Here is a 72,089-nt window from a genome sequence, read left to right as displayed (position 1 = left end):
CCCTAGAATTTCTAAGCAAACAGCTGGAGGCAGGGCTTTCTCCTATAGAGCTCAATGGTTATGGAAGGGTCTGCCTATCCATGTGAGAGACACAGACTCTGTCTCGACCTTTAAGTCTTTACTAAAGACGCATCTCTTCAGTAGGTCCTATGATTGAGTGTAGTCTGGCCCAGTGGTGCGAAGGTGAACGGCAAGGCACAGGAGCAATGAACAGCCCTTGCTGTCTCTGCAAGGCCGGCTCCCCTCTCTCCACTGGGATTCTTGCCTCTGACCCTATTACGGGGGCTGAGTCAATGGCTTACTAGAGCTCTTCCATGCCGTCCCTAGGAGGGGTGCGTCACTTGAGTGGATTGAGTAACAGATGTGATCTTCCTGTCCGGTTTTGCGCTCCCTCGGGCTCGTGCGGTGGAGGAGATCTTCGTGAGCTATACTCAGCCTTGTCTCAGGGTAGTAAATTGATGGTCTGTTGATATCCCTCTAGTGGTGTGGGGGCTGTGCTTTGGCAAAGTGGGTGGGGTTATATCCTGCCTGGTTGGCCCTGTCCGGGGGTATCGTCGGACGGGGCCATAGTGTCTCCCGACCCCCCGTCTCAGCCTCCAGTATCTATGCTGCAATAGTCTATGTGCCGGGGGGCTAGGGTCAGTCTGTTATATCTGGTGTTATTCTCCTGTTTTATCTGGTGTCCTGTGTGAATTTAAGTATGCTCCCTCTATCTCCCTCTCTCCCTCTCCCTTCCCGGAGGACCTGGGCCTTAGGACCATGCCTCAGGACTACCTGGCCTGATGACTCCTTGCTGTCCCCAGTCCACCTGGTCCACCTCGTCATAATGCTGCTCCAGTTTCAACTGTTCTGCCTGCGGCTATGGAACCCTGACCTGTTTCACCGGACGTGTTACCTTGTCCCGGACCTGCTGTTTTCGACTCTCTCTCTCTACCGCACCTGCTGTCTCGACCTCTGAATGCTGACCTGTTGCACCCTCTACAACCACTGGGATTATTATTTGACCCTGCTGGTCATCTATGAATGTTTGAACATCTTGATGAACAATCTGGCCTTAATGGCCATGTACTCTTATAACCTCCACCCGGCACAGCCAGCAGAGGACTGGCCACCCCTCATAGCCTGGTTCCTCTCTAGGTTTCTTCCTAGGTTTCTGCCTTTCTAGGGAGTTTTTCCTACCCACCGTGCTTCTACATCTGCATTGCTTGCTGTTTGGGGGTTTTAGGCTGGTTTTTTGTATAGCACTTTGTGACATCTGCTGATGCAAAAAGGGCTTTATAAATACATTTGATTGATTTGATTGATTGATTTTGCGGGACATTCGTGGAACAGTGGACAAAATACATTTTTGGGGGGCAGGTTAATGGATCACTTTCAAATGGCAACATAGTTCTGCTGTATTAAGGTCTGTCTCTTAAATCCTTAGTTACTACATACATTTTTGGACTTATAAATTAATGATATGCACCCATTGATTCTTGAAGAATATAACTTATAAATGCCTCATGAGCTTAGTTCAACTGTTGTACTCCATCAGAACCCCAAATAGAACCTTGTATTACGCCAATGTTTGTAAAAAAGTATACAGTCAAACGTTTTGAAAATGACAAAAATACTAATTTTCACAGTCTGCTGCCTCAGTTTTGATGATGGCAATTTGCATTTCCTCCAGAATGTCATGAAGAGTGATCAGATGAATTGCAATTAATTGCAAAGTCCCTCTTTGCCATGAAAATGAACTTAATCCCAAAAAAACATTTCCACTGCATTTCAGCCCTGCCACAAAAGGACCAGCTGCCATCATGTCAATGATTCTCTCATTAACACAGGTGAGAGTGTTGATGAGGACAAGGCTGGAGATCACTCTGTCATGCTGACTGAGTTAGAATAACAGACTGGAAGCTTGAAAATGAGGGTGGTGCTTGAAATCATTGTTTGTCCTCTGTTAACCATGGTTACCTGCAAGGAAACACGTGCAGTTATCATTGCTTTGCACAAAAAGGGCTTCACAGGCAAGGATATTGCTGCTAGTAAGATTGCACCTAAATCAACCATTTATCGGATCGTCAAGAACTTCAAGGAGAGAGGTTAAATTGTTGTGAAGAAGGCGTCAGGGCGCCCAAGAAAGTCCAGCAAGCGCCAGGACCGTCTCCTAAAGTTGATTCAGCTGCGGGATCGGGGCACCACCAGTGCAGCGCTTGCTCAGGAATGGCACCAGGCAGATGTGAGTGCATCTGCACGCACAGTGAGGCAAAGACTTTTGGAGGATGGCTGGTGTCAAGAAGGGCAGCAAAGAAACCACTTCTCTCCAGGAAAAACATCAGGGACAGACTGATATTCTGCAAAAGGTACAGGGATTGGACTGCTGAGGACTGGGATAAAGTCATTTTCTCTGATGAATCCTCTTTCCGATTGTTTGGGGCATCCGGAAAACACCTTCTCAGGAGAAGACAAGGTGAGCGCTACCATCAGTCCTGTGTCATGCCAACAGTAAAGCATCCTGAGACCATTAATGTGTGGGGTTGCTTCTCAGCCAAGGGAGTGGGCTCACTCACAATTTTGCCTAAGAACACAGCCATGAATAAAGAATGGCACCAACACGTCCTCCGAGAGCAACTTCTCCCAACATTCCAAGAACAGTTTGGTGACGACCAATGCCTTTTCCAGCATGATGGAGCACCTTGCCATAAGGCAAAAGAGATAACTAAGTGGCTCGGGGAACAAAACATCGACATTTTGGCCAGGAAACTCCCCAGACCTTAATCCCATTGAGAACTTGTGGTCGATCCTCAAGAGGATTCAAACCAAAAAAACACCTCCCTCAATTTTCCCTGTCTTTAGCTGTTACCCTGGTCGTTGCTTTCACTGCCTTTTTTCCAGTTGCAATATTTGGCACATTCATTCCAGCAACATGGCACCCTGCATCCCACTGCTGGTTTGCCTCTGAAGCTAAATAACTGACTCCACCCACGTGCACGCACCCACGTATATCAACGAAGTGGAGCTTGTAGCGGCCTTTATCAGGGTCTTGGATGGGAGAACAGATGTACAGTACCAGTCAAAGGTTTGGACACACCTACTCATTCCAGGGTTTTTCTTTATTTTTAATGTTTTTTAGATTGTAGAATAATAGTGAAGACATCAAAACTATGAAATAACACATGTGGAATCATGTAGTAACCAAAAAACTGTTAAACAAATCAAAATATATTTTATATTTCAGATTCTTCAAATAGCCACCCTTTGCCTTGATGACAGCTTTGCACACTTTTGGCATTCTCTCAACCAGCTTCATGAGGTAGTCACCTGGAATGCATTTCAATTAACAGGTGTGCCCTCTTAAAAGTTAAGAGAAATGACAGTCCATCATTACTTTAAGACATGAAGGTCAGTCAATACGGAACATTTCAAGAACTTTGAAAGTTTCTTCAAGTGCAGTCGCAAAAACCATCAAGCGCTATGATGAAACTGGCTCTCATGAAGACCACCACAGGAATGGAAGACCCAGAGTTACCTCTGCTGCAGAGGATAAGTTCATTAGAGTTACCAGCCTCAGAAATTGCAGCCCAAATAAATGCTTCACAGAGTTCAAGTAACAGACACATCTCAACATCAACTGTTCAGAGGGGCCTATGTGAATCAGGCCTTCATGGTCGAATTGCTGCAAAGAAACCACTACTAAAGGACACCAATAAGAAGAAGAAACCTCCTTGGGCCAAGAAACACGAGCAATGGACATTAGACCGGTCTGGAGTCCAAATTGGAGATTTTTGGTTCCAACCGCCGTGTCTTTTTGAGACGCGGTGTGGGTGAACGGATGATCTCTGCATGTGTATTTCCCACCATAAAGCATGGAGGAGGAAGTGTTATGGTGTGGGGGTGCTTTGCTGGTGACACTGTCTGTGATTTATTTAGAATTCAAGGCACACTTAACCAGCATGGCTACCACAGCATCCCATCTGGTTTGGGCTTAGTGGGACTATCATTTGTTTTTCAACAGGACAATGACCCAACACACCTCCAGACTGTGTAAGGGCTATTTTACCAGGAAGGAGAGTGATGGAGTGCTGCATCAGATGACCTGGCCTCCACAATCCCCTGACCTCAACCCAATTGAAATGATTTGGGATGAGTCGGACCGCAGAGTGAAGGAAAAGCAGCCAACAAGTGCTCAGCATATGTTGGAACTCCTTCAAGACTGTTGGAAAAGCATTCCAGGTGAAGCTGGTTGAGAGAATGCCAAGAGTGTGCAAAGCTGTCATCAAGGCAAAGGGTGGCTATTTGAAGAATCTGATATATAAAATATATTTTGATTTGTTTAACAGTTTTTTGTTTACTACATGATTCCATATGTGTTGTTTAATGGTTTTGATGTCTTTACTATTATTCTACAATCAAAAAAAAATAAAAAAAATAAAGAAAAACCCTTGAATGAGTAGGTGTGTCCAAACTTTTGACTGGTAGTGTAGCTGGAAGTGGTGAAAAATAAACATGTGGAGAAAACATTTTGGGAAACAATTTGGAAAAATAGGTCAGTTGGGCAATTTTTGTTCTTCAGATGAGGCAAGAGCACGTGAAAAATTGACATGTGAAACTTAACACGTGTCCAAAAACCACGTGTTTGACTCGTGAAGATGACTTCTTTTTTTTAATGAAATTTTACCACGTGATTTTTTTATGTTTATCTTTTTAAGGGTTTGAAAAGTTTTCCCAAGCAACCACAGCAAACCGGGTCGAGGATGTTTGGAGCATCATCTCTTACTGAGTAGCCTCACGCCCCCTCACAGATTTCAAAGGACTGGATAAGAGGAAGCTTTACATGCGGAAACTACCCTTAATCGGCAACAGGGCTTGGGGGGCAAGCGTTTGATTGAGCCCTGCTTTACATCAAATTATTTGCCAGATGACTTGTCAATCATTGGCCAATTAAAATGAATGTGCTCATATAACCAAACACAAGAGCACAGTGCCTTGCCCTTTTGTTTACAAATGTGCAGCAGTGTACCGTGCCCTCCTGAATTATTGGCACCCTAGGTAAATATAAACAAAAAAGGCTGTGAAAAAATGTAATTGTTGTTTATCAGCTTGATCTTACATTCAAATATCATATGAATCTAACCTTTAATTGAGTTAAAATTGTTCAAAGAAAGTAACAATTATTTTATTCAAAAACATGCGTGTCACAATTATTGTCACTCCTAGAAATTATTTTTAACAAAATCTAATTGATGTATTTTACAATTAAGGTTTTACTTTTTAAAGTTAATCTGAGTCTTTGGGAACTCTTAAGTGGTCATCCATGACTTCCTGTTTCACTGGGGTATAATTACGAGGTGACACACAGGCTAAAAACCCTTAGTCATTCATCAACATGGGAAAGTCCAGAAAACACACAAATTAAATGAGACAAAAGGTTGACTTACACAAATCAGGCAATGGCTAAAAAAAGATGCCTGAAAATACCCATCTCCACTATTAGGGCAATTATTATGAAATGTAAAACAACTGGAGCTGTGATGAACCTGCCTGGAAAAGGACGCAAATTTATTTTGCACCCACACACAGTGAGAATGATCGTTCAAGTGGCAAAAAAATCTCCAAGGATCACAGTTGGAGAATTGCCGAAGTTGGTTGCATCTTGGGGTCACCAAGTCTCCAAAACTATAATTAGATGCCACCTCTATGCCAACAAGTTATTTGGAAGGGTTGCCAGAAGAAAGCATCTGCTGTCACCAAACCACAAATGTAAGTCCCTGGAGTTTGCTAAATGTCATTGGAACTTTGATTGAAACCAGGTTCTATGGTCTGATGAGAATGAAATAGTGCTTTTTGGAAACAAACACCAGAAAAATAGCCATTGTCAGGCAGAAAATAACTTAAGTATGATGGTGGATCTGTGATGTTGTGGGGCTGTTTTACTTCCAAAGGCCCTGGGAACCTTGTTAGGATAAATGGCATCATGGACTCCATCAAGTACCAGGAGATTTTAGGCCAAAACCTGTCTGCCTCTGCCAGGACGATAAAACTGGGGCGTCGTTGGCTCTTCTAACAGGACAACGATCCAAAGCACAACCTCCAAATCCACACGGAAATGGTTCACTGACCATAGAATCAAGTTCCTGCAATGGCCATCCCAGTCCCCTGACCTAAATCACATTGAAAACTTGTGGGGTGAGCTGCAAAGGGAGGGTGTGTTCTCCCACCTCATCAAACTTTATAGGAGATTGCTCAGAGCTGTTATCTTGGCAAAGGGAGGGTGTGTTCTCCCATCTCATCAAACATTCTAGGAGACGACTCAGAGCTGTTATCTTGGCAAAGGGAGGGTGTGTTCTCCCACCTCATCAAACTTTATAGGAGATGTCTCAGAGCTGTTATCTTGGCAAAGGGAGGGTGTGTTCTCCCATCTCATCAAACATTCTAGGAGACGACTCAGAGCTGTTATCTTGGCAAAGGGAGAATGCACAAAGTACTAAATGCAGGGGTACCAATAACTGTGACGCAATGTTGACCATTTTAACTCAATTACATTTTAGTCATTTAGCAGACGTTCTTATCCAGAGCGGCTTACAGTTAGTGAGTGCACACATTTTTCATACTGGCCCCCGTGGGAATTGAACCCACAACCCTGGCGTTGCAAGCACCATGCTCTACCAACTGAGCTACAGGAGGCCTAAAGGTTAGATTAATATGATATGTTGAGTTTAAGATCAAGCTGATAAACAACAATTACATTTTCTCACAGCCTTTTCTATTCATATTTTCCTAGGTTGCCAATAATTCAGGAGGGCACTGTATACAGTGGGGGAAAAAAGTATTTAGTCAGCCACCAATTGTGCAAGTTCTCCCACTTAAAACGTTGAGAGAGGCCTGTAATTTTCATCATAGGTACACGTCAACTATGACAGACAAATTGAGGAAAAAAAATCCAGAAAATCACATTGTAGGATTTTTTATGAATTTATTTGCAAATTATGGTGGAAAATAAGTATTTGGTCACCTACAAACAAGCAAGATTTCTGGCTCTCACAGACCTGTAACTTCTTATTTAAGAGGCTCCTCTGTCCTCCACTCGTTTTCTGTATTAATGGCACCTGTTTGAACTTGTTATCAGTATAAAAGACACCTGTCCACAACCTCAAACAGTCACACTCCAAACTCCACTATGGCCAAGACCAAAGAGCTGTCAAAGGACACCAGAAACAAAATTGTAGACCTGCACCAGGCTGGGAAGACTGAATCTGCAATAGGTAAGCAGCTTGGTTTGAAGAAATCAACTGTGGGAGCAATTATTAGGAAATGGAAGACATACAAGACCAATGATAATCTCCCTCGATCTGGGGCTCCACGCAAGATCTCACCCCGTGGGGTCAAAATGATCACAAGAACGGTGAGCAAAAATCCCAGAACCACACAGGGGGACCTAGTGAATGACCTGCAGAGAGTTGGGACCAAAGTAACAAAGCCTTCCATCAGTAACACACTACGCCGCCAGGGACTCAAATCCTGCAGTGCCAGACGTGTCCCCCTGCTTAAGCCAGTACATGTCCAGGCCCATCTGAAGTTTGCTAGAGTGCATTTGGATGATCCAGAAGAGGATTGGGAGAATGTCATATGGTCAGATGAAACCAAAATAGAACTTTTTGGTAAAAACTCAACTCGTCGTGTTTGGAGGACAAAGAATGCTGAGTTGAATCCAAAGAACACCATACCTACTGTGAAGCATGGGGGTGGAAACATCATGCTTTGGGGCTGTTTTTCTGCAAAGGGACCAGGACGACTGATCCGTGTAAAGGAAAGAATGAATGGGGCCATGTATCGTGAGATTTTGAGTGAAAACCTCCTTCCATCAGCAAGGGCATTGAAGATGAAACGTGGCTGGGTCTTGCAGCATGACAATGATCCCACACACACCGCCCGGGCAACGAAGGAGTGGCTTCGTAAGAAGCATTTCTAGGTCCTGGAGTGGCCTAGCCAGTCTCCAGATCTCAACCCCATAGAAAATCTTTGGAGGGAGTTGAAAGTCCGTGTTGCCCAGCGACAGCCCCAAAACATCACTGCTCTAGAGGAGATCTGCATGGAGGAATGGGCCAAAATACCAGCAACAGTGTGTGAAAACATTGTGAAGACTTACAGAAAACGTTTGACCTGTGTCACCTCTTTAAGGAATACCTGGGATAGGCTAAAGTATTCCTTCTAACCCCCCCCCCCCCCCCCCCCCAAATTGTAAAGTGGTTATCCCACTGGCTATTGGGTGAACGCACCAATTTGTGAGTCGCTCTGGCTAAGAGCGTCTGCTAAATGACGTTAATGTGCCCTTGAGCAAGGCACTTAACCCTAATTGCTCCTGTAAGTCGCTCTGGTTAAGAGCGTCTGCTAAATGACTAAAATGTAAAATGTAAATGTCATTGCCAACAAAGGGTATATAACAAAGTATTGAGAAACTTTTGTTATTGACCAAATACTTATTTTCCACCATAATTTGCAAATAAATTCATAAAAAATCCTACAATGTGATTTTCTGGATTTTCTTTTCTCATTTTGTCTGTCATAGTTGACGTGTACCTATGATGAAAATGACATGCCTCTCTCATCTTTTTAAGTGGGAGAACTTGCACAATTGGTGGCTGACTAAATACTTTTTTCCCCACTGTATGCCATTGAAACAGATCTGAAACAGCAGCAATAGATACCCAGACTGGGTAACAGATACCCCCCCCCCAGAGCTCACGTTACAACCACTTGGCAAGGCAGTGGCATGGGAAAAATGTGCCCCGTATTGGGGACACTAGGGAATACAGGAACAATACCCATACACACCATTCCTGTTATTTTGCATCCCGTCTTTGTTAGACGTGTCTGGTATGCTCAGATGAAGGCATTCCACACCGAGAGGTCATACCGCTCTCATAGTAGGTATGGCTATCCTCCTGTTCTAAAAACAACTGCGTTAGTGTTGCACCATCGGTAAGATTTGGTATTAGGTTAGAATGGCAGGTAACAGTTACCTATTTCTCTGATATTGTTAGAAACATTTTTCAGGATACGAATTACTACCCAACATTACTGCCAAATATTTTTTGTTGTTTGTTTTTGTTTTTCATAGGAATTCATAGGATGAAGCAGTATTGAGTCGCCTGCCACAGGATAAAGAATCAAGTGTTGTTGAAATGACAGACTCACATTTGTTATTATATACCACCTTAAATCCATCCATTCCCCATTCATTCCCCCATGCCACAAAGTGAGTGCTGATTCTTAACATTCAGATTCCACACACCCAAACTCTCTGTCTTAGCAGGGCACGAGAGAGAACAGCGAGCTGTCAGTCAATAATCCAACTCCAGCTGTGATGACATCATCAGACGGGGCCCACAGCATCCCGCAGCGCGCCGTGGTGAGGGAGTCAGAGGATAAACATGTCCCTGAGGAAGGACAGTCCATCCAGACAGACAGCTAGAGAATGATGTGAGTAAAAGCCCTCTTCACATGACAAGTAGAGATATTTTAAAAGGATTTCTCATCTTAAGATTTAAAAAAAAAAGACAAACCATCACATTGTTTACATATAGGTATAGTGAGTATGAAATTGTTCAAATAATGGAACACTAGTCACTTTAATAATGTTTACATACTGCCTTACTCATCTCATATGTAATTACTGTATTCTATTCTACTGTATTGTAGTCTATGCCACTCCGACATTGCTCATCCTAATCTTTATATATTTCTTAATTCCATTCTTTCACTTTTAGATTTGTGTGTATTGTTGTGAATTGTTAGATACTACTGCACTGTTGGAGCTAGGAACACAAGCATTTCACTACACCCGCAATAACGTCTGCTAAATATGCGTATGTGACCAATAACATTTGATTTGATTTGAAGCAGTTCAAAAGTTCAAATAGCCTCTCTAATAATGAGCTAATACAGGGTTTAGTTAATTGTGGGTAGTAATCAAACACAATTTACACAAATAAATGAATTATGTCACAGTAAAGAAGTCCTAAGAAGCACCCATCTCCTTTCATACAGTTTTGTCAACCTCCTTTCCACCACATCTACCATCTAAAAATAGAGGCAACTGTGGCATCATTGAACAATTTTAGGAAATACAACTGTCTGCAACCCATGTTGAAGGGAGCTGTGTCTTGCCAGTGCCGTCTAAATTATGCAAGCATTGTGTTGTCTGAATCCAACAAAGGCCCTGGAGGGCTTAGTATGCTGTCAAAGAATGTGAGGAGGGGAGAATTTCTAGCCTGCTCCCAGATCTGTTTCTACTTTCTTGCCAACTCATTTGGCATGACAATGACCATAGTATGTTGCACAAACAGATCTGGGACCAGGCTAGAGAATTTCACAAAATGTGTCCAGGAGTGAGTGAAAGGTCTAATGAATTTCACAAAATGTGTCCAGGAGTGAGTGAAAGGTCTAATGAATTTCACAAAATGTGTCCAGGAGTGAGTGAAAGGTCTAATGAATTTCACAAAATGTGTCCAGGAGTGAGTGAAAGGTCTAATGATACCTCATGCTACTCCATTACAGAAGGACATTTTAAAATATTAATGCAAGGGGTATAGTTTAGCAGTCTGGAGGCCAGCATGGGGAAAATAATGTTTTCTAATTCAAATTCAAAGGAATGCTTAACTTTATCTGAGGGTTTACCTTAGCTTAGCTGCTATGTTTGATCTGTAGGGCCCTATGATGCAACACATCCCATATTAATAGTAAAATAAGCTCTCAATCATCATCGTATGATTAATCAGTTCAATAATAGTGTAGCAATTCTCGCAATATGAGCCACGTTACAATTCCCTTCAAGTTGGTTTACCCTGTTGGCTCAACACAGGGTTACTTCCATGCCCCGCCGTTCGCTAGCATATCGCTCTACTAAGCCATATTGAAACCAACTTTTTTCCCCGATTGCTCCCTCCCAATATGTGTTGTTAGGTTCTGTTGCTATGTGCTCTCACTGTTTACTTCTTTCAGAGAACATTCCAGACAAACCAATCAAGCAAGGCTAATGTGTGCCTTTGTGAGCGTCCCTTGGTGAGCAGCAGGACAACGGCAGACAGGATGACAACAGGATAAGTTGAGGTGATTGCTAAGACTGGCAGGGTCGGACGGATGCCATGATGTAAAAGAAAATTCTCTGAGAGGTCATATCATAACCCTTCGTTGCTTCCTCCAATAAGATGGACAACAAGATGGAAGAGTTTCTAAAACAGGCTTTATTGTATGTATTTGTGTTATGGTACATCATAGACATACAGTGAGGGAAAAAGTATTTGATCCCCTGCTGATTTTGTACGTTTGCCCACTGACAAAGACATGACCAGTCTATAATTGTAATGGTAGGTTTATTTGAACAGTGAGAGACAGAATAACAACAAAAGAATCCAGAAAAACGCATGTCAAAAATGTTATAAATTGATTTGCATTTTAATGAGGGAAATAAGTATTTGACCCCTCTGCAAAACATGACTTAGTACTTGGTGGCAAAACCCTTGTTGGCAATCACAGAGGTCAGATGTTTTGTGTAGTTGGCCACCAGGTTTGCACACATCTCAGGAGGGATTTTGTCCCACTCCTCTTTGCAGATCTTCTCCAAGTCATTAAGGTTTCGAGGCTGACGTTTGGCAACTCGAACCTTCAGCTCCCTCCACAGATTTTCTATGGGATTAAGGTCTGGAGACTGGCTAGGCCACTCCAGGACCTTAATGTGCTTCTTCTGAGCCACTCCTTTGTTGCCTTGGCCGTGTGTTTTGGGTCATTGTCATGCTGGAATACCCATCCACGACCCATTTTCAATGCCCTGGCTGAGGGCAGGAGGTTCTCACCCAAGATTTGACGGTACATGGCCCTGTCCATCGTCCCTTTGATGCGGTGAAGTTGTCCTGTCCCATTATCAGAAAAACACCCCCAAAGCATAATGTTTCCACCTCCATGTTTGACGGTGGGGATGGTGTTCTTCGGGTCATAGGCAGCATTCCTCCTCCTCCAAACACGCCGAATTTAGTTGATGCCAAAGAGCTCAATTTTGGTCTCATCTGACCACAACACTTTCACCCAGTTCTCCTCTGAATCATTCAGATGTTCATTGGCAAACTTCAGATGGGCATGTATATGTGTTTTCTTGAGCAGAGGGACCTTGCGGGCGCTGCAGAATTTCAGTCCTTCACGGCGTAGTGTGTTACCAATTCTTTTCTTGGTGACTATGTTCCCAGCTGCCTTGAGATCATTGACAAGATCCTCCCGTGTAGTTCTGGGCTGATTACTCACCATTCTCATGATCATTGCTACTCCACGAGGTGAGATCTTGCATGGAGCCCCAGGCCGAGGGAGATTGACAGTTATTTTCTGTTTCTTCCATTTGCGAATAATCGCACCAACTGTTGTCACCTTCTCACCAAGCTGCTTGGCGATGGTCTTGTAGCCCATTCCAGCCTTGTGTAGGTCTACAATCTTGTCCCTGACATCCTTGGAGAGCTCTTTGGTCTTGGCCATGGTGGAGAGTTTGGAATCTGATTGATTGATTGCGTCTGTGGACAGGTGTCTTTTATACAGGTAACAAGCTGAGATTAGGAGCACTCCCTTTAAGAGTGTGCTCATAATCTCAGCTCGTTACCTGTATAAAAGACACCTGGGAGCCAGAAATCTTTCTGATTGAGAGGGGGTCAAATACTTATTTCCCTCATTAAAATGCAAATCAATTTATAACTTTTTTGACACACGTTTTTCTGTTTTTTGTTGTTGTTGTTCTGTCTCTCACTGTTCAAATAAACCTACCATAAAAATTATAGACTGATCATTTCTTTGTCAGTGGGCAAACGTACAAAATCAGCAGGGTATCAAATACTTTTTTCCCTCACTGTAAGCATTTGAATGTGTTTGCGTGTGTGTATGTTTTTGTGCACGCCTGCATTAATGTATGGTTTTGTTTCAGCAAATACTTTGTCCTTTGACCCCAGAGGACAAAGAAGTTACAGACTGCATCGTTATGCTGTCATTGAGTTCGTTCTATTGGCATGCTAACTTCACTAACTCCACGAACAAACTCGGATATCTCCTGCGCCTCGACCTGTTGATTCGGCCTGTTGTTTCCGAAGTTTTATTTTGTTTTTGTTCATGAGTGTTTGTGTCAACACCTGCTACCAACTAGCCAGCTAGGTTGCAACAGAGCCCACTTCGCCTGGAATAGCTAACAAATGTTTCCAGCACTGTAGAAGTTACATTTTACATTTTAGTCATTTAGCAGACGCTCTTCTCCAGACCGACTTACAGTTAGTGAGTGCATACATTTTTCATACTGGCCCCCCGTGGGAATCGAACCCACAATCCTGCCGTTGCAAGCACCATGCTCTACCAACTAAGCTACAGGAGGCCTAAGTTGTGTTTATTACGCTCCTGTCCGGGACAAAAATGACAATCCAGAGTTCCAATGCAGCAATTGGTTGCTTTTGGAGGATTACAGGAATGAGGTGGCTATCCTTAGCCTGCAAATTCCAATTCTGCGTGAACTTATGGGGAAAACGCAAATTGGAACTTTCTAATTCTCAACTCCCGTGGCTGGACGCCGCTGATGGATGTACCCCCATCTTGTCATCTGTCCCTATCTGAATGACCTTTGCTACCTGGATCTTGCCTGCCAAGGAAATCGTCTCCATCTCCTTCTCCTCCTCCATCTTGTAGAGGAGTAGACAGCAAACAGCAAGAGGATTGTTCCAATCAGTGCTGGTCACATGTCACAAACTGTGGAAACCGAAGACAGTGGCATGCTGCTAAGCGGACTGGAGTGTCTGCGAGAGGTTCGGAGCAGATTGACATAAGGAATAGCTTCGCTGCACTGATGCCTGATCTACCTGCACCTTCATCGCTGGGACTGCCTGTGTCTGCGACGGCGGTGCTGACTCAAACTACGCTGACTCCAGCAGCGGCTTCGTCGTCGAATTCGGCTCCTTTCCCTCTCTCTGGATCTGACGGGGCACTGCCTACTGTGGGAGGTCTGGACCTATTGCCGGGGTCAGCGGGCATATGCTATCCTGCTTCTCGTGGGCCAATGAAAGGTTCAACAAATTGTGTTAGATTAAATTTCTCCATCCCCATCTCTGGGCGTTGTATTGGGCAGTTCAATGGTGAGAAATGTCTCAATCACTGGAGCAAAAACGTTGTGCTATCCAGGAGCACGAGTACAGGACATCAATAAGTTGCTCCCAAACATTTTACACCTACATCAGAAGATTTTGTCTATCATAGTTGATGTGGGATACAATGACATTATGAAGGGCAGCTCAGAACAGCTGAAGATGGATTTTAAAGAAATGATTGGGTCTCTGCTTGACACCAACAAACACCCCATAATATCTGGCCCTGTGCCCTCCCTAAATCGTGGCTTTGAACATTTAAGCAGACTTTTAGCCGTCTATAACTGGCTATGAAACTATTGCAGCTCTGTGGGTGTAATATTTATTGACAATTTTAACACCTTCTGGAAACAAAGCTCGTTTTATAAGGAGGATGAGATCCATTCAAATAATTTGGGTTCCTGGATCCTCTGACAGCTTTATATAGGCTGTGTTGAGACAATGACTTATCAATGACCCAAGCCCAGCTCAGTTCATCCCTGCCATTGTGTTGCTGAATTGTCATAATGCTTCAGCAAATGTACATTATCCCTGGGGCGTTGGAAGACACAATGTAAGTAACCTAATTTATGTCCCTCTGACCTGAATGCCTCTGCTGATCCTACAGCTATTGTACTGTATGCAGTAATCATATGCCTATGAACCAGAGTTACACTGTTATCAATGAGGTGGTGTGCCCTAGTAGGAAATCCACTGTGTGCAGCTCACCCTGCACTAACATAAACAACATGAGCATTTCTACTTCTACTGAGCTTCCCAGCAAAGCAATGAAAACAATCAAGCATCCCAGAAAAGTGTTAAAAATAGCCCACGTTAACATATTTAGCCTTAAGAAACCAGGTTAATGAAATCAATAGTTTGCTAGTAACAGATGACATTCATATTCTGACAATCTCTAAAACTCACTTAGATGATACCTTTGATGATACAGTGGTAACAATACATGGTTATAACATCTACAGAAAATGCAGAAATGACAAATATTCAGAAGTACATTCCTGTAAAGCTTAGAGAGAATCTCATGTTGAAGTAATATGGCTAAAGCTCCCCTAAGGCCCAGTCTGGTGGGAAGCTGCTGTAGACCACCAAGTGCTAACAGTCAGCATCTGGATAACATGTGTGAAATGATTGATAATGTACAGTTGAAGTCGGAAGGTTACATACACCTTAGCCAAATACATTTAAACTCAGTTTTTCACAATTCCTGACATTTAATCCTTGTAAAAAATTCCCTGTCTTAGGTCAGTTAGGATCACCACTTTATTTTAAGAATGTGAAATGTCAGAATAATAGTAGAGAGAATGATTTATTTCAGCTTTTATTTCTTTCATCACATTCCCAGTGGGTCAGAAGTTTACATACACTCAATTAGTATTTGGTAGCGTTGCCTTTAAATTGTTTAACTTGGGTCAAACGTTTCGGCTAGCCTTCCACAAGCTTCCCACAATAAGTTGGATTAATTTTGGCCCATTCCTCCTGACAGAGGTGGTGTAACTGAGTCAGGTTTGTAGGCGTCCTTGCTCACACACACCTTTTCAGTTCTGCCCACACATTTTCTATAGGATTGATGTCAGGGCTTTGTGACGGCCACTCCAATACCTTGACTTTGTTGTCCTTAAGCCATTTGGCCAAAACTTTGGAAGTATGCTTGGGGTCATTGTCCATTTGGAAGAGCCATTTGCAACCAAGTATGCTTGGATGCCATCTATTTTGTGAAGTGCACCAGTCCCTCCTGCAGCAAAGCACCCCAACAGCATGATGCTGCCACCCCCGTGCTTCACGGTTGGGATGGTGTTCTCCGGCTTGCAAGCACCCCCTTTTTCCTCCAAACATTACGATGGTCATTATGGCCAAACAGTTCTATTTTTGTTTCATCAGACCAGAGGACATTTCTCCAAAAAGTACAATCTTTGTCCCCATGTGCAGTTGCAAACCGTAGTCTGGCTTTTTTATGGTGGTTTTGGAGCAGTGGCTTCTTCCTTGCTGAGGGGCCTTTCAGGTTATGTCGATATAGGACTAGTTTTACAGTGGATATAGATAATTTTGTACCTGTTTCCTCCAGCATCTTCACAAGGTCCTTTGATGTTGTTCTGGGATTAATTTGCACTTTTCGCACCAAAGTACGTTCATCTCTAGGAGACAGAACGCGTCTCCTTCCTGAGCGGTATGACGGCTTCGTGGTCCCATGCTGTTTATACTTGCGTACTATTGTTTGTACAGATGAACGTGGTACCTTCAGGTGTTTGGAAATTGCTCCCAAGGATGAACCAGACTTGTTGAGGTCTACAAATTTTTTTCAGAGATCTTGGCTGATTTCTTTGGATTTTCCCATGATGTCAAGCAAAGAGGCACTGAGTTTGAAGGTAGGCCTTGAAATACATCCACAGGTACACCTCCAATTGACTCAAGTGATGTCAATTAGCCTATCAGAAGCTTCTAAAGCCATGACATCATTTTCTGGAATTTTCCAAGCTGTTTAAAGGCAAAGTCAACTTAGTGTATGTAAACTTCTGACCCAAAGTAGATGTCCTAACCGACTTGCCAAAACTATCGTTTGTTAACAAGAAATGTGTGGAGTGGTTGAAAAACGACTTTTAATGACTCCTACCTAAGTGTATGTAAACTTCCGACTTCAACTGTATGTGATATCAACAGAGAGGTACAGTTGAAGTCGGAAGTTCTCTTCACAATCTCCAAGTCAAGAACAGACTATGGGAGGCGCACAGTACTACATAGAGCTATGGCTACATGGAACTCTATTCCACATCAGGTAACTGATGCAAGCAGTAGAATCAGATTTAAAAACAGATAAAAATACACCTTATGGAACAGCGGGGACTGTGAAGAGACACACACACACAGTCACAGACACACATACACATGATGAGACACATGGATGTTATGTTGTAAATATGTGAGAGTGGAGTAGTGGCCTGAGGGAACACACTAAATGTATTGGGTAAAGTGTAGTCTCCTCAGTGGCGCAGTGGTCTAAGGCACTGCATCGCAGTGCTAGCTGTGCCACTAGAGATCCTGGTTCGAATCCAGGCTCTGTCGCAGCCGGCTGCGACCGGGAGACTCATGGGCGGCGCACAATTGGCCTAGCGTTGTACAGGGTAGGGGAGGGAATGGCCGGCAGGGATGTAGCTCAGTTGATAGAGCATGGCGTTTGCAACGCCAGGGTTGTGGGTTCGATTCCCAAGGTGGACCAGTTTGAAAAAAAAAAAAAAATATATATATATGTATTCACTAACTGTAAGTCGCTCTGGATAAGAGCGTCTGCTAAATGACTAAAATGTATTGTTATGTAATAGTTTAAATTGTATATAACTGAATTAATGTTGATGGACCCCAAAAGAGTAGCTGCTGCCAAGGGGATCCTTAACAAATGCAAATTCTATGTACCTTTATGATGTCACTATGCCCCTGTACCTTTATGATGTCACTATGCTGTACCTTTATGATGTCAATATGCCTCTGCACCTTAATGTCACTATGCACCTGCACCTTGATGTCACTATGCACCTGTACCTTTATGATGTCACTATGCCCCTGTACCTTTATGATGTCACTGTGCCCCTGTACCTTGATTTCACTATGCCCCTGTACCGTTATGATGTCATCATGCCCCTGCACCTTGATGTCACTATGCCCCTGTACCTTAATGTCACTATGCACCTGCACCTTGATGTCACTATGCACCTGTACCTTTATGATGTCACTAGGCCCCTGTACCTTTATGATGTCACTATGCACCTGTACCTTTATGATGTCACTATGCCCCTGTACCTTTATGATGCCACTATGCCCCTGTACCTTTATGATGTCACTATGCACCTGTACCTTTATGATGTCACTATGCACCTGTACCTTTATGATGTCACTAGGCCCCTGTACCTTTATGATGTCACTATGCCCCTGTATCTTTATGATGCCACTATGCCCCTGTACCTTTTATGATGTCACTATGCCCCTGCACTACACTTTCCAACCTCCCTAGTCTCAAGCCCCTACCCATGCTAGTGACACAGTCCTGTCTAACTCTAACACTAACTGCTCTCAAACCCCTGGCTTTGTGAACACTTCCAACCCTACATGTTTACGACCTCTTCACACCCCTAATGCCTGTAGGTCTACTGTATTGTACTGCCTGTAGGTCTACTGTATTGTACTGCCTGTAGATCTACTGTACTGTACTGCCTGTAGGTCTACTGTATTGTACTGCCTGTAGATCTACTGTACTGTACTGCCTGTAGGCCTACTGTATTGTACTGCCTTTAGGTCTACTGTATTGTACTGCCTGTAGGTCTACTGTACTGTACTGCCTGTAGGTCTACTGTACTGTACTGCCTGTAGGTCTACTGTACTGTACTGCCTGTAGGTCTACTGGAATGTACTGCCTGTAGGTCTACTGGACTGTACTGCCTGTGAACTCTCTACAACCTCAACCCACTATACTGGATTTGACTCCTTCTTTCCTTCCCAGTCAGGAATGAGAAAGAGCAAATGACCACATAACAGAGTAAACCCTGGTAAATCCATGCACCTGTCAAACCGCTGTTAACTTCCCTGGAGATCTAATCGACTGTATTACACAGCAGCCTCTTGACATTCAACACTGACACAATAGAACTGAATTCCCCCTTGAATTCAGAAGAACACGTGGGGGCGGACTTGAAGCTGAAAGACGAGACAGAGTTTGGTCATAAGAGCTGACTCCTGTTATATCAGTGGTGGTGATGTTTGATAGAAGCTGAGTCACACAATAAATATTGCATACATATTTGTATTTATTATGGATCTCTTCCTGGGGTCCAGCAAAATTAAGGCAGTTTATACAATTTTAAAAACATGACAATACATTCACAGGTTTCACAAAACACTGTGTGCCCTCAGGCCCCTACTCCACCACTACCACATATCTACAGTACAAAATCCATGTGTACGTGTGTGTATAGTGCGTATGTTATCGTGTGTGTGTGTGTATGCATGTGTCTGTGCCTATGTTGGTGTTGCTTCACAGTCCCCGCTGTTCCATAAGGTGTATTTTTATCTTTTTTTTTTAAATCTAATTTTACTGCTTGCGTCAGTTACTTGATGTGGTAAAAATGTATGCACACATGACTGTAAATCGCTTTGGATAAAAGCGTCTGCTAAATGGCATATTATTATTATTATTATATTATATTATAGTCATGGTTCTATGTAGTGGCCTCCCATAGTCTACACACCAGAGGCTTTAAACTGTGCAGCATGTCGTCCCTTCCACGTAGTCCATTATTTCCAGTCTGCATTCATCCCTTACATATATTACATACATAGGCTTTATATATAGAGAATTACTAGCTAATTCCTCAGTGACTAGGTAACGCCTGCTGTACAGTACTGTCCCCCTCTGTGTACAGTGTTTTTATTTCAAAATAGAAGTTACAGCGTTAGGTAACTACCTGATCTTATTCCCTTGGAGTTACTATTGAATAATGACTATGGACAGTATTGACAATGGATATCATGTTTTAGAGACCCTGAGCACCAGGATAGTTATTTCATACAGTACATTTTCTGAATATAGGGTCATTATTCAAGGGGTCATCATCGGTCATCTAAAGGATGTGTCCACACTATAAATGTTTGTTTTGATCACAATTAAAAACGCAATTAACAACAAGATCTTATGATTTTCACACCAAAAAATATGTTTTGTTTATGAAATACAAAGCAGACCTTTGACTCTATGGACCTCTAGTGGTTTAAAACCGTACACACCACAACAAGAGATCTAGCGGTTTAAAACCGTACACACCACAACAAGAGATCTAGTGGTTTAAAACCGTACACACCACAACATGAGCTTAAGTTGTATTTTATTTTAACTGACACATTTTAGTGTTGTGTCTATTTAAAAATGCAGGGTTTGCCAGTACAGATAAAACAACTCATGGTCATGGACATGATCTATAGCAGATGCCTAGCTGTAACATAGCTGTCATTGTGGTTCTGTAGTCATTCAACACAGCTACTGGGTGACTAGACTTCTAATCACTTCCTCTCCAAGGTTTGCATGGATGGGAGTACCCGGAGGGACCAAACCTGGAGCCTTTGTAACATGACTTTGACAGTAAGCATTTGCAGGCATAATCTGACCATGTAGTGTACCGTTATACAGAGAATAAATGTCTATTCACAAAGCAAAAGTCTGATGCTTTCTTTCTTTCTTTCTTACTTTATTCTGTTCTAATGAATAATGTGCAGTACATGGGTCATTCTACAGATTCGGTGCCTTTTGTGATTGAGGAGGATGAAACAATGAACATTAAAATCTTAAGCTTTTTTTTATTTGATGTGACAAAGTAATGTGTGTACTTGATAGAAAATACCTTTTCCCATCTCAATGTAGAGTATTAAGTTATTATTCTGTATTATTTTCTCAAACAAGTCCCAATTTAATTCAACCCCGTCACAGTCATTTTGTTATTCAACTATTCATTTTTCCAATAAGCTTGAGATCAGCTTCTGGCATAATCTCACAGTTTAGATGTCCCTTGTAAATAATGGCATATTGTAATTAAAGAGAAAATCAAGAAAAACTGACCAGCACCATCCTTTCCAGTTTACGATGAAGAAATTTCTAATCTAACTCCACATTTTCGCAAGAAATGTGCAAGAATGCTGCGTAATTCCTGACAAAATTGAAATAGCCTTATTTACCCTGATTTAATACACACAATAAAAACACTATTGATGTTATATTTTGTGTATTTCATACAAACATGTAAAAAAATAATCTCGTAACAGGGATGAATGCACCGCAACAGGGTTGAAAATCATGTAACAGGGTTGAGTGAAAAGCATCACGTGTCATATGTTTTATCTTTTGAGATCACTAACATGTTGCCATTTTTTAAACATTTTAAACATTTTTAAACCTACTGTCAACATAGCTTTTAAAATCTAAAGAATCTAGATGAAAGCTAGACAGAGTAAAACACATTAATGAACTAATAACAGTAACAACATTTCATTGATTTCATAAAAATATCCATCTGATAATGGCAGGAGTCTGTTTGAACATTGAGCAAACATCTTAACATTGATAACCTATATAGGTCACATGTTGCCATTTTTTAACATTTTAAACTACTGTCAACATAGCTTTTAAAGTTTAAACAATCAAGATGAAATCTAGACAGATTAAAACACATTAATAAACTAACAACAGTTACAACATTTTCATTGATTTCATAGAAATATCCAGAGTAATGGCAGGAATGTCTGTGTTGTTTGAATGTTTGAACATTAAGCAAACATCTTAACATTAATAACCTATAGGTAAGCCTACAGTTTGTTCACCATTTTTACTGAGAGAGCCTAGCCCACACTTCCTTCTGTATTTCCATGTGCCTAGAAGTCACCGGTTTAGGGGGATCAATGTGTTCCAAGATGTCCTCAAATGGATACCACAGGATATCATCAAGAAGTGGCCAGAAGTACCTATTTGGTCCAGCACAGCACATGCATTTGACCTGCACATGGGATTCATCTGTGGCTAGAATTATTCCGGGATAGAAATCGTCATCATATTTGGCCACGCACCATTTCCCACATATGTCTGGATTTGCCCAATCAACCTCCCTCTGTGACACGACTGATGTAACTTTAGGGGTAAATGTGAAATGTTGTGTATTGAAACACTGGCATTCCAGTTTCTTGTTGTGGACTGTGCACATACAGCTTACATCACGGTAGGCAATTTGCCTTGCAGCCACACAAACAACTTGGTGGATCCGCATTGTGGATGGAACTACTGGCAAATTGGCTGGCATACCTTGGACGGCTTTCTCGATGGCCTCGTCTTCAATGAAGTAAAGCTTGATGGCAGTGTTGTTCTCCTCTAAAACCCTGTACAGAGTATGAGCATTTGGGATGTCACATCCTTGACTTATCAGCCTGTCTGCGGTTCTTTTTAGGGTTGCACCAACACCATCTGGTGCTCCCTTCCCATGTCCAGGAGAATTACCTGACCACCGGCGCGCGGATGTCCCTCACCTTCCTCTCTATATGTGTTTCCTTTCTGCTGCTGTTTTTTCCATTGTTGAATCTGAAATTGTAGGTCAAGGTCAAGTCAATGACCTGCTTACTCTTCAAGACTAAATATTGTATCCTTTTAATCACTATGTAGTAAAATGAACATGAACTTGCAGATAATACTCCTAAATATGTCAATGTATATAGGAGAGAGAACAAATTAATTGTCACTTTTTTTAAGTTATTATTTTCAAAAATTCCTCGTACTTTTAGTTGATACTGTAAAACCGTAAACAACAAACATTCAACAAGAAAATATGATTGGTATTAAGCAATATACATTAAATATTGCTAAGATTTAACAGCTATTCAACCCTGTAACAGCCATTCAACCCCGTAACATTGAAAAATGTGATGGGGTTGAATGTGACAGGGTTGAAGATTTTGTGCTAATCTGTTGCTAATTCGGGATGCTAGCAGCTAGCAGTGTGCCACATGGCCTTATTCAACAAAAGACATTGTTATACTTCATAGCTATAAAAACAATTCTTGGTAAAATCTTAACTATGAATTCCCCCCCCCCCAACATAGTTGAATACCTGAGATTGACAAAGCCCATATGTGCTTAAAAAACATGAAATATTTATAAAAAGTGAGAGAGCAGCTTACCACTTGTCACACCAGGCTTCTCTGAAGACTTGTATGATGTCACTTCCTCATAAATGATGTCCACAGGATCAAACCATTATTTAATTGTGAGTGGGGGTATTGTTGCGTTACGGGGTTGAAAGAAATACAAGGACAGGGGTAAAAGCCTGAATTTCTCAGAAAATATAATGTCTTATGCTGAGAAAATGGATTATGCATAATAAGGGGGCATATACAATTAATTTAACAAAAAAAAAGCATTATTATTTAACACTGTGTACTCAAAATGAGTCACGCCATTTGCATGATGGTCAATAGGGACAGGCGAAATTCTTAATACTCCTAAGAAAAGCAAACATATAAGTATTGAAATTCATCTCTGTTTAAAATCATATTCTCTACTCCATATTAAAAACATGTAAAACTTTGAAATGTTGTAATTTAAGTGTAGTTTGATAAATGTTCTGACAAGTTATAACACTAGTACATCTTGGGACACTGACAATACTGAAATGTCACCGAATCTGTAGAATGACCCACATATACAGTGGCTTGCGAAAGTATTCACCCCCCCTTGGCATTTTTCCTATTTTGTTGCCTTACAACCTGGAATTAAAATGGATTTTTGGGGGGTTTGTATCATTTGATTTACACAACATGCCTACCACTTTGAAGATACAAAATATTTTTTGGGTGAAACACACAAGAATTATGACAAAACAAACAGAAAACTTGAGCTTGCATAACTATTCACCCCCCCCCCCCCCATTTTGTTTCTCTACAAATCTAGGATATTTAATGGCATGGCTAATATGTGTCATAGAAAAAACACTAGCACACAAAGATAGATTAATTGAGCTATAGTAAACCACATCACAACTGTTATTTAAAAAAACCTAATACCTCTCCTACCCAGCAATGGATGGTGAGTCTGGTGACTGACATTTACTGACTTGATGTTCCCAAAAGCTACCATATAAGAACCATTGTAAAAAAAAAAAAAAAAAAATCCCAACAGCCCTTCCTAATAAGTGCACAGCTAAAAATGATCCCTTTGAAAACATTTGAATAAGACTGTTGTTTAAAGGTGCAATCTGTTAGATTTCAATGTGAATTGCTGCCAGGTTATAGGACACAGTAAATCAATAATTAAATGATGACAACGGAAATAACAGATTTAAATCTAGAATATCAAGGCGTTGGTGCAACACTTTCAACATTACCACCAATCACTTCTTTAGGTTATTTTTTGCTGGTCTCAAAATTAGATTTTAACAATGGATGTCCAAGAGCGGTTCTGAGTTGAGACAGTTGCTCTAGACCCCTAAGAAAGTGATCAAGTACTCTGGATATGCCTGACAGTCGTGGAAGACTACGAACTCGGTTGGATTAGATGGGTCGTTTGTCGTACTGTCATAGCGCCGAATCGTTGAATCGCCTTTCAATGGAGGTTCTAGCATCCCCTCTTTTCCCTGTTCGAAGTGTCCAGTCAGAACACGACACAGGTACATATACTTCCTCCCTTCGCCATCCGGTTTTGAGTATTTGTCATCAGCAGAGTAGCTGGCATTGACTGCGAAGTAGGTGCCTCTTCCATATAGTGCATCTGTAGAAAGATTATGACACATTACTGACACTATTACCACAGAAGAGAGAAACACAAGCTAAATATAAGGATTCTTGAAAAGTTATATAAAGTTCTTCTTGAGCCAAGACTTTCCTGTTTTGGACTTTATCCTTTGGCACATCTTACCATTTTTTCCAGCGTAGCTCCGATTGAAACCATGGTCGTTGATGTGACCTATGGTTGTGTGGCTGGTTGCATGGAAAAGACGTCTCTCATTGATCACGCCATCATTCCTGCCGTCGATGTCTTGTTTCTTGATCTGGAAGCTTTTCCACAGGTTTGGGTTCTGGATCCTTTCAATCTAAAGGAAGGAGAAAAAACACACATATTACAGTAATTGGCAAGACATTCAATAACCTCCAATACCGTGGCTTATATACAGCTGCACATTTACAGTTATAACTACTAAGGAAGTCACTTTAGAACAAGAGGTACCTCAATGATAGTATTGCCTGGACAAGAAGCCTGGAACAGGCCTAGGACTTCACCATGCTCTGCGCTTCCTGACTGGATTTGGTAGCGCCGGACAGAGTTGGTGGCTGGCATGGCTTGCCAATCCTGAGGGAGGTTATCCTGTTGCTCTGGAGATAACAATATAAGATCAGTCATAGGGCCAATGACAACTTCAATACAGGAGGCTTTTAAAATATTACTTTACATCACACGCCCATTTCCACATAATGCTCTGAGTACAGAGTCAAGTAGAATGTAAGATCATAGTACCTGGTAAGCCTACGGTGGTTATCCACTGCCGAAGTTGCGGATAGGTGTCATTCACATCACTTTCTTTGAGAGTATCAAGGAACTGGAGACTTGTTGTTTCTTTTTTGCCAAGGATCTTATCAATCAGTTTGATGACTTTATCCTCTGGCTCTTGGACACTCATAAGGCTTTGATACTCCCTGTCTTTGATAATGCCTTTACAATGCAGATGTTGAAGAATGAAGGATGGATCTGATCGAAGCCAGTCAATGAGTTTCACCTTATTTTCCATTATTTTCCGCATTGCAGGCCCCTAAAAAAGCATTAAAAAATGTAACGTTTCAGCTGTGAAATAATATTTATACGCACAGTATGATAGTAATTGACCTTCTGTCAGTTTGAGCACCTGCCCACACCAAAGCTCTGTGCACGGCCCTGTACAATACACAGGTTTAAGCCCAAATTACAAGGTGATTACCCTGTAAGAAGTTTACAGACAATGTAAGAAAGCATGCTTTGGTTTTGTGTACCTAGCCATAGTCTCTTATTAGCATTTGTGTCCCAAAAACAATGCAAATCAATATCCCCAATATTAAAAATGTATTTGCATTTCGTGTCCAAATCACCATCAAGCGTCTATTATTTTTTTTGTCTGCTCTCGCTCAAGCAATGGTACTTTCAAATGATTTGGACCTGAAGCGTGTAAAATGCTCATATTGAGGATATTGACTTTCGTTGGATTTGGCCCACAAATTATAAAAAGAGACTGTGGCCATGTACACAAAACCAGAGCATGGATTGCTGTCTTTAAACTAATTACAGCGTAAGGAAACCACGGTGTAATATAGTGATTTGGGTCAACTAGCCTTTTGACTTCCTCTTAGTTACAGACGCTGAAGAGGAAAATAACTTACTACTAGGACGCAGAAGAAGGAAAATAACTTACTACTAGGATGCAGAAGAGGATAATAGCTTACTACTAGGATGCAGAAGAGGATAATAGCTTACTACTAGGACGCAGAAGAGGATAATAACTTACTACTAGGATGCAGAAGAGGATAATAGCTTACTACTAGGACGCAGAATAGGATAATAACTTACTACTAGGATGCAGAAGAGGATAATAGCTTTCCACAAGGACGCAGAAGAAGGAAAATAACTTACTTCATGATTAGCCATGTCTCAGTACAGGATGTGGAATAAACTACAAACTTTAAGTGTTTATTCTAACAGTCGACTTGAAAACGTTCAACCGTGGCAGGCAGAAAATGGCAGAGGCTGACTGGTGATTCACTTTCACTTTAGTAATATATGCTCCTCCTTGTTCAGGAAGCACTTATAGCTAATAGCAAAGATGTACAGTCAAAACCTTAGCCATGCAGAAGTACATGATTGCAAATAAGTTAACCGTTTCAAATATATTGGCAACAGATTGGCTTACGGGTGAGACTAAGCTCTTTGTCAGTGCAATATCTACACACATTCATGACGTCATTGTATCCAGTTTTATTAGGATTAGTTTTTCTTTACTTGACTTAATATTGAAGCAAGATTAGAGTGTTTTCTGATGTTTTGTGTTCACAGGTTATGAGGGTCATATGGGTGATGCCTGATGGACATACTGTAGTGTACCAGAGCCATATATTTATGGCGCGTTCACACTGCACCTTAGACCGGGGCTAAGCGAGTGTTCACGCACACTTGCACATTCTAACTTGGGCTAGCAGCAGCCTTAACCCAGGGTTAGCTGGCCCCTCCTAACAGGGTGGAACCTAACAGGGTAGACGTTTGGAGCCTAAATTAGCCATAGTTCTGTGAGTGAGAAATATTCAGCTTGCATAATGGTGAACACTTGAACAGGATTTTAACTTCTCTATCAAACATACAAGTAATTTAACATTTTGATATTTTGGTAAAGTTTCTCTATAATTTAGTTAACACGGTGGACATTTATGAGTGGGACATACAGACTAACAACATGGAACATGGACAAATAGATACAACTGAGTATTTATATTTATGCAGTTTTGCACCATTGTTTTCCCACCAAATAAATAATGACACTTCCTGAATGTGGTGTCATTGTAGGAAGGGGTTGTTTTCTTAAATGGACAATTACAACAAACTAACAGGGTGGAAAGTGATATCAGGGACACAGAAAATCTTAAATAAAATAATAATAAATGCAATAATCCTGGAAAAAACGTTATTGATGAGAGATAATTTAACTAGGAGTATAGAAAAAATGATTTTAAATATTTTATTATTTTATGGCTAATATTTATCGTGGAAGTTGATGAATTATAACGGGGGATATGGCAAAAATGCCTAAATCGACTGAAAAAAAGAGTTCAAAATGCATAACATTTATTCCCTTCCAAGATTCATATTTTTGTGTTTTTAATGTACAGGACACGTGACCTTATATTTAAAGCCTTTTGGAATCCACATTTTACTCTAAATAAGAAGTGATTTTTCCTGGAGACGGAGAAGGCAGGAATGACCTGACTAGCCCCAGAAACACAGGCAGTGTGAAACAGGGTCAAGAACAACACCTAGAATTCTCACTGTCCATTCACAAAAGCTACACTGTCACTTCATTTACATATGCTGGTAAATAATGTGTTCTGCACGTCGTTAAGTAAATTCATACTATTTCATCCTTCCATCTGAAGTGTCAGAGATAGAATATTGGTCATATGTTGTATTTGTCCGTTAGCCCAGGGCTTTGGAATGGGTGGGAATCCTTAGTCCAGGTCTGTAGCTTAGCCCAGGGTTAACAAAAGCTTGTGTGAACACAGGCTAAACTAGCCCGGGGCTAGTCTAACCTGGGGCTAAGATAGCCTGGGGGTTAAGAACATTGCAGTGTGAAAAGGCCTTTAGAGAGGTCAACTTTTAGAATATTGTTCTAGACATTCAGTTACATAGCGTTGTTTAAATAGTCCCCATGTAACGTTTATAGCGAGCTAACATGGCTGCCATAGAATGATGAAGTGTCATGCAAATGCATCTTAATGCAGAAACCGCATTGGCCCAAGTCTTTAAATACTGTACATGGCTCGGCAGTGTACTATATGCAAATATGAGCTATGTTTAGATAATGAGACGTTTAGTTGCAAACAACTTGCCAATTTGGGTGGGTGGGGGTGTCCCCTGCCAGTGGATGTCTCAGTAAGACAGAGTCCAACAATGAGTGTAAACTACAGCAAATATGTATTCATGTGTTCACATTGGTATAGGATAAAACCCATAGCCTTCCTAATTAGCAATGGTTCCAAAAAGCAATAATACAGAATAGAAAAAGAATGCCCACAAATCACCTTCATTTATACTCACAGCATACTGCTAAAATGGTCACCTTGAGAAAATTGTAATACATTGAATTTGTTGGTGGAATATGCTAGATTTCCACATACAAGTAGAACTCAACATCTTCATTGCAGAAGTTGAGGTAAGTACTGTAGTAACTACAGTTGAAGTCAGAAGTTTACATACACTTAGGTTGGAGTCATTAAAACTCGTTTTTCAACCACTCCACAAATGTCTTGTTAACAAACTACAGTTTTGGCAAGTCGGATAGGACATCTACTTTCTGCATGACACAAGTAATTTTTCCAACAATTGTTTACAGACAGATTATTTTACTTATAATTCACTGTATCACAATTCCAGTGGGTCAGAAGTTTACATACACTAAGTTGACTGTGCCTTTAAACATCTTGGAAAATTCCAGAAAATGATGTCATGGCTTTAGAAGCTTCTGATAGGTTAATTGACATAACTTGAGTCAATTGGAGGTGTACCTGTGGATGTATTTCAAGGCCTACCTTCAAACTCAGTGCCTCTTTGCTTGACATCATGGGAAGATCAAAATAAATCAGCCAAGACCTCAGAAAAATAATTGTAGAACTCCACAAGTCTGGTTCATCCTTGGGAGCAATTTCCAAACACCTGAAGGTACCACTTTCATCTGCACAAACAATAGTACGCAAGTATAAATACCATGTGACCACACGGCCGTCATACCGCTCAGGAAGGAGACGCGTTCTGTCTCTTAGAGATGATCGTACTTTGGAGCAAATCAATCCCAGAAGAGGAAAAGGACCTTGTGAAGATGCTGGAGGAAACAGGTACAAAAGTATCTATATCCACAGTAAAACGAGTCCTATATCGACATAACCTGAAAGGCCGCTCAGCAAGGAAGAAGCCACTGCTCCAAAACCGCCATAGAAAAGCCAGACTATGGTTTGCCACTGCACATGGGGAAAAAGATCGTACTTTTTGGAGAAATGTCCTCTGGTCTGATGAAACAAAAATAGAACTGTTTGCCCATAATGACAATCGTTATGTTTGGAGGAAAAAGGGGATTGCTTGCAAGCCGAAGAACACCATCACAACCATGAAGCACGGGGGTAGCAGCATCATGCTGTGGGGGTGCTTTGCTGCAGGAGGGACTGGTGCACTTCACAAAATAGATGGCATCATGAGGAAGGAAAATTATGTGGATATATTGAAGCAACATCTCAAGACATCAGTCAGGACGTTAAAGCTTGGTGGCAAATGGGTCTTTCAAATGGACAACGACCCCAAGCATACTTCCAAAGTTGTGGCAAATGGCTTAAGGACAACAAAGTCAAGGTATTGGAGTGGCCATCACAAAGCCCTGACATCAAACCTATAGAAAATGTGTGGGCAGAACTGAAAAAGCGTGTGCGAACAAGGAGGCCTACAAACCTGATTCAGTTACACCAGCTCTGTCAGGAGGAATGGGCCAAAATTCACCCAACTTATTGTAGGAAGCTTGTGGAAGGCTACCCGAAACGTTTGACACAAGTTAAACAATTTAAAGGCAATGCTACCAAATACTAATTGAGTGTATGTAAACTTCTGACCCACTGGGAATGTGATGAAAGAAATAAAAGCTGAAATAAATCCTTCTCTCTACTATTATTCTGACATTTCACATTCTTAAAATAAAGTAGTGATCCTAATTGACCTAAGACAGGGAATTTTTTCTAGAATTAAATGTCAGGAATTGTGAAAACTGAGTTTAAATGTATTTGACTAAGGTGTATGTAATTTTCCGACTTCAACTGTATGTATTTTTACTTTGATGTCTGTAAAACTCCAACTCTTAAGTGTATATGCCTAAGGATATTCTATTTATTGAACCTCTTCTTGGAAGTTAAAATTGTAAATAGGGTTAAGCAACAACCTCTCATATAAATGCAAAGCAGCAGTATATCTTCAGATTTCATCTTACATTTTATCTTTGGAATGTCCAGAAACAAGATCCAAATAATCAAAACAGCTTTCATATTGTTTTTAGAATTCCTTACAAATAGAAGTAATTATTTCCCAAAAAGGAATTGTCCTGAATTGTCTCAATAAAAAAAAAAAAGATAAATAGAAAATAAAACAAATAAGTAAATCTAGTAATTGTACAATTACAATGTATGAACAATGTTGTACGGTGTTGAGAGATGCATATCAAATATTTATCTACCTGGAAGGGAAGAGGTGGCTTGGTGAATTTGGTATTCTTTGGCTCTGACGGTCCTGGAGAAGAGAGGGAGATATTGAGAAAACAGTAAATTAACAAATGTGAAAAGCCACTAATAAACAACTATTGCACTGACGTTTTCTTTGATGGCACTGAAAGACATTGAGTGGCAATAATTGTACTTCAAATTCAAATGCATGATTGAAAACAACTTTTAAATGTCTGTGCACTGAACTTATTTGTAAAAGTTTTCCTGGGGCCTCATTTATAAAAGTTTTGTACACACAAAATATCCCCCAAACTTGGTGTGCGCCAATTTTCACACAGAAATGGCCATTTATAAAAACTGAACTTGAACTTAGAATGTGTTTATCAAACTTCAAACCATGTGTAAGCACAGTTTCTAGTGGTTGAAGTCTTGCATTGCAAAAAGGCAACAGTAGCCTTGTGCAGGAATATATGACGACACTCTTATTCAGAACATAAGAACAGGTAGCTAAATAAAATAACAAGATGCAATCATTTGCCTTTAGTGACAACGGCTAAAATCTATTTATTTTATCTTTTCATTCTAAAATAATTATAGAAATAGGCTTCTATTTCCTATTATTTATTTCATTTCCATGATCATTGGAGAATATATTCCTCACCTTTTCTGACTGTGATGGTTTCATACTGGTGAAATAGCCTATAGACCTAGAAGTTAGGATAGGCTACCATTCGTCCCATCTCTCATTTAATTGGACCCACTTCACAGTAGTATTTACAGTGCCTTGCAAAAGTATTCATCCCCCTTGGTGTTTTTCCTATTTTATTGCATTACAACCTGTAATTTAAATGGATTTATAGGTAACAGTCCAAATAGGTGAAGTGAAATGAAAAAGATAACTTGTTTCAAAAATTCTAAAAAATAAATAAAGGAAAAGTGGTGCGTGCATATGTATTCACCCCCTTTGCTATGAAGCCCCTAAATAAGATCTGGTGCAACCAATTACCTTCAGAAGTCACATAATTAGTTAAATAAAGTCCACCTGTGTGCAGTCTAAGTGTCACATGATATGTCACATGATCTCAGTATATATACACCTGTTCTGAAAGGCCCCAGAGTCTGCAACACCACTAAGCAAGGAGCACCACCAAAAAGCGGCACTGTGAAAACCAAGGAGCTCTCCGAACAGGTCAGGGACAAAGTTGTGGAGAAGTACAGTTCAGGGTTGGGTTATAAAAAAATATCAGAAACTTTGAACATCCCACGGAGCACCATTAAATCCATTATTAAAAAATGGAAAGAATATGGCACCACAACAAACCTGCCAAGAGAGGGCCGCCCACTAAAACTCACAGACCAGGCAAGGAGGGCATTAATCAGAGAGACAACAAAGAGACCAAAGATAACCCTGAAGGAGCTGCAAAGCTCAACAGCGGAGATTGGAGTGTCTGTCCATAGGACCACTTTAAGCCGGACACGCCACAGAGCTGGGTTTTATGGAAGAGTGGCCAGAAAAAAGCTATTGCTTAAAGAATAAATAAGCAAACACATTTGGTGTTCGCCAAAAGGCATGTGAGAGATTCCCCAAACATATGGAAGAAGATACTCTGGTCAGATGAGACTAAAATTGAGCTTTTTGGCCATCAAGGAAAACACTATGTCTGGCGCAATCCCAACACCTCTCATCACCCCGAGAACACCATCCCCACAGTGAAGCATGGTGGTGGCAGCATCATGCAGTGGGGATGTTTTTCATCGGCAGGGACTGGGAAACTGGTCAGAATTGAAGGAAGGATGGATGCCGCTAAATACAGGGAAATTCTTGAGGGAAACCTGTTTCAGTTTTCCAGAGATTTGAGACTGGGACGGAGGTTCACCTTCCAGCAGGACAATGACCCTAAGCATACTGCTAAAGCAACACTCGAGTGGTTTAAGGGGAAACATTTAAATGTCTAGGAATGTCCTAGTCAAATCCCAGACCTCAATCCAATTGAGAATCTGTGGTATGACTTAAAGATTGCTGTACACCAGCGGAACCCATCCAACTTGAAGGAGCTGGAGCAGTTTTGCCTTGAAGAATGTGCAAAAATCCCAGTGGCTAGATGTGCCAAGCTTATAGAGACATAACGCAAGACACTTGCAGCTGTAATTGCTGCAAAAGGTGGCTCTACAAAGTATTGACTTTGGGGGGGGGGTGAATAGTTATGCATGCTCAAGTTTTCTGTATTTTTTTGGTCATATTTCTTGTTTGTTGCACAATAAAACATATTTTGCATCTTCAAAGTGGTAGGTATGTTGTGTAAATCAAATGATACAAACCCCCAAAAAATCTATTTTAATTCCAGGTTGTAAGGCAACAAAATAGGAAAAATGCCAAGGGAGGTGAATACTTTCGCAAGCCACTGTAGGTCTATGTGATCCGAAGCGCAGTTTAACGTTAGACCAAACGGTTCACCTTTTCCATTGACTTTTGTAGACTAAGTCTGAATACGTCTGAATACTGTATTTTGAAATTTCTCGAGTAGAGAATGTTTCATTTGTAAACATACATAATGCAAATATCATAACAATTACATAATACATTCCTCACCTTTTCTGGTCATGATGAATTCTTATTTCCGAAGTAGCCATACAACAAATGACCATGCCCATCTCTAATTGCAACCTGGTCTCATAGACTAGACGTAACATAGTAAATGTACATCTGGGATACTCATATTAGTATGATATGTTACATTTGGTATGGTTACATATGACAGTAGGGTGGTTGGTCAGGGTGGACTGGTGGACGTATATCACAAACTACTAGCAACCCAAGGTTGTGAGTTCTAATCTCATCACGAACAACTTTAGCATTTTAGCAACTTTTCAACCACTTACTACTTTTTAGCAACTTTGCAAATACTGAACATGTTAGCAAACCCTTCGCCTAATCTTAACCCTTTTAGCTAACCCTTCCCCTAACACTAACCTTAACCCTTTTAGCCAACCCTTCCCCTAACGCAGTGCTTCTCAATTATTTTCTGTTGCGCCCCCCCCCTAGGAAGAAGTAAACATTTCGCGCCCCCCAACTCTCCGCCGCAACTGGAAATAGTATCATTTGTCTATGAAATTGTTCTAAGTACACCTCTGCATAACATTGTATCCTTATTAACATTAAAGAAAATAAAATAAAATAAAGAAATATAGATCAACTTACAACAAATAATAACTTTATTAACATTGTTTTTTAGTCTGTAACAGAAAATACTTAAAGTGCATCAATTTGCCTGAAATTTGCCTTATTTAAACTGTAAAAAATGTTGGACCATTTGATACTGAAAAATAAAATAAAATATAATCAATAAATAATAATAAATTCAAATTGATCAGCAACATGAACTCAGGAGCCCAGCATGACAGAGACTGCGTCATCCAGCATGACAGAGACCATGTCTAATGCTGCAGGCAGTATCAGCTCCTCTGCTATGGAGTGTTTTTTTGTTGCACTGAGCAATTTGATACGCCACCTTATATGATGCTAACAGTGCTCGCTGGTTTCCTGAAGTAGCATTCACAAAGCGGGACGATTGTTGGCAATATTCGGCATGTTTTCACAGAAAAAACTCAAGCGGCTTATCAGCGTGATTGGGGTGTAATGTATTTAAGTGACGCCTTAATTTATTTGGCTTCATGCTGTCCGCTGCCAACATTTTTAGACACAGTAAACATACCGGTCTTTCCTCTTCTCCCACCGTAGTCACAGTGAAGCCAAGCGCTACATACGCTTCGTCATATTTCCTCGTTTTAGCTTTCGGGAGACTTATGTTTGTCTCATTATCTCCGTCTCTCTCCGCCTTTCTTTTCATCCCTGTTAGGTATGTTTCCATGGCGTCTCTTAAGGGTTTGTTATCTGCACTTCATATCTCCTACTCTGTGCTTTTGTTCGGTGCAAAAAAAAACTACTCCCTGCGGCAAAAAAAAGCATGTTCCCCAGGGTCACACGCGCCCCCCCGGCATCGCTCCGAGCCCCCACAGGGGGGCGCGCCCCACTATTTGAGAAGGACTGCCCTGACGTAACCCTTTAGCCTAACTCCTAAACTTAACCCTAACCTTAACCCTAACCCCTAGCCTAGATAACATTAGCCACCTAGCCACCTAGCTAGAATTCGTCAAAAATCATACATTTTGCATATTCATAGCATATAGTACTTTTAGAAAATTCATAACATATTGTACATTTTGAAAATTCATAACATATAATACGAATTGAAATTCGTAACATATCAAACAAAATGGGTGATGGACATCCATAAAATAATACATACAATACCGAAGGTAACATATACTAAATGGAGTGCCTCTGATTTATGTACAAAATAATATGACGTGCTCTGAGACCAGATTGCTCATTTAATTGGGACCATTAGATAGGCTATTATAACTTCTAGTTTTTGCTCTATGCATCCGAAAGGGAACACGGTTTATACAGTAGAATTTAACAGGTGAACAGAAGTGTGTACACTAAGTAGGCCTATATTTTTAATTTTTTCCAAGTAGACAATATTTATGTTCGGAAAATAAATAATTGCAAAACACTATTGAATTAAACGATCTGTTTACAGCTCCACACAAATTTGCAATAGTTTTTTGTCTTTCAGAAAATGGCAGAGAGGGTCAGATATGCTACATCAAAGGTCACTGCAAAATAAAACATTCTGCCAACACCACATTTGATCATGTTCGCCAATTCTATTTCCTTTAGATACTGTTTTGGCCTAATTCCGATGCTTCCAAAGTATACAGAAAATAAGGCCGTTATTGTCACCATAAAAGGTGAGTGATGGGCGGAGTTCTAATGCTCGTTCCCTCCGGCACAGTTTACGACTGATCTGATTGATAACGGGAAACATGCGTATGTCTGGCGAACGCCAAGTTGATAAATCTCAATATTTTTGTGCGTGCGCGGTCTTTTCAGAAATGGCGCAGATATTTAGAGTAAACCAGGGGTGTCAAACTCATTTTAGCTCAGGGGCCACATGGAGGAAAATCTATTCCCAAGTGGGCCGGACCGGAAAAATCATGGTATATATAACTTAAAAACAACAACTTCAGATTGTTTTCTTTGTTTTAATACAATCAACATACAACATAAAGCTGGAGCCTGAGGACAGTGTGTCCAAAATAGTACAAGCACAACATTACTATTAATCATAAAACACGTCAAGTTTATTTGAAAATTCTAAAGAAAAAGAACACACAAACACACAATGCCTCAGTGATTAACAGAACTGTTTCACAGATAACAGAACTATATCAGGGTGTCATTTCTCAGGCAGAAATGTAGATAAAAATAATGAAATCCTGTTCCCCAAACAAGTGCAAGAACCACAGAGTCAAGAATAGGTTAAATATACAAATAAAATAAAATCAATTAAAAACAATAGCACATCAACATAAAAACATATAAACATAAAGCTGGAGCCTGAGGACAGTGTCCAAAAGCACAACATCACTATTAATCATAAAACACATCAAGTTATTTGAAAGTTTTGAGGACAAAGAACACACAAACACACAATGCCTCAGTGATTCACAGAAGTATATCACAGAACTATATCAGGGTGTCATTTCTCAGGCAGAAATGTAGATAAAAATAATGAAATCCTGTTCCCCAAACAAGTGCAAGAACCACAGAGTCAAGAATAGGTTAAATATACAAATAAAATAAAATCAATTAAAAACAATAGCACATCAACATAAAAACATATAAACATAAATCTGAAAGCATTGCTCAAACTCCCGTAACAGTCCAGTTATTTTATCTTTGAACCGCTTCATGTCTGCCACATGTTGGGTCGTGCACATATTTTTCAGACAGGGGAAGTGAGCTGCATCACCACCGGCAAGTTGCGTCTCCCACAATGACAGCTTCAACTTGAAAGAACGTATGCTGTCATAATACTGCGTGACAACTTTGTTGCGCCCTTGCAGCTGTTTGTTCAAGTTATTCAGGTGCTCTGTAACATCCACCATAAATGCAAGGTCCGGCATCCATTCTGCGGAATGAAATTCTAACACTGGTTTGCCCTTTTCTTCCATGAACTGTTCAATTTCTTCTCGTAAATCAAAGAAACGCCTCAGCACAGCACCTCGGCTTAACCATCTTACCTCAGTGTGGTATGGCAGGCCATAGATGTGGTCTTTCTCTCTGAGAAGGCTGTCAAACTGACGGTGATTCAGGATTCTGGATCGGATGAAATTAACAGTTTGGATGACCACCTTCATAAAAATATCAGCTGCTGTCGTTGTATCTGTCATCGGCACCAACTCCACGAACTCCTCGGTGACGGTCAATGTGTCATCAACTCCGCGGATGAAAAAATGGCCAGTTGTGCAACATCTGTAATGTCCGTGCTTTCATCAATTGCAACCGAAAACGCAATAAATGACTTTACTTTTTGCTTCAACTGGCTGTCCAAATCCACTGAAAGATCGGAAATCCTGTCTGCAACTGTGTTTCTTGTCAGGCTGATATTTGCAAAAGCCTGCCGCTTTTCAGGGCACACAATCTCCGCTGCCTTCATCATGCATGTTTTTACAAATTCACCCTCACTAAATGGTTTTGAAGCCACTGCGATTTCATTAGCAATGAGGTAGCTAGCTTTCACTGCACCGTCACTGATGTCTCGGCTGTGAGTAAACACAGACTGCTGTTTCTTCCGACCCGCCAACAGTTCATTCACCTTCTCTCATCTCCGCTGTCCTTGAAAGTTGTCATATTTGTCGGCATGAAGACTCACATAGTGGCGACGAAGGTTATATTCTTTCAGCACTGCAACATGCTCTGAACACACCAAACATACAGCTTTCCCATTCAATTCCGTGATTAAATAGGATGACCATTTTTCTTGGAACACTCTGCACTCTGCGTCCACTTTTCTCTTTTTTGACAGAGACATATTGGGGCAATGAGGGTGCCAAAGCACATTATGTTAAAAGTAGAAGCCGTAATAAATATTGCGGGCAAAACAAAGTAGCTCATTGGCTGCACGTGCTTGACCTACTTGCTCTGCCCCGGTATAAACAGTTTGCTTGCTTAACACAATTGCTATTGCGCCATCCAGTGGACGCAATTGGAACAGCAGTTTATTTTATTGAAAAATTGCAGCGCATTTTTATACTTAAAAAAAATTAAAATAATAATAATAATTTTTTTTTTTTTTATCATCTCGCGGGCCGGATTAAACCCGTTTGCGGGCCTGATCCGGCCCGCGGGCCGTACGTTTGACACCCCTGGAGTAAACAGTTGACGCAACAGTTATAAATGAGGCCGCCGCTCTCTAACACAGCTACAGATCAGGTTGAGATAAGTTTACCTGGACACTGTGAGGCTTGTCGGACTGGGGCTGGAGCTGGGGTCTGTGTCCAAGACATAACCAGGTTGCCACCGACTTCACAATCTTTTATCTCTTCAGCAGATACATGGCTGTTATTGGTTGCAACCACATCTGCACGTGGTTGTGTTTGGCCTTGGTTACTTCCTGAAAGAGACATTTTGTGTCCAAGTAACTGTACAATTGTCTTATGCTCTTCTTATGGTGCTATCTGTTAGTAAGCAACACAACTTTATTAGAATGACCATGTTAGCTTATTCATAGTAGCACTCACCAGACAGATTCATCCCTCCTGCTTGTAAAGTTTTATGCATGATCAAGTCCTTTTCAGTTCGGACATTGGTCACTTTTCGAATATCAACAGTGCTGTTGCAATCAGCATACACCGTTGGGCTGGATGACACTTCAAAACAAATGTGTTATTGCCTTGTTAGATGATGACCTTTTGTATGGCATGACCTTGCAGCCTTTAACCTGGCAAACCTGACCATTATATTTGATAGTATGTATACTAACACACATACACTGAGTGTACAACACATTAAAGACACCTGCTCTTTCCATGTCAAAGACTGACCAGGTGAATCTAGGTGAAAGCTATGATCCCTTATTGATGTCACCTGTTAAATCCACTTCAATCAGTGTAGATGAAGGGGAGGAGACAGGTTAAAGAAGGATTTTTAAGCCTTGAGACAATTGAGACATGGATTGTGTATGACCAAAGACTTAAGTGCCTTTGAATGGGGTATTACTGTAGGTGCCAGGCGCAGCGGTTTGTGTCAAGAACTGCAACGCTGCTGGGTTTTTCACACTCAATGGTTTCCCGTGTGTATCAAGTATGGTCCACCAACCAAAGGACATCCAGCCATCTTGACACAACTGTGGAAAGCATTGGAGTCACCATGGGCCAGCATCCCTGTGGAACGCTTTTGACACCTTGTAGAGTCCATGCGACGAGGAAATGAGGGCAATTCAAAAATAGGAAGGCGTTCTTAATGTTTTGTACTTTCAGTGTATGTATGTATGTTTATAATAGCACATATTTAAAAGCCTAGCGGTTAAGAGCATTGAGCCAGTAACCGAAAGGTCTCTGCTTCAAATCTCTGAGCCGACTAGGTGAACAATCGATGTGCCCTTGAGCAAGGCACTTAACCCTAATTGAACCTGTAAGTCACTCTGGGTAAGTGTCTGCTAAATGACAAAAATGTTAAATGTACACTACCAGTCAAAAGTTTTAGAACACCTACTCATTCAAGGGTGTTTCTATATTTTTGCTATTTTCTACATTGTAGAATAATAGCGAAGACATCAGAACAATGAAGTAACACATATGGAATCATGTAGTAACCAAAAAAGTGTATAAATATATTTTATATTTGAGATTCTTCAAATAGCCACCCTTTGCTTTGATGACAGCTTTGCACACTCTTGGCATTCTCTCAACCAGCTTCATGAGGTAGTCACCTGGAATGCATTTCAAATAACAGGTGTACCTTCTTAAAAGTTAATTTGTGGAATGTATTTCCGTCTTAATGCGTTTGAGCCAATCAGTTGTGTTGAGACAAGGTAGGGGGGTACACAGAAGATAGCCCTATTTGGTAAAAGACCTAGTCCAAGGTCTCCCGAGTGGCGCAGTGGTCTAAGGCACTGCGCCACTAGAGATCCTGGTTCGAATCCAGGCTCTGTCGTAGCCGGCCGTGACCGGGAGACCAATGGGGCGGCGCACAATTGGCCCAGGGTAGGGGAGGGAATGGCCGGCTGGCAGGCTCAGTTGGTAGAGCATGGCGTTTGCAACGCCAGGGTTGTGGGTTCGATTCCCACGTGGGGCCAGTATGAAAAAATAAAAATAAAATAATGTATGCACTCACTAACTGTAAGTCGCTCTGGATAAGAGCATCAGCTAAATGACTAAAATGTAAATGTAATGTAAATATTATGGCAAGAACAGCTCAAACGACATGAAGGTCAGTCAATACGGAACATTTCAAGAAATTTGAAAACTTCTTCAAGTGCAGTCGCAAAAACCATCAAGCGCTATGATGAAACTGGCTCTCATGAGGACCGCCACAGGAATGGAAGACCCAGAGTTACCTCTGCTGAGAATAAGTTCATTAGAGTTACCAGCCTCAGAAATTGCAGCCCAAATAAATGCTTCACAGAGTTCATGTAACAGACACATCTCAACATCAACTGTTCAGAGAGGACTGTGTGAATCAGGCCTTCATGGTCGAATTGCTGCAAAGAAACCACTACTAAAGGACACCAATAAGAAGAAGAGACTTGCTTGGGCCAAGAAACACGAGCGATCGACATTAGACCTGTGGATATTATTCCTTTGGTCTGGAGTCCAAATTGGGGATTTTTGGTTCCAACCGCCGTGTCTTTGTGAGATGCGGTGTGGGTGAACGGATGATCTCCGCATGTGTATTTCCCACCGTAAAGCATGGAGGAGGAGGTGTTATGGTGTGGGGGTGCTTTGCTGGTGACACTGTTAGAAATTTATTTAGAATTCAAGGCACACTTAACCAGCAAGGCTACCACAGCATTCTGCAGTGATACACCATCCCATCTTGTTTGGGGTTAGTGGGACTATCATTTGTTTTTCAACTGGACAATGACACAACACACCTCCAAGCTGTGTAAGGGATATTTTACCAAAAAGGAGAGTGATGGAGTTCTGCATCAGATGACCTGGCCTCCGCAATCCCCCGAACCTCAACCAAATTGAGTTGGTTTGGGATGAGTCGGACCGCAGAGTGAAGGAAAAGCAGCCAACAAGTGCTCAGCATACTGTATGTGTAAACTCCTTCAAGATTTTTGGAAAAGCATTCCAGGTGAAGCTGGTTGAGAGAATACCAAGAGTGTGCAAAGCTGTCATCAAGGCAAAGGGTGGCTATTTGAAGAATCTCAAATATAACAGATATTTTTGATTTGTTTAACACTTTTTTGGTTACTACATGATTCCATATGTGTTATTTCATAGTTTTGATGTTCTTCACTATTATTCTACAAATCCTTGAATGCGTAGGTGTTTCAAAACTTTTGACCGGCAGTGTATGTTTGTAATAATGACCATATTAAGTATTTTTCAATTAAATGTCTTTAATCACAACAAATGTTGACGTAAAACTGTATGCTACTGTACCTTGTGTGCGCTTGCTGAAATGCTGTTGAAGGTCTGGATAACGTGCCTGCTCTTTCTTCAGAATCTCATGGAACTCCACACATGGGCCCTCACCCTTTTCCATGATTGTATCCAAAAGAAGACAGATCTTCGCTGGAACAGTGGCTTGGTTGGAAACAGCTTTTCCTTGTTTAACTGATAAAATGTCTTCACACTTTTCAATTATATACTCAGGGTCGTTTGATAACCACAGGCACAGGTCCTTCTTCTTTGACTTAAGAAATTCCATGGTCTAAATGTTTAAAAGAGATGCGTACAGTAAGGTGAGGCTCAAACTTTATGATGCATACGATAAACTACTCAACTACCTGCATAAAACACATCGTTATTTTATGTTAAAATGCAATCAAAGATGAGTGACAATAAAACAGGTTCCATAGAAGTGATCCTAATACTGTACAGAATATATTACCTGAGTACAAATTATCAATAATCATAATTAACATTGAAAGGGTTGTGTGATGTAACCATTGGCCTCATTGTAATATGGTCTGCTCTAAAGTTGTTTTTACTTTCACTATTGAAGACATACAGTATATTTGATATATATTTGATGTAATTACTGTTTAAAATACACTTAAAGGAAAGACTCACCCATGTTGAATGTTATATTGTTTTTGTACATCTCTGAGCGATGTTCTATGGATTCCCAGGATCATTTAATGTTTTCATGTGTATCTGAACTACTGTCGTTCAAGCAGTTTTGCATCGTATCAAATCAAATCAAATCAAACTGTATTTGTCACATGCGCCGAATACAACAGCTGTAGACCTTACAGTGAAATGCTTACTTACAAGCCCTTAACCAACAATGCAGTTCAAGAAAGAGTTAAGAAAATATTTACCAAATAAACTAAAGTAAAAAAGAATGAACAAACACAAACAAAATAACAATAACGAGGCTCTATACAGGGGGTATATATGCAGTCAATGTGCGGATGTACATGTTAGTCGAGTTAATTTGTACATGTAGGTTGGGGTAAAGTCACTATGCATAGATAATAGACAGCGGGTAGAAGCAGTGTAAAAACAAATGGAGGAGGGGGGGGGTGAATCTTTCCTTTAAGCAACAACTCATGCCATTACAAACTGTACAACATCTAGACTTTTGTTGATAAGCTGTAACTGTGGAAGTATGAGAAAGTACAAGCAGTTCTGGTTTGGTGAGGGAAATGAGTGAAGTCTAGAGTCCCGTAAACTAGACGAACAACTGGTGGTTTTCAAAAGAGCGTGAGCAGCCATATCTCACACAACATACAGTTTAAAGACTGCAGAACAGGAAGGTAAACTTACCAGCCAGATGTTTAACAGAGCAGGATCTGGTAGTTAAAGTGAATGTGGAGACTTTACAACTTTCCGTGCTGACAAGCTATGTGGCGGAAACAAAAGTGCTCTTACTGCCAGAAATGTGAGAAACGTACTTAATTTGTGTAAGCACAGCCAATAGCAGAAATGCTGAGTCACAACAAAACTGAAAGTACAAGCGTGAATGGCGGGCTTGTAAAGTTGCAGCCAACAGAAATGCACGTTTTGTTATGAGTAAGAAATGGAACACGTGAAGTGAATCTAAGATGAATTATTAAGTTTCATTATGTTTGTGTTCAGGCTCCTGTTCTCAATGTGGGGTGGACCGGGGCCAAGGTCAATAGGCAAACGCTGTGGAGCGTGCCATATAAAAATTTAATGAGTAGAACTGACGTTAATACTTATTTTACATGTCAGGGGGACATGTTTGTTCTATATAATATAACTATACTACCCGGGTCTACTGCACTGTACTGTCTGTAGATCTACTGTACTGTACTGCCTGTAGGTCTACCGTACTGTACTGCCTGTAGGTCTACCGTACTGTACTGCCTGTAGGTCTACTGCACTGTACTGCCTGTAGGTCTACTGTACTGTACTGCCTGTAGGTCTACTGCACTGTACTGCCTGTAGGTCTACTGTACTGTACTGCCTGTAGGTCTACCGTACTGTACTGCCTGTAGGTCTACCGTACTGTACTGCCTGTAGGTCTACTGCACTGTACTGCCTGTAGGTCTACTGTACTGTACTGCCTGTAGGTCTACCGTACTGTACTGCCTGTAGGTCTACTGTATTGTGCTGCCTGTAGGTCTACTGTACTGTACTGCCTGTAGGTCTACTTTACTGTACTGCCTTTAGGTCTACTGTACTGTACTGCCTGTAGGTCTACTGCACTGTACTGCCTGTAGATCTGCTGTATTGTACTTTCTGTAGGTCTACTGCACTGTACTGCCTGTAGGTCTACTGCACTGTACTGCCTGTAGATCTGCTGTATTGTACTGCCTGTAGATATACTGTATTGTACTGCCTGTGGATATACTGTATTGTACTGCCTGTTGATATACTGTACTGTACTGCCTGTAGGTCTACTGTATTGTACTGCCTGTAGGTCTACTGTAATGTACTGTATGTAGGTCTACTGTATTGTACTGCCTGTAGATATACTGGATTGTACTTTCTGTAGGTCTACTGTACTGTACTGCCTGTAGGTCTACTGGATTGTACTTTCTGTAGGTCTACTGTACTGAACTGCCTGTAGGTCTACTGGATTGTACTTTCTGTAGGTCTACTGTACTGTACTGCCTGTAGGTCTACTGTATTGTACTGCCTGTAGGTCTACTGTAATGTATTGTCTGTAGGTCTACTGTATTGTACTGCCTGTAGATATCCTGGATTATACTTTCTGTAGGTCTACTGTACTGTACTGCCTGTAGGTCTACTGTATTGTACTAACTGTAGGTCTACTTTACTGTACTGCCTTTAGGTCTACTCTACTGTATTGCCTGTAGATCTACTGTATTGTACTGCCTGTAGGTCTACTTTACTGTACTGCCTTTAGGTCTACTGTACTGTACTGCCTGTAGGTCTATTGCACTGTACTGCCTGTAGGTCTACTGTATTGTACTGCCTGTAGGTCTACTGGATTGTACTTTCTGTAAGTCTACTGTATTGTACTGCCTGTAGATATGTTGTATAGTACTGCCTGTAGGTCTACTGTACTGTACTGCCTGTAGGTCTACTGTATTGTACTGCCTGTAAGTCTACTTTACTCTACTGCCTGTAGGTCTACTGTACTGTACTGCCTGTAGGTCTAATGTATTGTACTGCCTGTAGGTCTACTTTACTGTACTGCCTGTAGGCCTACTGTATTGTACTGCCTGTAGGTCTACTGCACTGTACTGCCTGTAGGTCTACTGTACTGTACTGCCTGTAGGTCTGCTGTATTGTACTGCCTGTAGATATACTGGATTGTACTTTCTGTAGGTCTACTGTACTGAACTGCCTGTAGGTCTACTGGATTGTACTTTCTGTAGGTCTACTGTATTGAACTGCCTGTAGGTCTACTGTACTGTACTGACTGTAGGTCTACTTTACTGTACTGCCTTTAGGTCTACTGTATTGTACTGCCTGTAGGTCTACTGTAATGTATTGTCTGTAGGTCTACTGTATTGTACTGCCTGTAGATATACTGGATTGTACTTTCTGTAGGTCTACTGTACTGTACTGCCTGTAGGTCTACTATAGTGTACTGTCTGTAGGTCTACTGTACTGTACTGCCTGTAGTAATACTGGATTGTACTTTCTGTAGGTCTACTGTACTGTACTGCCTGTAGGTCTACTGGATTGTTTTTTCTGTAGGTCTACTGAATTGTACTGCCTGTAGGTCTACTGTATTGTACTGCCTGTAGGTCTACTTTACTGTACTGCCTTTAGGTCTACTCTACTGTATTGCCTGTAGATCTACTGTATTGTACTGCCTGTAGGTCTACTTTACTGTACTACCTTTAGGTCTACTGTACTGTACTGCCTGTAGGTCTATTGCACTGTACTGCCTGTAGGTCTACTGTATTGTACTGCCTGTAGGTCTACTGGATTGTACTTTATGTAGGTCTACTGTATTGTACTGCCTGTAGATATATTGTATTGTACTGCCTGTAGGTCTACTGTATTGTACTGCCTGTAGGTCTACTTTACTGTACTGCCTGTAGGTCTACTGTACTGTACTGCCTGTAGGTCTACTTTACTGTACTGCCTGTAGGCCTACTGTATTGTACTGCCTGTAGGTCTACTGTACTGTACTGCCTGTAGGTCTATTGCACTGTACTGCCTGTAGGTCTACTGTATTGTACTGCCTGTAGGTCTACTGGATTGTACTTTATGTAGGTCTACTGTATTGTACTGCCTGTAGATATATTGTATTGTACTGCCTGTAGGTCTACTGTGTTGTACTGCCTGTAGGTCTACTTTACTGTACTGCCTTTAGGTCTACTGTATTGTACTGCCTGTAGGTATATTGCACTGTACTGCCTGTAGGTCTACTGTACTGTACTGCTTGTAGGTCTAATTTACTGTACTGCCTTTAGGTCTACTGGATTGTACTGCCTGTATGTCTACTGTACTGTACTGCATGTAGATCTACTGTATTGTACTGCCTGTAGGTCTACTGTATTGTACTGCCTATAGGTCTACCGTACTGTACTGCCTGTAGATCTACTGTATTGTACTGCCTCTAGGTCTACTGTACTGTACTGCATGTAGATCTACTGTATTGTACTGCCTGTAGGTCTACTGTATTGTACTGCCTGTAGGTCTACCGTACTGTACTGCCTGTAGATCTACTGCACTGTACTGCCTGTAGGTCTACGGTACTGTACTGCCTGTAGATATACTGTACTGTACTGCCTGTAGGTCTACTGAGCTGTACTGCCTGTAGGTCTACTGTACTGTACTGCCTGTATGTATACTGTACTGTACTGCATGTAGATCTACTGTACTGTACTGCCTGTAGGTCTACTGTATTGTACTGCCTGTAGGTCTACTGCACTGTACTGCCTGTAGGTCTACTGTATTGTACTGCCTGTAGATCTACTGTATTGTACTGCCTGTAGGTCTACTTCACTGTACTGCCTGTAGGTCTACTTTACATTACTGCCTTTAGGTCTACTGTACTGTACTGCCTGTAGGTCTACCGTACTGTACTGCCTGTAGATCTACTGTATTGTACTGCCTGTAGGTCTACTGTATTGTACTGCCTGTAGATATACTGCACTGTACTGCCTGTAGGTCTACTGTATTGTACTGCCTGTAGGTCTACTGCACTGTACTGCCTGTAGGTCTACTTTACATTACTGCCTTTAGGTCTACTTTACTGTACTGCCTGTATGTCTACCGTACTGTACTGCCTGTAGATCTACTGTATTGTACTGCCTGTAGGTCTACTGTATTGTACTGCCTGTATATATACTGTACTGTACTGCCTGTAGGTCTACTGTACTGTACTGCCTGTAGGTCTACTGTATTGTACTGCCTGTATATATACTGTACTGTACTGCCTGTAGGTCTACTGTATTGTACTGCCTGTAGGTCTACTGTACTGTACTGCCTGTGAACTCTCTACAATCTCAACCCACTATCCTGGATTTGACTCCTTTCCTTCCCAGTCAGGAATGAGAAAATACCCCACACATTTTTTTTCTGAGAAGTTACCACTTAGATATGATAATTTTAAAATTATTTTTATGTTTTGGAATTACATATACTAAGGCTTTTGTGTACATTCTATAGCAGTATAGAATGGGAATGTGGTCGTGCGTTTGTGCAATTCATAGACACTGCAGTAAATAAAACAGAATAAAAACATCTGTCTTGTCCAGGACCGGTGTCTACACAGATCGATGCACTACAGTCAATCAGAGCTACAGTAGACCTATATACAAACAAGCCATTTGCTACACAGCTTCCATTTTTCACTTTGAACTGGACTCTGTGTGTTTACAGGCAGTTGCAACAGCGTGACTTTAGATCATTGGAACATATTCGCCAAAAGCAACAAAATACATCTGAATGGATTTCTGCAAATATGTAAACACCACAGGAATCCTCTTACATTTGGGAACTTTACAGACCTATATATCAAACAACCATGAAAAGGTAGTTTCTCTCTCCCTCAGTTATGCACATCAACAACAACAATCAACCAATCACATTTTTTTATAAAGCCATTTTGCATCAGCAGATGTCACAAAGTGCTATACAGAAACACAGCCTAACACCCCAAACAGGAAGTAATGCAGATGTAGAAGCACGGTGGCTAGGAAAAACTCCACAGAAAGGCAGGAACCTAGGAAGAAATCTAGAAAGGAACCAGGCTCTCAGGGGTGGCCAGTCCTCTTCTGGCTGTGCCGGGTGGAGATTATAACAGTACATGGCCAAGATGTTCAAACATTCATAGATTAATAATAATAATCACAGTGGTTTTAGAGGGTACAACAGGTCAGCACCTCAGGAGTGAATGTCAGTTGGCTTTTCATAGCAGAGCATTCAGAGTTCGAGACAGCAGCTGCGCTAGAGAGAGAGAGATAGTAGAAAACAGCAGGTCTGGGACAAGGTAGCACGTCCGGTGAACAGGTCAGGGTTCCATAGCTGCAGGCAGAACAGTTGAAACTGGAGCAGCAGCATAACCAGGTGGACTGGGGACAGCAAGGAGTCATCAGGCCAGGTAGTCCTGAGGCATGGTCCTAGGTCCCATGTCCTCCAGGAGGGGAGGGAGAGGGAGAGGGAGAGGGAGAAAATTAGAGGGAGCATACTTAAATTCACACAGGACACCAGATAAGACAGGATAATTACACCAGATTTAACAGACTGACCCTAGCCCCCGACACATAAACTATTGCAGCATAGATACAAGGAGGCTGAGACAGGAGGGGTCGGGAGACACTGTGGCCCCATCCGATGATACCCCCGGACAGGGCCAACCAGGCAGGATATAACCCCACCCACTTTGCCAAAGCACAGCTCCCACACCACTTGAGGGATATGCGCATACCACCAAATGACTACCCTGAGACAAGGCTGAGTATAGCCCACGAAGATCTCCTCCAATGCACGAGCCCGAGGGGGCGCCAACCCGGACAGGAAGATCACGTCAGTGACTCAACCCACTCAAGTGACGCACCCCATACTAGGGACGGCATGGAAGAGCACTAGTAAGCCAGTGACTCAGGCCCCATAATAGGGTCAGAGGCAGAAAATCTGGTTCATCGCCAGTGCCTTTCCGTTCACCTTCGCAGATGAGTCTTCAGTAAAGACTTAAAGGTTGAGGCCGAGTCTGTGTCTCTCACATGGATAGGCAGACCATTCCATAACCATTGAGCTCTATAGGAGAAAGCCCTGTCTCCAGCTGTTTGCTTAGAAATTCTAGGGACAATAAGGAGGCCTGCGTCTTGTGACCGTAGCGTACGTGTATGTATGTACGGCAGGACCAAATCGGAGAGATAGGTAGGAGCAAGCCCATGTAATGCTTTGTAGGTTAGTAGTAAAACTTGAAATCAGCCCTAGCCTTAACAGGATGCCAGAGAGGCTAGCATTGGAGTAATATGATCACATTTGTTGGTTCTAGACAAGATTCTAGCAGCCGTGTTTAGCACTAACTAAAATGTATTTAGTGCTTTATCCGGATAGCTGGAAAGTAGAGCATTGCAGTAGTCTAATCTAGTGGTGACAAAAGCATGGATTAGCTCTTCTGCATCATTTTTGGACAAAACGTTTCTGTTTTTTGTAATGTTACGAAAATGGAAAAGAGATGTCCTTGAAATATTCTTGACATGTTCATCAAAAGAGAGATCAGGGTCCAGAGTAACGCCCAGGTCCTTCACAGTTTTATTTGAGACAACTATTCAGTCAATCAAGATGAATTGTCAGATCCAACAGAAGATCTCTTTGTTTCTTGGGACCTAAAACTAGCATCTCTGTCTTGTCCGAGTTTAAAAGTAAAAAGCAAGATCAACAACTAATGCTAGCCAGAACAAGACGAGCAAAAATCTAACGAAGGAACATTAGATAAACCCTCTCAAACTTTTTCAGCTAGTTGGCCGTCAAAAATGCACTGATAAACAATGGGGAATTGTAGCCTCCTCGTCCTTCTGCAGCTTGCCTCCCAATGCATGCTAGTCCAAACAAAGCACCCAAGCTAACTGGCTAAAGTTATCTAGCTTGCTAGCTAGCTACTTCCAGACACAAATGAGTGAACACCTCACTCCGACCATTTTACTTGCCGTAGCAGAGCTGGTTAGGCTGTTTCTAGAGTGTTCTTGACTACCTACTACTTTCCTTGCCTTCGTTTACTGACACCGGTCATATTCAGCAGGTGTTGCGCATTCGTAAATTAATCAGTTGTTCTGCGCTCTGACACGGTCAGATGAGAGTTCTCTGAAATTGGAGTAGATAGCCAGAGTGAATTTGCAATCGCAAGAGATATGCTAACTGTATAACAGTCATTCAAGTTCTCGCTAGATAACCAAATGACACCTGTATATTTAGCTGTGTATAGCCACCAAAAAAACGATATCAGGGGAAAAAGTCAGTCACTCACACACTCCTCCAATGACAAGGACATGATATTCTCCTAGCAGCTAGCTAGCTAGCTATCTAGCTAACGTTAGGCACCGTGTTTTTAGCTTGCTACATAAATAGATACCTGGTTTGCATACCCATTGTTGCCTTAGTTAGCATTTACTGGTAGGTATCATACGTTTAAACGTCTTTCCTACCCTATTGGCTACCAATGTCATTCTTCTGTGAGCTGCTCCGTGCCAAAACCAGTTGAGAGCTGCACAATCTTGCTGCCTGCAGATGATATTCCGCTGAAACTAGGCTGTGTGCTGCACGCATGTGAATATATTTCACGTGCTTTGTGATTGTGTAGGCTACTTTGTGCAAGATTTCTCTATTGTACTCAATGGCGACCCGTAATTCAGAGCAGGTGGAGCAGAGCGCCATGTTTTGAGCCCTACCTGTTTAGCCATGTTATTTTGGCAGTAATACTTGTCACATATCAGTTTAAAAACAATGTAAAAAATATGTTTTTTTGAGTTAATAAACATGGTCTCTTTTTTGCTTTCTACAGTAAGGCAGCTCCAAAATGTAGGTGTTTCAGCCTAGCTCAGTGCTTTCTGTGGTGGTGGATCAGCCAGAGGGAAAATACGGAGCGTAGGGGTTGGTAATGTTCTCTAGTTGCGCATTGATTGTCTCAGTGTTTTGTCACTCTAGGGGACACTACATCACTGCAAGATCTACAGGTAGAGCTCTAAAATTCAAGCCCCTTTGGTGCTGCCATTAGAAGTGCCCATCCAAGAAGGCTCAAGGTCATTGACCACAGATAAAATGATGTCAAATCACATTATATCTACCGTAGCTTTGATTGGACTGATCACGTCAACAACATACTTTCAAAATCTTAGCTAGAAAGCTAACAGTCATCATCATGAATCAAGTCGACTGGCAAATCCTTTTCAATACTTGTCATATGAAGCGAAATTATGAAGAGAATTTACAGTGAGGGAAAAAAGTATTTGATCCCCTGCTGATTTTGTACGTTTGCTCACTGACAAAGAAATGATCAGTCTATAATTTTAATGTTAGGTTTATTTGAACAGTGAGAGACAGAATAACAACAAAAAAATCCAGAAAAACACATGTCAAAAATGTTATAAATTGATTTGCATTTTAATGAGGGAAATAAGTATTTGACCCCCTCTCAATCAGAAAGATTTCTGGCTCCCAGGTGTCTTTTATACAGGTAACGAGCTGAGATTAGGAGCACACTCTTAAAGGGAGTGCTCCTAATCTCAGCTTGTTACCTATATAAAAGACATCTGTCCGCAGAAGCAATCAATCAATCAGATTCCAAACTCTCCACCATGGCCAAGACCAAAGAGCTCTCCAAGGTTGTCAGGGACAAGATTGTAGACCTACACAAGGCTGGAATGGGCTTCAAGACCATCGCCAAGCAGCTGGGTGAGAAGGTGACAACAGTTGGTGCGATTATTCGCAAATGGAAGAAACGCAAAATAACTGTCAATCTCCCTCGGCCTGGGGCTCCATGCAAGATCTCACCTCGTGGAGCTGCAATGATCATGAGAACGGTGAAGAATCAGCCCAGAACTACACGGGAGGATCTTGTCAATGATCTCAAGGCAGCTGGGACCATAGTCACTAAGAAAACAATTGGTAACACACTACACCGTGAAGGACTGAAATCCTGCAGCGCCTGCAAGGTCCCCCTGCTCAAAAAAGCACATATACATCCCCGTCTGAAGTTTGCCAATGGTGAAAGTGTTGTGGTCAGATGAGACCAAAATGGAGCTCTTTGGCATCAACTCAACTCGCCATGTTTGGATGAGGAAGAATGCTGCCTATGACCCCAAGAACACCATCCCCACCGTCAAACATGGAGGTGGAAACATTATGCTTTGGGGGTGTTTTTCTACTAATGGGACAGGACAACTTCACAGCATCAAAGGGACGATGGACGGGGCCATGTACCGTCAAATCTTTCAGCCAGGGCATTGAAAATGGGTTGTGGATGGTTATTCCAGCATGACAATGACCCAAAACACACGGCCAAGTCAACAAAGGAGTGGCTCAAGAAGAAGCACATTAAGGTCCTGGAGTGGCCTAGCCAGTCTCCAGACCTTAATCCCATAGAAAATATGTGGAGGGAGCTGAAGGTTCGAGTTGCCAAACGTCAGCCTCGAAACCTTAATGACTTGGAGAAGATCTGCAAAGAGGAGTGGGACAAAATCCCTCCTGAGATGTGTGCAAACCTGGTGGCCAACTACACGAAACGTCTGACCTCTGTGATTGCCAACAAGGGTTTTGCCACCAAGTACTAAGTCATGTTTTGCAGAGGGGTCAAATACTTATTTCCCTCATTAAAATGCAAATCAATTTACAACATTTTTGACATGCATTTTTCTGGGTTTATTTGTTGTTATTCTGTCTCTCACTGTTCAAATAAACCTACCATTAAAATTATAGACTGATCATTTCTTTGTCAGTGGGCAAACGTACAAAATCAGCAGGGGATCAAATACTTTTTTCCCTCTCTGTATAGCTAAAATGTATCGGTGCTCATCGGCCATTGGACATAAACATAAAAATAAAAAAAAGTTGGAAATCGCAAATTCAACAATGAGTGGTTAGGAAGGAATCAGTGGCTAACTGCATGCGTTGCAAAGCAATCACTAGCCTGCTATTCAGTGGAGTGGGTGTGTGGTCCAAGTCTGGGATTAAGGGTCTCTTTTCCACGCTATCCTACAGCTATTGTACTGTATGCAGTAATCATATGCCTATGAACCAGAGTTACACTGTTATCAATGAGGTGGTGTGCCCTAGTAGGAAATCCACTGTGTGCAGCTCACCCTGCACTAACATAAATAACATGAGCATTTCTACTTCTACTGAGCTTCCCAGCAAAGCAATGAAAACAATCAAGCATCCCAGAAAAGTGTTAAAAATAGCCCACGTTAACATATTTAGCCTAAGAAACCAGGCTAATGAAATCAATAGTTTGCTAGTAACAGATGACATTCACATTCTGACAATCTCTAAAACTCACTTAGATAATACCTTTGATGATACAGTGGTAACAATACATGGTTATAACATCTACAGAAAATGCAGAAATGACAAATATTCAGAAGTACATTCCTGTAAAGCTTAGAGAGAATCTCATGTTAAAGTAATATGGCTAAAGCTCCTCTAAGGCCCAGTCTGGTGGGAAGCTGCTGTAGACCACCAAGTGCTAACAGTCAGCATCTGGATAACATGTGTGAAATGCTTGATAATGTACAGTTGAAGTCGGAAGGTTACATACACCTTAGCCAAATACATTTAAACTCAGTTTTTCACAATTCCTGACATTTAATCCTTGTAAAAATTCCCTGTCTTAGGTCAGTTAGGATCACCACTTTATTTTAAGAATGTGAAATGTCAGAATAATAGTAGAGAGAATGATTTATTTCAGCTTTTATTTCTTTCATCACATTCCCAGTGGGTCAGAAGTTTACATACACTCAATTAGTATTTGGTAGCGTTGCCTTTAAATTGTTTAACTTGGGTCAAACGTTTCGGGTAGCCTTCCACAAGCTTCCCACAATAAATTGGATGAATTTTGGCCCATTCCTCCTGACAGAGCTGGTGTAAATGAGTCAGGTTTGTAAGCCTCCTTGCTCACACACACCTTTTCAGTTCTGCCCACACATTTTCTATAGGATTGATGTCAGGGCTTTGTGACGGCCACTCCAATACCTTGACTTTGTTGTCCTTAAGCCATTTGGCCAAAACTTTGGAAGTATGCTTGGGGTCATTGTCCATTTGGAAGAGCCATTTGCAACCAAGTATGCTTGGATGCCATCTATTTTGTGAAGTGCACCAGTCCCTCCTGCAGCAAAGCACCCCAACAGCATGATGCTGCCACCCCCATGCTTCACGGTTGGGATGGTGTTCTCCGGCTTGCAAGCACCCCCTTTTTCCTCCAAACATTACGATGGTCATTATGGCCAAACAGTTCTATTTTTGTTTCATCAGACCAGAGGACATTTCTCCAAAAAGTACAATCTTTGTCCCCATGTGCAGTTGCAAACCGTAGTCTGGCTTTTTTATGGTGGTTTTGGAGCAGTGGCTTCTTCCTTGCTGAGGGGCCTTTCAGGTTATGTCGATATAGGACTAGTTTTACAGTGGATATAGATACTTTTGTACCTGTTTCCTCCAGCATCTTCACAAGGTCCTTTGATGTTGTTCTGGGATTAATTTGCACTTTTCGCACCAAAGTACGTTCATCTCTAGGAGACAGAACGCGTCTCCTTCCTGAGCGGTATGACGGCTTCGTGGTCCCATGCTGTTTATACTTGCGTACTATTGTTTGTACAGATGAACGTGGTACCTTCAGGTGTTTGGAAATTGCTCCCAAGGATGAACCAGACTTGTGGAGGTCTACACATTTTTTTCAGAGATCTTGGCTGATTTCTTTGGATTTTCCCATGATGTCAAGCAAAGAGGCACTGAGTTTGAAGGTAGGCCTTGAAATACATCCACAGGTACACCTCCAATTGACTCAAGTGATGTCAATTAGCCTATCAGAAGCTTCTAAAGCCATGACATCATTTTTTGGAATTTTCCAAGCTGTTTAAAGGCAAAGTCAACTTAGTGCATGTAAACTTCTGACCCAAAGTAGATGTCCTAACCGACTTGCCAAAACTATCGTTTGTTGACAAGAAATGTGTGGAGTGGTTGAAAAACGAGTTTTAATGACTCCTACCTAAGTGTATGTAAACTTCCGACTTCAACTGTATGTGATATCAACAGAGAGGTACAGTTGAAGTCGGAAGTTCTCTTCACAATCTCCAAGTCAAGAACAGACTATGGGAGGCGCACAGTACTACATAGAGCTATGGCTACATGGAACTCTATTCCACATCAGGTAACTGATGCAAGCAGTAGAATCAGATTTAAAAACAGATAAAAATACACCTTATGGAACAGCGGGGACTGTGAAGAGACACACATACACATGATGAGACACGTACTCTACACACACGTACACATGGATGTTGTGTTGTAAATATGTGAGAGTGTAGTAGTGGCCTGAGGGAACACACTAAATGTATTTGGTAAAGTGTAGTCTCCTGAGTGGCGCAGTGGTCTAAGGCACTGCATCGCAGTGCTAGCTGTGCCACTAGAGATCCTGGTTCGATTCCAGGCTCTGTCGCAGCCGGCTGCGACCGGGAGACTCATGGGCGGCGCACAATTGGCCTAGCGTTGTCCAGGGTAGGGGAGGGAATAGCCGGCAGGGATGTAGCTCAGTTGATAGAGCATGGCGTTTGCAACGCCAGGGTTGTGGGTTCGATTCCCACGGTGGACCAGTTTGAAAAAAATAAATATATATATATATGTATTCACTAACTGTAAGTCGCTCTGGATAAGAGCGTCTGCTAAATGACTAAAATGTAAATGTAAAAATGTGTTATTAAATGTATTGTTATGTAATAGTTTAAATTGTATATAACTGAATTAATGTTGATGGACCCCAAAAGAGTAGCTGCTGCCAAGGGGATCCTTAACAAATGCAAATACTATGTACCTTTATGATGTCACTATGCTGTACCTTTATGATGTCAATATGCCTCTGCACCTTAATGTCACTATGCACCTGCACCTTGATGTCACTATGCACCTGTACCTTTATGATGTCACTATGCCCCTGTATCTTTATGATGTCACTGTGCCCCTGTACCTTGATTTCACTATGCCCCTGTACCGTTATGATGTCATTATGCCCCTGCACCTTGATGTCACTATGCCCCTGTACCTTAATGTCACTATGCACCTGCACCTTGATGTCACTATGCACCTGTACCTTTATGATGTCACTATGCCCCTGTACCTTTATGATGTCACTAGGCCCCTGCACCTTGATGTCACTATGCCCCTGTACCTTAATGTCACTATGCCCCTGTACCTTAATGTCACTATGCACCTGCACCTTGATGTCACTATGCCCCTGTACCTTTATGATGTCACTATGCACCTGTACCTTTATGATGTCACTAGGCCCCTGTACCTTTATGATGTCACTATGCCCCTGTACTTTTATGATGCCACTATGCCCCTGTACCTTTTATGATGTCACTATGCCCCTGCACTACACTTTCCAACCTCCCTAGTCTCAAGCCCCTACCCATGCTAGTGACACAGTCCTGTCTAACTCTAACACTAACTGCTCTCAAACCCCTGGCTTTGTGAACACTTCCAACCCTACATGTTTACAACCTCTTCACACCCCTAATGCCTGTAGGTCTACTGTACTGTACTGCCTGTAGGTCTACTGTATTGTACTGCCTGTTGGTCTACTGTATTGTACTGCCTGTAGATATACTGCACTGTACTGCCTGTAGGTCTACTGTATTGTACTGCCTGTAGGTCTACTGCACTGTACTGCCTGTAGATATACTGTATTGTACTGCCTGTTGGTCTACTGTACTGTACTGCCTGTGAACTCTCTACAACCTCAACCCACTATCCTGGACTTGACTCCTTATTTCCTTCCCAGTCAGGAATGAGAAAGAGCAAATGACCACATAACAGAGTAAACCCTGGTAAATCCATGCACCTGTCAAACCGCTGTTAACTTCCCTGGAGATCTAATCGACTGTATTACACAGCAGCCTCTTGACATTCAACACTGACACAATAGAACTGAATTCCCCCTTGAATTCAGAAGAACACGTGGGGGCGGACTTGAAGCTGAAAGACGAGACAGAGTTTGGTCGTGAGAGCTGACTCCTGTTATATCAGTGGTGGTGATGTTTGATAGAAGCTGAGTCACACAATAAATATTGCATACATATTTGTATTTATTATGGATCTCTTCCTGGGGTCCAGCAAAATTAAGGCAGTTTATACAATTTTAAAAACATGACAATACATTCACAGGTTTCACAAAACACTGTGTGCCCTCAGGCCCCTACTCCACCACTACCACATATCTACAGTACAAAATCCATGTGTACGTGTGTGTATAGTGCGTATGTTATCGTGTGTGTGTGTGTATGCATGTGTCTGTGCCTATGTTGGTGTTGCTTCACAGTCCCCGCTGTTCCATAAGGTGTATTTTTATCTTTTTTTAAAAAATCTAATTTTACTGCTTGCGTCAGTTACTTGATGTGGTAAAAATGTATGCACACATGACTGTAAGTCGCTTTGGATAAAAGTGTCTGCTAAATGGCATATTATTATTATTATTATATTATATTATAGTCATGGTTCTATGTAGTGGCCTCCCATAGTCTACACACCAGAGGCTTTAAACTGTGCAGCATGTCGTCCCTTCCACGTAGTCCATTATTTCCAGTCTGCATTCATCCCTTACATATATTACATACATAGGCTTTATATATAGAGAATTACTAGCTAATTCCTCAGTGACTAGGTAACGCCTGCTGTACAGTACTGTCCCCCTCTGTGTACAGTGTTTTTATTTCAAAATAGAAGTTACAGCGTTAGGTAACTACCTGATCTTATTCCCTTGGAGTTACTATTGAATAATGACTATGGACAGTATTGACAATGGATATCATGTTTTAGAGACCCTGAGCACCAGGATAGTTATTTCATACAGTACATTTTCTGAATATAGGGTCATTATTCAAGGGGTCATCATCGGTCATCTAAAGGATGTGTCCACACTATAAATGTTTGTTTTGATCACAATTAAAAACGCAATTAACAACAAGATCTTATGATTTTCAGACAAAAAAATATGTTTTGTTTATGAAATACAAAGCAGACCTTTGACTCTATGGACCTCTAGTGGTTTAAAACCGTACACACCACAACAAGAGATCTAGCGGTTTAAAACCGTACACACCACAACAAGAGATCTAGTGGTTTAAAACCGTACACACCACAACAAGAGCTTAAGTTGTATTTTATTTTAACTGACACATTTTAGTGTTGTGTCTATTTAAAAATGCAGGGTTTGCCAGTACAGATAAAACAACTCATGGTCATGGACATGATCTATAGCAGATGCCTAGCTGTAACATAGCTGTCATTGTGGTTCTGTAGTCATTCAACACAGCTACTGGGTGACTAGACTTCTAATCACTTCCTCTCCAAGGTTTGCATGGATGGGAGTACCCGGAGGGACCAAACCTGGAGCCTTTGTAACATGACTTTGACAGTAAGCATTTGCAGGCATAATCTGACCATGTAGTGTACCGTTATACAGAGAATAAATGTCTATTCACAAAACAAAAGTCTGATGCTTTCTTTCTTTCTTTCTTACTTTATTCTGTTTTAATGAATAATGTGCAGTACATATACAGTGGCTTGCGAAAGTATTCACCCCCCCCTTGGCATTTTTCCTATTTTGTTGCCTTACAACCTGGAATTAAAATGGATTTTTGGGGGGTTTGTATCATTTGATATACACAACATGCCTACCGCTTTGAAGATACAAAATATTTTTTGGGTGAAACACACAAGAATTATGACAAAACAAACAGAAAACTTGAGCTTGCATAACTATTCACCCCCCCCCCCCCCATTTTGTTTCTCTACAAACCTAGGATATTTAATAGCATGGCTAATATGTGTCATAGAAAAAACACTGGCACACAAAGATAGATTAATTGAGCTATAGTAAACCACATCACAACTGTTACTTAAAAAACCTAATACCTCTCCTACCCAGCAATGGGTGGTGAGTCTGGTGACTGACATTTACTGACTTGATGTTCCCAAAAGCTACCATATAAGAACCATTGTAAAAAAAATAAAAAAAATCCCAACAGCCCTTCCTAATAAGTGCACAGCTAAAAATGATCCCTTTGAAAACATTTGAATAAGACTGTTGTTTAAAGGTGCAATCTGTTTGATCTCAATGTGAATTGCTGCCAGGTTATAGGACACACAGTAAATCAATAATTAAATGATGACAACGGAAATAACAGATTTAAATCTAGAATATCAAGGCGTTGGTGCAACACTTTCAACATTACCACCAATCACTTCTTTAGGTTATTTTTTGCTGGTCTCAAAATTAGATTTTAACAATGGATGTCCAAGAGCGGTTCTGAGTTGAGACAGTTGCTCTAGACCCCTAAGAAAGTGATCAAGTACTCTGGATATGCCTGACAGTCGTGGAAGACTACGAACTCGGTTGGATCAGATGGGTCGTTTGTCGTACTGTCATAGCGCCGAATCGTTGAATCGCCTTTCAATGGAGGTTCTAGCATCCCCTCTTTTCCCTGTGTGAAGTGTCCAGTCAGAACACGACACAGGTACATAAACTTCCTCCCTTCGCCATCCGGTTTTGAGTATGTGTCATCAGCAGAGTAGCTGGCATTGACTGCGAAGTAGGTGCCTCTTCCATATAGTGCATCTGTAGAAAGATTATGACACATTACTGACACTATTACCATAGAAGAGAGAAACACAAGCTAAATATAAGGATTCTTGAAAAGTTATATAAAGTTCTACTTGAGCCAAGACTTTCCTGTTTTGGACTTTATCCTTTGGCACATCTTACCATTTTTTCCAGCGTAGCTCCGATTGAAACCATGGTCGTTGATGTGACCTATGGTTGTGTGGCTGGTTGCATGGAAAAGACGTCTCTCATTGATCATGCCATCATTCCTGCCGTCAATGTCTTGTTTCTTGATCTGGAAGTTTTTCCACAGGTTTGGGTTCTGGATCCTTTCAATCTAAGGGAAGGAGAAAAACACACATATTACAGTAATTGGCAAGACATTCAATAACCTCCAATACCTTGGCTTACACACAGCTGCACATTTACAGTTATAACTACTAACGAAGTCACTTTAGAACAAGAGGTACCTCAATGATAGTATTGCCTGGACAAGAAGCCTGGAACAGGCGTAGGACTTCATCATGCTCTGCGCTTCCTGGCTGGATTTGGTAGCGCCGGACAGAGTTGGTGGCTGGCATGGCTTGCCAATCCTGAGGGAGGTTATCCTGTTGCTCTGGAGATAACAATATAAGATCAGTCATAGGGCCAATGACAACTTCATTACAGGAGGCTTTTAAAATATTACTTTACATCACACGCCCATTTCCACATAATGCTCTGAGTACAGAGTCAAGTAGAATGTAAGATCATAGTACCTGGTAAGCCTACGGTGGTTATCCACTGCTGAAGTTGCGGATAGGTGTCATTCACATCACTTTCTTTGAGAGTATCAAGGAACTGGAGACTTGTTGTTTCTTTTTTGCCAAGGATCTTATCAATCAGTTTGATGACTTTCTCCTCTGGCTCTTGGACACTCATAAGGCTTTGATACTCCCTGTCTTTGATAATGCTTTTACAATGCAGATGTTGAAGAATGAAGGATGGATCTGATCGAAGCCAGTCAATGAGTTTCACCTTATTTTCCGTTATTTTCCGCATTGCAGGCCCCTAAAAAAGCATTAAAAAATGTAACGTTTCAGCTGTGAAATAATATTTATACGCACAGTATGATAGTAATTGACCTTCTGTCAGTTTGAGCACATGCCCACACCAAAGCTCTGTGCACGGCCCTGTACAATACACAGGTTTAAGCCCAAATTACAAGGTGATTACCCTGTAAGAAGTTTACAGACAATGTAAGAAAGCATGCTTTGGTTTTGTGTACCTAGCCATAGTCTCTTATTAGCATTTGTGTCCCAAAAACAATGCAAATCAATATCCCCAATATTAAAAATGTATTTGCATTTCGCGTCCAAATCACCATCAAGCGTCTATTTTTTTTTTTGTCTGCTCTCGCTCAAGCAATGGTACTTTCAAATGATTTGGACCTGAAGCGTGTAAAATGCTCATATTGAGGATATTGACTTTCGTTGGATTTAGCCCACAAATTATAAAAAGAGACTGTGGCCATGTACACAAAACCAGAGCATGGATTGCTGTCTTTAAACTAATTACAGCGTAAGGAAACCACGCTGTAATATAGTGATTTGGGTCAACTAACCTTTTGACTTCCTCTTAGTTACAGACGCTGAAGAGGAAAATAACTTACTACTAGGACGCAGAAGAAGGAAAATAGCTTACTACTAGGATGCAGAAGAGGATAATAGCTTACCACAAGGACACAGAAGAAGGAAAATAACTTACTACTAGGACGCAGAAGAAGGAAAATAACTTACTACTAGGATGCAGAAGAGGATAATAGCTTACCACAAGGACACAGAAGAAGGAAAATAACTTACTTCATGATTAGCCATGTCTCAGTACAGGATGTGGAATAAACGACTAACTTTAAGTGTTTATTCTAACAGTCGACTTGAAAACGTTCAACGTGGCAGGCAGAAAATGACAGAGGCTGACTGGTGATTCACTTTCACTTTAGTAATATATGCTCCTCCTTGTTCAGGAAGCACTTATAGCTAATAGCAAAGATGTACAGTCAAAACCTTAACCATGCAGAAGTACACGATTGCAAATAAGTTAACCGTTTCAAATATATTGGCAACAGATTGGCTTACGGGTGAGACTAAGCTCTTTGTCAGTGCAATATCTACACACATTCATGACGTCATTGTATCCAGTTTTATTAGGATTCGTTTTTCTTTACTTGACTTTTAATATTGAAGCAAGATTAGAGTGTTTTCTGATGTTTTGTGTTCACAGGTTATGAGGGTCATATGGGTGATGCCTGATGGACATACTGTAGTGTACCAGAGCCATATATTTATGGCGCGTTCACACTGCACCTTAGACCGGGGCTAAGCGAGTGTTCACGCACACTTGCACATTCTAAGTTGGGCTAGCAGCAGCCTTAACCCAGGGTTAGCTGGCCCCTCCTAACAGGGTGGAACCTAACAGGGTAGACGTTTGGAACCTAAATTAGCCATAGTTCTGTGAGTGAGAAATATTCAGCTTGCATAATGGTGAACACTTGAACAGGATTTTAACTTCTCTATCAAACATACAAGTAATTTAACATTTTGATATTTTGGTAAATTTTCTCTATAATTTAGTTAACACGGTGGACATTTATGAGTGGGACATACAGACTAACAACATGGAACATGGCCAAATAGATACAACTGAGTGTTTATATTTATGCAGCTTTGCACCATTGTTTTCCCACCAAATAAATAATGACACTTCCTGAATGTGGTGTCATTGTAGGAAGGGGTTGTTTTCTTAAATGGACAATTACAACAAACTAACAGGGTGGAAAGTGATATCAGGGACACAGAAAATCTTAAATAAAATAATAATAAATGCAATAATCCTGAAAAAAAACGTTATTGATGAGAGATAATTTAACTAGGAGCATAGAAAAAATGATTTTAAACATTTTATTATTTTATGGCTAATATTTATCGTGGAAGTTGATGAATTATAACGGGGGATATGGCAAAAATGCCTACATCGACTGAAAAAAAGAGTTCAAAATGCATAACATTTATTCCCTTTCAAGATTCATATTTTTGTGTTTTTAATGTACAGGACACGTGACCTTATATTTAAAGCCTTTTGGAATTGTCACGAGTGGAGTGTAGTGGGATGTGGAATCACACGCAGGACACAGAGAATAAATCCAAAGCACTTTAGTGAAAGTCCTTGAGTAAGCCCAAAACCGACAACAGGTCACGGGCGCAAACAAACGCACACTAGAACAAAAACGTCAGTATGCACAAAGTGCAGGTCTCTCTACAAAATAATCCAAAAATGAGAGAGAGAGCAAAACACAGAGCAAAACAACCACACGACAGCAGAACAATTACACACAACACCTAAACTAACAACAAGGAACTAAATAGGGTGCTTAATGAGACATAACACAAAACAGGTGTGACAAACAGACAAAACCAATCAAACAAGAAACATAGAACGGTGGCAGCTAGTACTCCGGAGACGACGACCGCCGAAACCTGCCCGAACAAGGAGGGGCCGCCTCGGCCGAAACCGTGACAGTACCCCCCCCTTGACGCACGGCTCCAGCCGTGCGCCGCCCCCGGCCTCGGGGACGACCCGGAGGACGCGGAGCAGGGCGCGTAGGATGACCACGATGGAATTCGGTCAGCAGGGACGGATCCAGAATGTCCCTCCTCGGCACCCAGCACCGCTCCTCCGGACCGTACCCCTCCCACTCCACGAGATATTGGAGATCCCCCATCCGGCGTCTCGAATCCAGGATGGTCCGAACAGTGTACGCCGGAGCCCCCTCGATGTCCAACGGGGGCGGAGGAGTCTCCTCAATCTCAAAGTCCTGGAGTGGACCAGCACCACCGGCCTGAGGAGAGACACATGGAACGAGGGGTTAATATTCTTGTAATCAATGGGCAGTTGTAACCTGTAACACACCTCGTTCAATCTCCTCAGGACTTTAAAAGGCCCAACAAACCGCCGACCCAGCTTCCGGCAGGGCAGGCGGAGGGGCAGGTTTCTGGTTGAGAGCCAGACTTGGTGCAACCAATTACCTTCAGAAGTCACATAATTAGTTAAATAAAGTCCACCTGTGTGCAGTCTAAGTGTCACATGATCTCTGTATATATACACCTGTTCTGAAAGGCCCCAGAGTCTGCAACACCACTAAGCAAGGAGCACCACCAAAAAGCGGCACCATGAAAACCAAGGAGCTCTCCAAACAGGTCAGGGACAAAGTTGTGGAGAAGTACAGATCAGGGTTGGGTTATAAAAAAATATCAGAAACTTTGAACATCCCACGGAGCACCATTAAATCCATTATTAAAAAATGGAAAGAATATGGCACCACAACAAACCTGCCAAGAGAGGGCCGCCCACCAAAACTCACAGACCAGGCAAGGAGGGCATTAATCAGAGAGTCAACAAAGAGACCAAAGATAACCCTGAAAGAGCTGCAAAGCTCAACAGCGGAGATTGGAGTGTCTGTCCATAGGACCACTTTAAGCCGGACACGCCACAGAGCTGGGTTTTATGGAAGAGTGGCCAGAAAAAAGCCATTGCTTAAAGAAAAAAAATAAGCAAACACGTTTGGTGTTCGCCAAAAGGCATGTGAGAGATTCCCCAAACATATGGAAGAAGATACTCTGGTCAGATGAGACTAAAATTGAGCTTTTTGGCCATCAAGGAAAACACTATATCTGGCGCAATCCCAACACCTCTCATCACCCCGAGAACACCATCCCCACAGTGAAGCATGGTGGTGGCAGCATCATGCAGTGGGGATGTTTTTCATCGGCAGGGACTGGGAAACTGGTCAGAATTGAAGGAAGGATGGATGCCGCTAAATACAGGGAAATTCTTGAGGGAAACCTGTTTCAGTTTTCCAGAGATTTGAGACTGGGACGGAGGTTCACCTTCCAGCAGGACAATGACCCTAAGCATACTGCTAAAGCAACACTCGAGTGGTTTAAGGGGAAACATTTAAATGTCTAGGAATGTCCTAGTCAAATCCCAGACCTCAATCCAATTGAGAATCTGTGGTATGACTTAAAGATTGCTGTACACCAGCGGAACCCATCCAACTTGAAGGAGCTGGAGCAGTTTTGCCTTGAAGAATGGGCAAAAATCCCAGTGGCTAGATGTGCCAAGCTTATAGAGACATAACGCAAGACACTTGCAGCTGTAATTGCTGCAAAAGGTGGCTCTACAAAGTATTGACTTTGGGGGGGGTGAATAGTTATGCATGCTCAAGTTTTCTGTATTTTTTTGGTCATATTTCTTGTTTGTTGCACAAGAAAAAATATTTTGCATCTTCAAAGTGGTAGGTATGTTGTGTAAATCAAATGATACAAACCCCCAAAAAATCTATTTTAATTCCAGGTTGTAAGGCAACAAAATAGGAAAAATGCCAAGGGGGGGGGGGGGGGTGAATACTTTCGCAAGCCACTGTAGGTCTATGTGATCCGAAGCGCAGTTTAACGTTAGACCAAACGGTTCACCTTTTCCATTGACTTTTGTAGACTAAGTCTGAATACGTCTGAATACTGTATTTTGAAATTTCTCGAGTAGAGCATGTTTCATTTGTAAACATACATAATGCAAATATCATAACAATTACATAATACATTCCTCACCTTTTCTGGTCATGATGAATTCTTATTTCCGAAGTAGCCATACAACAAATGACCATGCCCATCTCTAATTGCAACCTGGTCTCATAGACTAGACGTAACATAGTAAATGTACATCTGGGATACTCATATTAGTATGATATGTTACATTTGGTATGGTTACATATGACAGTAGGGTGGTTGGTCAGGGTGGACTGGTGGACGTATATCACAAACTACTAGCAACCCAAGGTTGTGAGTTCTAATCTCATCACGAACAACTTGAGCATTTTAGCAACTTTTCAACCACTTACTACTTTTTAGCAACTTTGCAAATACTGAACATGTTAGCAAACCCTTCGCCTAATCTTAACCCTTTTAGCTAACCCTTCGCCTAACACTAACCTTAACCCTTTTAGCCAACCCTTCCCCTAACGTAACCCTTTAGCCTAACTCCTAAACTTAACCCTAACCTTAACCCTAACCCCTAGCCTAGATAACATTAGCCACCTAGCCACCTAGCTAGAATTCGTCAAAAAGCATACATTTTGCATATTCATAGCATATAGTACTTTTAGAAAATTCATAACATATTGTACATTTTGAAAATTCATAACATATAATACGAATTGAAATTCGGACATCCATAAAATAATACATACAATACCGAAGGTAACATATACTAAATGGAGTGCCTCTGATTTATGTACAAAATAATATGACGTGCTCTGAGACCAGATTGCTCATTTAATTGGGACCATTAGATAGGCTATTAAAACTTCTAGTTTTTGCTCTATGCATCCGAAAGGGAACACGGTTTATACAGTAGAATTTACCAGGTGAACAGAAGTATGTACACTAAGTAGGCCTATATTTGTATTTTTTTCCAAGTAGACAATATCTATGTTCGGAAAATAAATAATTGCAAAACACTATTGAATTAAACGATCTGTTTACAGGTCCACACAAATTTGCAATTGTTTTTTGTCTTTCAGAAAATGGCAGAGACGGTCAGATATGCTACATCAAAGGTCACTGCAAAATAAAACATTCTGCCAACACCTCCAAAAACATTTGATCACGTTCGACAATTCTATTTCCTTTAGATACTGTTTTGGCCTAATTCCGATGCTTCCAAAGTATACAGAAAATAAGGCCATTATTGTCACCATAAAAGGTGAGTGATGGGCGGAGTTCTAATGCTCGTTCCCTCCGGCACAGTTTACGACTGATCTGATTGATAACGGGAAACATGCGTATGTCTGGCGAACGCAAAGTTGATAAATCTGAATATTTTTTGTGTGTGCGCGGTCTTTTCAGAAATTGCGCAGATATTTAGAGTAAACAGTTGACGCAACAGTTATAAATGAGGCCCCCCGCTCTCTAACACAGCTACATATCAGGTTGAGATAGTTTACCTGGACACTGTGAGGCTTGTCGGACTGGGGCTGGAGCTGGGGTCTGTGTCCAAGACATATTCAGGTCGCCACCGACTTCACAACCTTTTATCTCTTCAGCAGATACATGGCTGTTATTGGTTGCAACCACATCTGCACGTGGTTGTGTTTGGCCTTGGTTACTTCCTGAAAGAGACATTTTGTGTCCAAATAACTGTACAATTGTCTTATGCTCTTCTTCTGGTGCTATCTGTTAGTAAAGCAACACAACTTTATTAGAATGACCATGTTAGCTTATTCATAGTAGCACTCACCAGACATATTCGTCCCTCCTGCTTGAAAAGTTTTATGCATGATCAAGTCCTTTGTAATTCGGACATTGGTCACTTTTCGCATATCAACAGTGCTGTTGCAATCAGCATACACCGTTGGGCTGGATGACACTTCAAAACAAATGTGTTATTGCCTTGTTAGATGATGACCTTTTGTATGGCATGACCTTGCAGCCTTTAACCTGGCAAACCTGACCATTATATTTGATAGTATGTATACTAACACACATACACTGAGTGTACAACACATTAAAGACACCTGCTCTTTCCATGTCAAAGACTGACCAGGTGAATCCAGGTGAAAGGTATGATCCCTCATTGATGTCACCTGTTAAATCCACTTCAATCATTGTAAATGAAGGGGAGGAGACAGGTTAAAGAAGGATTTTTAAGCCTTGAGACAATTGAGCCATGGATTGTGTATGACAAAAGACTTAAGTGCCTTTGAATGGGGTATTACTGTAGGTGCCAGGCGCAGCGGTTTGTGTCAAGAACTGCAACGCTGCTGGGTTTTTCACACTCAACGGTTTCCCGTGTGTATCAAGTATGGTCCACCAACCAAAGGACATCCAGCCATCTTGACACAACTGTGGAAAGCATTGGAGTCACAATGGGCCAGCATCCCCGTGGAACACTTTCGACACCTTGTAGAGTCCATGCCACGAGGAAATGAGGGCAATTCAATAATAGGAAGGCATTCTTAATGTTTTGTACACTCAGTGTATGTATGTATGTTTATAATAAAATATATTTAAAAGCCTAGTGGTTAAGAGCATTGAGCCAGTAACCGAAAGGTCTCTGCTTCAAATCCCTGAGCCGACTAGGTGAACAATCGATGTGCCCTTGAGCAAGGCACTTAACCCTAATTGAACCCGTAAGTCACTCTGGGTAAGTGTCTGCTAAATGACAAAAAAATTAAATGTACACTACCAGTCAAAAGTTTTAGAACACCTACTCATTTAAGGGTGTTTCTATATTTTTGCTATTTTCTATAATAATAGCGAAGACATCAAAACAATGAAGTAACACATATGGAATCATGTAGTAACCAAAAAAGTGTATAAATATATTTTATATTTGAGATTCTTCAAATAGCCACCCTTTGCTTTGATGACATCTTTGCACACTCTTGGCATTCTCTCAACCAGCTTCATGAGGTAGTCACCTGGAATGCATTTCAAATAACAGGTGTACCTTCTTAAAAGTTAATTTGTGGAATTTATTTCCGTCTTAATGCATTTGAGCCAATCAGTTGTGTTGAGACAAGGTAGGGGGGTATACAGAAGATAGCCCTATTTGGTAAAAGACCAAGTCCAAGGACTCCCGAGTGGCACAGTGGTCTAAGGCACTGCGCCACTAGAGATCCTGGTTCGAATCCAGGCTCTGTCGTAGCTAGCCGCGACCGGGAGACCCATGGGGCGGCGCACAATTGGCCCAGCGTCGTCCAGGGTAAGGGAGGGAATGGCCGGCAGGGATGTAGCTCAGTTGGTAGAGCATGGCATTTGCAACGCCAGGGTTGTGGGTTCGATTCTCACGTGGGGCCAGTATGAAGAAAAAATAAAAATAATAATGTATGCACTCACTAACTGTAAGTCGCTCTGGATAAGAGCGTCAGCTAAATGAATAAAATGTAAATGTAATGTAAATATTATGGCAAGAACAGCTCAAAAGACATGAAGGTCAGTCAATACGGAACATTTCAAGGACTTTGAAAACTTCTTCAATTGCAGTTGCAAAAACCATCAAGCGCTATGATGAAACTGGCTCTCATGAGGACCGCCACAGGAATGGAAGACCCAGAGTTACCTCTGCTGAGGATAAGCTCATTAGAGTTACCCACAACCCTGGACATTAAAGCCCAAATAAATGCTTCACAGAGTTCATGTAACAGACACATCTCAACATCAACTGTTCAGAGAGGACTGTGTGAATCAGGCCTTCATGGTTGAATTGCTGCAAAGAAACCACTACTAAAGGACACCAATAAGAAGAAGAGACTTGCTTGGGCCAAGAAACACGAGCGATGGACATTAGACCTGTGGATATTTTTCCTTTGGTCTGGAGTCCAAATTGGCGATTTTTGGTTCCAACCGCCGTGTCTTCGTGAGATGCGGTGTGGGTGAACGGATGATCTCCGCATGTGTATTTCCCACCGTAAAGCATGGAGGAGGAGGTGTTATGGTGTGGGGGTGCTTTGCTAGTGACACTGTCAGAAATTTATTTAGAATTCAAGGCACACTTAACCAGCAAGTCTACCACAGCATTCTGCAGTGATACACCATCCCATCTTGTTTGGGGTTAGTGGGACTATCATTTGTTTTTCAACTGGACAATGACCCAACACACCTCCAGGCTGTGTAAGTGCTATTTTACCAAAAAGGAGAGTGATGGAGTTCTGCATCAGATGACCTGGCCTCCGCAATCCCCCGACCTCAACCAAATTGAGTTGGTTTGGGATGAGTCCGACCGCAGAGTGAAGGAAAAGCAGCAAACAAGTGCTCAGCAAACTGTATGTGTAAACTCCTTCAAGATTTTTGGAAAAGCATTACAGGTGAAGCTGGTTGAGAGAATACCAAGAGTGTGCAAAGCTGTCATCAAGGCAAAGGGTGGCTATTTGAAGAATCTCAAATATAACAGATATTTTTTATTTGTTTAACACTTTTTTGGTTACTACATGATTCCATATGTGTTATTTCATAGTTTTGATGTTCTTCACTATTATTCTACAAATCCTTGAATGCGTAGGTGTTCCAAAACTTTTGACCGGCAGTGTATGTTTGTAATAATGACCATATGAAGAATTTTTCAATTAAATGTCTTTAATCACAACAAATGTTGACGTAAAACTGTATGCTACTGTACCTTGTGTGCGCTTGCTGAAATGCTGTTCAAGGTCTGGATAACGTGCCTGCTCTTTCTTCAGAATCTCATGGAACTCCACACATGGGCTCTCACCCTTTTCCATGATTGTATCCAAAAGAAGACAGATCTTCGCTGGAACAGTGGCTTGGTTGGAAACAGCTTTTCCTTGTTTAACTGATAAAATATCTTCACACTTTTCAATTATATACTCAGGGTCTTTTGATAACCACAGGCACAGGTCTGTCTTCTTTGACTTCAGAAATTCCATGGTCTAAATGTTTAAAAGAGATGCATACAGTAAGGTGAGGCTCAAACTTTATGATGCATACGATAAACTACTCAACTACCTGCATAAAACACATCATTATTTTATGTTAAAATGCAATCAAAGATGAGTGACAATTAAACAGGTTACATAGAAGTGATCCTAATACTGTACAGAATATATTACCTGAGTACAAACTATCAATAATCATAATTAACATTGAAAGGGTTGTGTGATGTAACCATTGGCCTCATTGTAATATAGTCTGCTCTAAAGTTGTTTTTACTTTCACTATTGAAGACATACACTATATTTGATGTATATTCGATGTAATTACTGTTTAAAATACACTTAAAGGAAAGATTCACCCATGTTGAATGTTATATTGTTTTTGTACAATATGTGGTCCTCTGTAGCTCAGCTGGTAGAGCACGGCGCTTGTAACGCCAAGGTAGTGGGTTCGATCCCCGGGACCACCCATACACAAAAAAAATGTATGCACGCATGACTGTAAGTCGCTTTGGATAAAAGCGTCTGCTAAATGGCATATTATTATTATATTATTACATCTCTGAGCGATGTTCTGTGGATTCCCAGGATCATTTCCTGTTTTCATGTGTATCTGAACTACTGCCTTTCAAGCAGTTTCGCATCGTATCAAATCAAATCAAATCAAACTGTATTTGTCACATGCGCCGAATACAACAGCTGTAGTAGACCTTACGGTGAAATGCTTACTTACAAGCCCTTAACCAACAATGCAGTTCAAGAAAGAGTTACCAAAAATATTTACCAAATAAACTAAAGTAAAAAAGAATGAACAAACACAAACAAAATAACAATAACGAGGCTATATACAGGGGGGTATATATGCAGTCAATGTGCGGATGTACAGGTTAGTCGAGTTAATTTGTACATGTAGGTTGGGGTAAAGTCACTATGCATAGATAATAGACAGCGGGTAGAAGCAGTGTAAAAACAAATGGAGGAGGGGGGGTGAATCTTTCCTTTAAGCAACAACTCATGCCATTACAAACTGTACAACATCTAGACTTTATGTTGATAAGCTGTAACTGTGGAAGTATGAGAAAGTACAAGCAGTTCTGGTTTGGTGAGGGAAATGAGTGAAGTCTATAGAGTCCCGTAAACTAGACGAACAACTGGTGGTTTTCAAAAGAGCGGGAGCAGCCATATCTCACACAACATACCGTTTAAAGACTGCAGAACAGGAAGGTAAACTTACCAGCCAGATGTTTAACAGAGCAGGATCTGGTAGTTAACGTGAATGTGGAGACTTTACAACTTTCCGTGCTGACAAGCTATTTGGCGGAAACAAAAGTGCTCTTACTGCCAGAAATGTGAGAAACGTATTTAATTTGTGTAAGCACAGCCAATAGCAGACATGCTGAGTCACAACAAAACTGAAAGTACAAGCGTGAACGGCGGGCTTGTAAAGTTGCAGCCAACAGAAATGCATGTTTTGTTATGAGTAAGAAATGGAACACGTGAAGTGAATCTAAGATGAATTATTAAGTTTCATTATGTTTGTGTTCAGGCTCCTGTTCTCAATGTGGGGTGGACCGGGGCCAAGGTCAATAGGCAAACGCTGTGGAGCGTGCCATATAAAAATGTAATGAGTAGAACTGACGTTAATACTTATTTTACATGTCAGGGGGACATGTTTGTTCTATATAATATAACTGTACTACCCGGGTCTACTGCACTGTACTGTCTGTAGATCTACTGTATTGTACTGCCTGTAGGTCTACTGTAATGTACTGCCTGTAGGTCTACTTTACTGTACTGCCTTTAGGTCTACTGTACTGTACTGCCTGTAGGTCTACTGTATTGTACTGCCTGTAGGTCTACTGTATTGTACTGCCTGTAGGTCTACTGTAATGTATTGTCTGTAGGTCTACTGGATTGTACTTTCTGTAGGTCTACTGGATTGTACTTTCTGTAGGTCTACTGTACTGTACTGCCTGTAGGTCTACTGTATTGTACTGCCTGTAGGTCTACTGTATTGTACTGCCTGTAGGTCTACTGTAATGTACTGCCTGTAGATATCCTGGATTGTACTTTCTGTAGATATACTGGATTGTACTGCCTGTAGATCTAATGTATTGTACTGCCTGTAGGTCTACTTTACTGTACTGCCTTTAGGTCTACTGTACTGTACTGCCTGTAGGTCTACTGTATTGTACTGCCTGTAGGTCTACTGTAATGTATTGTCTGTAGGTCTACTGTATTGTACTGCCTGTAGATATCCTGGATTGTACTTTCTGTAGATATACTGGATTGTACTGCCTGTAGATCTAATGTATTGTACTGCCTGTAGGTCTACTTTACTGTACTGCCTTTAGTTCTACTGTACTGTACTGCCTGTAGGTCTATTGCACTGTACTGCCTGTAGGTCTACTGTATTGTACTGCCTGTAGGTCTACTGGATTGTACTTTCTGTAGGTCTACTGTATTGTACTGCCTGTAGATATGTTGTATAGTACTGCCTGTAGGTCTACTGTACTGTACTGCCTGTAGGTCTACTGCACTGTACTGCCTGTAGATCTACTGTATTGTACTGCCTGTAGGTCTACTGCACTGTACTGCCTGTAGGTCTACTGTACTGTACTGCCTGTAGGTCTGCTGTATTGTACTGCCTGTAGATATACTGGATTGTACTTTC

General features: G+C 41.3%; 2 protein-coding genes and 1 long non-coding RNA gene across 3 annotated transcripts; all 3 read right to left on the bottom strand.

Moving 5' to 3' along the window:
* Positions 1-22,890: 22,890 nt before the first annotated feature.
* Positions 22,891-42,657, bottom strand: LOC311143665 (uncharacterized protein). The gene is made up of 9 exons (XM_084179536.1): positions 42,489-42,657; positions 41,157-41,427; positions 38,286-38,414; positions 37,994-38,158; positions 30,650-30,702; positions 25,165-25,456; positions 24,877-25,022; positions 24,568-24,742; positions 22,891-24,420 (listed from the first exon to the last, which is right to left on the bottom strand). Exons 2-9 carry the CDS (start codon positions 41,422-41,424, stop codon positions 24,131-24,133), a joined length of 1,518 nt encoding a protein of 505 aa, XP_084035662.1. The 5' UTR covers positions 41,425-41,427; positions 42,489-42,657; the 3' UTR covers positions 22,891-24,130.
* A 14,813-nt stretch (positions 42,658-57,470) lies between these two features.
* LOC311143465 (protein mono-ADP-ribosyltransferase PARP15-like) lies at positions 57,471-60,889 on the bottom strand. Its single transcript, XM_084179281.1, has 5 exons — positions 60,771-60,889; positions 59,688-59,979; positions 59,400-59,545; positions 59,092-59,266; positions 57,471-58,944 (listed from the first exon to the last, which is right to left on the bottom strand). Exons 1-5 carry the CDS (start codon positions 60,783-60,785, stop codon positions 58,655-58,657), a joined length of 918 nt encoding a protein of 305 aa, XP_084035407.1. The 5' UTR covers positions 60,786-60,889; the 3' UTR covers positions 57,471-58,654.
* A 1,215-nt stretch (positions 60,890-62,104) lies between these two features.
* On the bottom strand, positions 62,105-70,816 carry LOC311143358. The gene is made up of 5 exons (XR_014614411.1): positions 70,650-70,816; positions 69,142-69,412; positions 66,262-66,390; positions 65,969-66,133; positions 62,105-62,806 (listed from the first exon to the last, which is right to left on the bottom strand). It is a non-coding gene; the product is annotated as an uncharacterized lncRNA (long non-coding RNA).
* Positions 70,817-72,089: the final 1,273 nt, after the last annotated feature.

Source organism: Coregonus lavaretus (assembly GCF_964263955.1).
Source record: "Coregonus lavaretus genome assembly, chromosome: 16".
Classification (NCBI taxonomy): Eukaryota; Metazoa; Chordata; class Actinopteri; order Salmoniformes; family Salmonidae; genus Coregonus; species Coregonus lavaretus.
The sequence above is the reverse complement of the archived record's forward strand: the minus strand, read 5'-3'. Positions and strand labels throughout refer to the sequence as shown.

Bases quoted from the DNA above. Each gene is read 5' to 3' on its own strand.
- LOC311143665 (XM_084179536.1), bottom strand. From the start codon at position 41,424: ATGGAATTTCTTAAGTCAAAGAAGAAGGACCTGTGCCTGTGGTTATCA. The intron at 25,023-25,164 runs GTACTATGATCT...TGTTATCTCCAG, and splicing joins AACCACCGTAGGCTTACCAG to AGCAACAGGATAACCTCCCT. The intron at 24,421-24,567 runs GTAAGATGTGCC...ATCTTTCTACAG, and splicing joins GAGCTACGCTGGAAAAAATG to ATGCACTATATGGAAGAGGC.
- LOC311143465 (XM_084179281.1), bottom strand. The intron at 59,546-59,687 runs GTACTATGATCT...TGTTATCTCCAG, and splicing joins AACCACCGTAGGCTTACCAG to AGCAACAGGATAACCTCCCT. The intron at 59,267-59,399 runs GTACCTCTTGTT...TCCTTCCCTTAG, and splicing joins CAGGCAATACTATCATTGAG to ATTGAAAGGATCCAGAACCC.